This window comes from Hordeum vulgare, chromosome 2H, assembly GCF_904849725.1.
Source record: "Hordeum vulgare subsp. vulgare chromosome 2H, MorexV3_pseudomolecules_assembly, whole genome shotgun sequence".
In the NCBI taxonomy this organism is placed as follows: Eukaryota; Viridiplantae; Streptophyta; class Magnoliopsida; order Poales; family Poaceae; genus Hordeum; species Hordeum vulgare.
Window position 1 is genome coordinate 552,372,817 of NC_058519.1, and position 72,089 is coordinate 552,444,905.

At 44.2% G+C, this 72,089-nt stretch overlaps 1 protein-coding gene and 1 pseudogene across 3 annotated transcripts; both read right to left on the reverse strand.

Annotated features, from left to right (window-relative positions):
• Positions 1-858: 858 nt before the first annotated feature.
• On the reverse strand, positions 859-2,417 carry LOC123428629 (annotated as a pseudogene).
• Positions 2,418-3,339: 922 nt separating this feature from the next.
• LOC123427195 (DNA mismatch repair protein MSH1, mitochondrial) lies at positions 3,340-29,586 on the reverse strand. 3 transcript variants are annotated; one of them, XM_045111179.1, is made up of 20 exons: positions 29,488-29,586; positions 28,950-29,025; positions 21,039-21,158; positions 19,997-20,044; positions 19,290-19,354; positions 18,478-18,563; positions 15,545-15,709; positions 14,344-14,453; positions 14,061-14,166; positions 13,894-13,969; positions 13,144-13,202; positions 12,212-12,279; positions 11,276-11,449; positions 10,948-11,154; positions 10,401-10,657; positions 9,689-9,832; positions 9,129-9,180; positions 5,144-5,443; positions 3,884-4,591; positions 3,340-3,802 (listed from the first exon to the last, which is right to left on the reverse strand). In XM_045111179.1, exons 1-20 carry the CDS (start codon positions 29,580-29,582, stop codon positions 3,575-3,577), a joined length of 3,144 nt encoding a protein of 1,047 aa, XP_044967114.1. In that variant the 5' UTR covers positions 29,583-29,586; the 3' UTR covers positions 3,340-3,574. The 3 variants fall into 3 exon arrangements, with proteins under 3 accessions (XP_044967114.1, XP_044967115.1, XP_044967116.1); XM_045111180.1 differs by having other exon boundaries at positions 10,948-11,085; positions 29,488-29,583; XM_045111181.1 differs by lacking the exons at positions 21,039-21,158; positions 28,950-29,025; positions 29,488-29,586 and having other exon boundaries at positions 19,306-19,354; positions 19,997-20,026.
• Between the last annotated feature and the right edge of the window lie 42,503 nt (positions 29,587-72,089).

Consider the following 72,089-nt stretch of genomic DNA (forward strand, 5'->3'; position numbering starts at 1 on the left):
CTTTGTAAGTTTTGATCATATTTCTCCATTTGTAAATGGTGTTTCGGCTGGTTCTAATGAAATTGTCATAACATGGCTTTGGTCTCTTTATTTATCTGCTGGTATTCAGGAGGGAGCGTTGCCAGCTGACCAGCTCCATATTTTGCAGTATGCAATGATGTTAAATCAGCAGAGCTTTGTTTGGCATATAGGTCTGAGACATCTCACTCACTGGTTGTGCATATCCATCCCAGTTTATGTATCTATAAACAAATTATTCCTTCTTCCTTAACTCTAATTATGGAATCGGTGAAGTTAGTTATGCAAAAGTCCATTATGTATGCTGGTTCACCATGATTTTGTTCTCAACTAGCCGAATCTAGATATACCTGCCTTTCTGCTACTGTAGTTGGCTATGAGATTACCACAATTACTTTTACCATCTCCCCGATTAGTTACAGCAATAGGATTGTCTTCCATTCACCGAGGATTCTAAGCCAGTTGATCCTACCAATTAGCCAGCTATGCCAGTACCTTTTTTTTTTTGCCACTGCGCTCTTTCTTTCTTAATAAGGTTGGGAATTATTTGTGCATGTTGGCGTTCAGTATCTTGTTGGTTTGATACAAACTGGTATGTTCTTAGGATTTACTGGGAAATCTGGCAGAACTGATGTTTGGAATCGATTAAAAACAGGCGTATGTTGGACTTCACTAGAGTAAATTGGTTGTAACACTGTTCCAAACGAACTGGGATTTTGTATCCCACCAGACTGAAACCGATGTTCACATTTTCTGAAATACGATCTGGTCGCGACAGTGGTCTTTGCTTATTTCAAAGCGATCTTCAAATATAATGCTCGGACTGGCTCGCTGTAGTGGCGAGGGACTGATCCTTCTATTGGAAAGACGTGGGTTCGAGTGCAGCTTCTCTCTTTTTTTGCCTTTCCCTTTTTCCATCTTTTTCCCCAGCCGTCGGAACTGTAACCATGGGGGCGCTTAGAACAGATCAAAGTAAAGCATCGTGTCCTTGGCCATGACCGGCAAGAGCAGCTTGAAGTATATCAAGGCCCACTCCCTGGTGATGTCGTGGTGAACGTAGTCCAGGAGGATCTCCTTGTGGAACATGTAGACCTGATGGTACACTGACGCGATCAGGAGAGAGGTGCTGATGCTGTTCTTCGACACCAGGAGCAGGGTTGGGATCATGTAGAATGTGGCTTTTGTCATTATCTCGGCCCGCCTCACTTTCAAGCTTTCGAGTGTCAATGGACTGCTTCTGGCTTTGCTGATGGTTGCTTCCATGGGGCTGAATGCTGTGACCTTGGCTGAGGCTCCCTCCTGTGTTTTCAGTGCATCGGACTGTATCACCCAGCAACTGTCTTTGAGGTCTACAAGCATAGGAAAGTTTCAACTGCAAGCCTCTAGCAACGAATGCTGGTAAGTGAGAAAACAAACTGATGAAACACAAATCTCATAAAACTGGCACCAGGAATACACCAGCACCTGCTGAGCAGATGATCCATTGGAGGCTCCAGTAGAAAACCAGCGAGGCAATGCGTGTGTGCCACCGAGTCAAGATGCTTACTCATATCCTAGAATCTGCTTGCATAAGGGAAGACAAATGGCACCACAAAAATGAATTATTATGAGTACAATAGGCTCATACATTAAAGAAGGCATGTAATAACAGAAGCACACACACATACATACAAATCGTACAACATGTTGAGAAATGAAATGATCACTGATCACTCAAGCAAACAAAATGCACTATTGGTATTTTGGCCTTTCATCAGTGAAATACATAGGTAACTACATAGAGCAGACTCATAAACCAGCACCTGCCAAACCTATAACACCCTATTAGCATTTTTATTCATTCATCACTAAGATACATATAACTACATACCCCGGAAAGATATCGCCCTCTCCAACGCCCAGACCGGCGAAGGTTCGTTTCGTTTTGTTCGACGCCAATATGCGTCCTTCTGTTCAATGTTTCATGTCTCTGTCTTCTCATCATATTGTAGTTTAAAGCGTGGGTTTGAAGTGCGCAGCTGAACTTCAACTTCGAACAAAGCAATGGTGAATATTCTGCTTTGCTCTGGACGAAGCCTATACATCTTTGTTGCATTTCCATGCTTCATCGGCCAGTGATTTTATAATGTGTTTGCTAATTTAAAAAATGTCCATGCATTTTAAGAAATGTCCTAAAATTTTAAAGACATAATATGATCAGCATCATTGGAGATCATAATTGTTTTTCTTTCGTCGCAACGCACGGGCCCTTTTGCTAGTATAGACGAAAGAAGAAGAAGAATAGCCAGCGAAAAGAGAAGCAACTAAGGCATCCAGGCCGTCGCGCGTACACACATGCAAGCAACCGTTCCATCCAGCGCACATGTACTGATCCATCCAGCGCACGTACACACCTCCATGCAGTCACTCCCTTTCGCGTGGTACACACTTGCATGCAGCCATAATTAACTGAAGGCATTGTATCGTTCGGCGCCTAAATCAGCTCGTATCTGAAACTGCATGGACTTGAAAACGAGCCGAGTAAACTGTGACGGAGGGAGTATTATGTTTGGCACCGTGACCAAGGCGTATAATAATAGAGGTGTTAAAACAAAATTACCCTTGATAAATTTATTGGTTAGTGGCAAGTAAATCAACGAGTCTAGAAAAGTAAGAGATGCATGTACTCAAGAGAGAGATAGTTTCCTTCTTTGATACAAAGAAAGATACAGAACATGAGGAGACGTATACTTTTCTTTTTCCTGGAGGGTTAAACAGGGAATTGCAAGGATTTAGAAGGAATGCACCTTACATTATGGAATTTTATCAAAAAACAAATACATCTTATATAAAGGAACGGAGGTAGTATATTGATGATGTCTACTTTTTCCTATACAACAGGTACATTTTTTGTATACATGAGAAATGTATTTTTTATACACGTTATCACTTTTTTCATATATGTTGTGCATTGTTTAAAATGTAGAACCAATTCTCACTTTTAAAAAGCAATCCCACATTACATAAATTGAAAAAATTATGGTAATTTTCTTAAATCTTAATATTCTCCTATCTGGGTGACTTCTGTTCAGAAAATGTAGAACTTTATTCTAATGTGAAAACATGATCCTTACAAAAATGAATTCTTAATTTGTATTTGCATCATTCTGCATTACTATATTCTACACGTAGTCTTTTCTGGGTTATATTTGGGGTATTGCTTACAACACTGGGGAGTAATAGTGCTATTTTCGCCCAAACTGGTGTTTGGAACCTGTAGCCAGAAAGGGGAATTACCGTTAGGGGCAATAGGGCCTCAAATTGCACCGTTGCACAAAGATAAGCATTTACCAGATTGAAAAAAAATATACGTTGGTAATTCCTTACACATGGTAGAAAAATTTACCCCTGCTACGAACATAGCTGGGCCATATTACCAATCAGACAAAATTGGGGCGGACATGGTATCAGTTAGCTCCTGCCTCCTAAAAGACAAAAAACAGATAAGGAAATCAAAGGTGAAGCTCCACTCCCCTTTGGCCTCTACGAGTTAAAACTGGATGTTCAGTGGGGCAGTTCAGTGCGCGGCCATGGCTTCTCCAGAGGTTACAGACATACCAAAGTTCCGATGCTTGCCATCTGCCTTGTTGGTGAGCTTAAAACCTTTCGAGGGTAGCTGATTTATGAGAAGAGTCTCCAGTTGGCACGCAACGCTCTTGCCAGGAACCATGATGTATAGTATTGTGGCATCTTGCATACCTTCCTTGGATCTATGAGCACCAAGACGGCCCACGAGATCATCCGTCTGCAGGCAGGGTGGAGTCAATATTTCATGCCCTTAGACAAAGGAACAGAAGAATACATGAATGCTTGATTGAGCAAATACCTGTCCAACATAGAGCTTGTTGTCCCGTCTGATAATGATATAGATGCTGGACCTGCCAACGGTTGAAGGTGGCGGTTGCTCCCTAGCACCTACAGTTACACAGACCACCTCAACCTGCTCTGAGATGCTTCTCTTGTTGTACAGGTCCAACAGCTTGTCCTCGCATATCGCGGTAACAATGCTCTCGACATCCTTTCGCAGCAGTCCAAAAGAACCTGTTGGAGGTTCCAACCCATTTCCCAGACCATCAGGCCTATCAACCAAGCCGCCATTTACACTAGAGTTGGCAACCAAAGGCCGGTGGAGTGTCAATGATGTATGTTTGTTGTTTCTGCTCATATTCAGATATAGCTCCTCTGCCCTTTTAATTATCAAGTCAGGCATACCTTCCTTCCTGGCTGTTTGAAAAGCAAGGCTTTCTCTACAGATACCATCCATAAGTCTCCATGTTGGTTGAATGTACCCATTGACCACTTCTGTTCCCATTGCTTTGAAATCAGTATTGTTGAGTGATAGTGGCAGGTCAAAAATGCCATGCAAATGGGTCGATACAATGCCTAGGCAGCCAGCATCATCCAGTCTTTCAATGATGCTACCAGCTATGCAAGTTCCTTTTGCAGTTTCTGTGCCCCTACATATTTCATCAATGAGAACAAGACTTCTACCAGTAGCTCGACTAACTAAAGATCGTATCTCTGACATTTCAATCTGAAAAGAACATATTATCAGAACAAAGTACTTTCCATGGATGTTAGAAAGATTTTTCTATGTATAAATATTGCCACAGGAAAATAGAATTAATAAATAAAAACAGTATCACATGCACAGTGAACCAAAAACAAATCGTGCTGGGACACTAATACAACTAAATTAAACCAACTTCAGCATAACAGATGTAACATGAACTTATAAGTATCAAAACTAAGTTAAACCAACTTAGCGAACTGTGGTACACCAACTTGATGGGTATTTGACCGCCCAGACAATTTATCATTACACGTGATTTGAACATGGAGCACAGTTTGTTTTGTTCTTCAAAATATTGTACATTCATACATAGAGTTTCTAGCATCTCGACTTTTTCACGTGATATTGAGAAAGCTCGACGCCAAAATATCAACAAACTAACTTTTATCAGGCTCGACTCAAATGATCCAGAAAATCTGAACATTATAAGATAGTGTAGCACCTGTGTTCTTGGGAATACAGGACACAGATTTTAGAGAAGAAGAAAAATATGCAAAGCTACAAAATTGGCACCTGAAATGAACTTTTCCCATCAGCTGGACTATCATAGGCCTTCATATGCAGCATGATGGAATCGAAGTGTGGGATGACAGCTGAAGCAGCTGGCACCATCAGACCACATACTCCAAGCAATGCAGCCGCGCAGACTGATCGCAACATACTGGATTTACCTCCACCATTTGGACCAGTCAGAATAAACAAAGAGCGCATACTGACATCGTTCAGTATTGCATTCCCTTGATTAGTATTAAGCCAGTAAGGAAAGAGCCCTAATAAATCCATTTCGCTTGAGCTTTCTTCAGTACTATAATCCTGCATAAACAATCCACACTCAAGTAGTCAAGTTTCAGCATTGTAAGAATTAGTAAATACTCCCTCCGTCCCATAATATAAGACGTTATTACATCCAATATACTCATATATTGGATGTAATAACGTCTTAGAGGGAGTATGTTAGTGGTAGAGAGATTGGAACACTTGTGTTCATCAGAAAGGAACATTTCATCTGGCAGCTGTGTTGCCTGGTACAGATAACGAATATACACAAAGGATGGTCTTGGTCCAACAAAACTATTTTAAGCTATTCTTGATCAAAATTAAATCAAGATTAAGTGTATCATTGTATACCTGACATTAACAATACTACAAGACCACAGCACAAATACACATTAGGCCGCGATTGGAATGTTGGATTTCTTTTCCGACTGTAAATGTTTACACTTGTATCTTACTGGCATCTAGTAAAATCCGGTTGTATTTCTTTTCCGGATGTAAACACTGCTGTATAATCCGATGTAAACACTGTTGTAATCCGGATGTAAACACTGCTGTATAATCCGGATGCATACAGTACTTGGTGGAAGAGGGCGGCCATCAGCAGGAAGCCGAGGTGGAGGACGATGAAATGAACTGGAGCAAGATTTACGAGGGTGTCATGCGCACCAGGATCGCGAAGGAAGGCGGCAGGTCGTCGGTGCTCAACCGGGCGCCGTCCATGCCGGTCACGTCGTACACGGCCATGGGCGACGCCAACGGCCGCTGACCCACCTAAGAACTCCTCTGAGTCCGCCGCCGCCCACCGCGCTCGCATGCGGCCCTCGCCGTCGCGCACCACCGCCGCCCACCTGCGGCCCTCGCCGTCGCGCACCACCACCATACGGAGAGTTGCCCTGCTGCCGCCATCCCCAGATCGAGGCGAGCTTTCGTCGGTCGGAGCCTCTGGCAACGGCGAGACATGAGGCGAGGAGGGGGGGAAGGAGTGGCGGATCGAGCGGACGGAGGCAACGAAAACGATGGAAAATGGTCTGTATTGAATACCGGCCTAATCCGGGTGTAAACGAGAAAAACGGTGTAAAATTTACAGCCCAAAAACAACATGCCAAGTAGCAAAGCGAGGCCCATCCGTTTTTATTTTACAGGTGTATTGGGCCTCAAAACGACGAACCAAACGGGGCCTTAGCAAATCTAGCTCAAGAATATGTTTTCGCACTGAATCAACAAGACCCACGAGCTAAAGGTTTGGTTCCGATGCACTATTTGAATTTCTGGTGCATGATGCCCTGGACTACGTTATGAGAGCAGATCAGGTACTCCACATCAAATTGTTTCAAGATTTTGATGCCGGTACTGATTGGTTGACTGAAAACTGCAAATCATGCGGATGGATTATTTTATAGTACCTCAAATAACACACAGAAGGGAAACTCACCGGATATTGGACCACCTAGTGTCAGTCAGGCCTTCTAAACTCAAACTAGTGCAAATGTTTGATGCTCTCGTCATGCACACTTTTCTTATACTGAAACTGCATATTTGCTGTCAAATACTTGTTTCAAACTTTTCTTGAATGGATGTGGACTCCTATATGCAAATGTCCTGTAGATACAAGGTACATATGTCTCGCCGTCTCCCGAGCACGGCCCCTCCCACGTCGCCCCCGCGAGACGAGCTGCTGCTCGACAGTCCGGATGGAGGGAGGTAACCAGGGCAGTCGGAGCAACTGCTGCTGCCGGCTTGAGCTGCTCAGCTCCCGGTGAGAGAGGTGAGCAGGAAATGCTCAGGGTACAAGACAAAGAGGCTCTGTTACCACTTGTTAGTTGTTTCAGCCTGAGCATTGATAGTTGTGGATGACACTAGGAGAGTTGAGACAATTTTCATTGGTTTATTTCTCACACAATGCCATGCCAACCTGAGGGCTTGGGGATACATATTTATAGGCTGCTAGCCAGCCAAGCATATGCTAAGATGCTATCCTAACTGCCAGTCCTTGGTGGTCAAGGATGCTATCGTAACAGCCACAAGGACACAAGGACCATGTGCAGCAGCCCCACAAAGGACCATGTGTTGCAGCCCCACAAAGACCTTAGTACAGAGACTTATCCATCACTTGGGACAGGAATGCCAGGGTGACAGCATTGGGCGGCGGTCCCCATGTTTGGCTCTCCGACGGGCCTCATGGCGGCGGTGGTGGCTTATCCTCTTGGTCGTGTGGGCGGCGAGAGGTCTAGCAGCAGGTGGCTCAAGCACGCCATTGCCGGCGGTGCCCGGATCCGAATCTGGGAGACGAAGCTCGTCACGTATATCCTGGGTATAACCGTGTGACATGGGTGAGCTGCCGAGCGAAAGCTCCACGCTTTCGCGCCGATGACGGCGACGCCCATGGGTGCCGCTATCTTTCTAAAGACGTTATTGTGGTTCTCCTCTTTGTGTCCGTGCTCCAGGTGAAGACCCTTGTCCAATCCGGACTCGGCAGCGGCAACGCTCTGCGCCGTTCTCCCTCCCGAGCGCATTATCGTGGAGCCTAGGTGTGCTAGGGCGTGGCGTGGCGTTGTACTCTGACCTCCCCTTGTTCTTCTTCGGTCTCTGTGTAGTACAGAGATCCCATGATCTGCTTCTTAAGAGGGCTACCTCTCCACTTTGCATCGTTCCGCCGTGTACTTTGGTTGTTGCTTTATCTATAAAGTGGGGCGCGAGCCTGTTTCAAGAGATAACATCCCTGGGCTTCAATGGGGTTGTGGGCTAACATTCATCCGTTTTCCAATTTTATATGCTATATTTATGCCATATATGCTAACTAGACTACTCAGAGCCATTGTAAACTGTCTCAGGTAGCCATGACAGACCAGAGAACAACAGTGATCCACGTGCATGTCAAAAGAGTATTCCAACTGGGCTAGCATATACAGAACTGGTGGAGTGGTGGGCAGATAAAGAGGCGTGAGGTTTGCTCCCTGCGGATGCACGGTCCTCGGTGAGGTTTGCTCCCTGCGGATGCACGGTCCTCGGTGCTTTTGACCATCTGGTGTCTGTGGCAACACCTTAATGACATTGTCTTCGATGGGGCTACTTCCTCAGCATCTGTGCTCCTTGGGGATTGGAGAGGTAGCGAGTAGTCTGTATTAGGGGTGTTGTGGCCTTCGGGCGTTGTAGCAAGTAGCTGGCTCTCAACATTGTATTCTGCCTTCTTGGCTTTTTTTTTTCGAGAAAACGCAAAAGCCTTGCGTTTCTTTGCATTGAAAAGGGGGGATAGTTTACAGCCTCCGAAGAGGTGGTTACAACACGGTTACATGTAGGTCTAGTGGACATCCCAGGTTGGGGGCAAGGCTACCCTAAGCCCTTTGTCCCCAGCCCGAGCCCAGCACCTAGCCTCATCTTGTATCCTATCTAAGAGCTCGTTCAGCGACGGAGGTATGTGATCGAACACACACGCGTTCCTATGCTTCCATATCATCCAGGGGACCAGCAGCGCGACAGATCGCACCTGGACGTATCCTTGAACAACGTGCATGTGCGGAAAATGAAATATGACTACTTAGATCATAATTATTCCATGGAATGAAGAAAACGTCATGCAACACAACTAGTCCAACAAACTGAAGCAACACATGGAGGTTAATTAAATCTAAGCAGAAAAAATGGCATAGAGTCCTGATCCACCTATTTTTGTTCGAGGTCATTATCTAGACTCACAATAGAGAGGCGTGATAAAAATAAGTACCTTAGATAAGGGATATATAGCAGGAAGCACCCAGCCTCTTCTTAGACCCTCACTGCTCAAGATCCCAGAAAATGCATGGCATCAGATCAATGTGCATAGATGGATTGCAAAGACAGAAATATATGAGCATACATATGACATTACGCCTAATAAAATGGCTTTGTAAAGAGTGCAAAAGTGTGAAATATTAGGCGATTCAATTCAAATGTCTATAGTCCATATCTTTCAATAGGTTCCAGCAGATATATAAACTGCATAACACACAGAGATGCACACCTAATCTCCAAGTTTCATGTCAGTGGCATAACAAGTTAACTACGAAACTGAATTTTTCCTACTACCAGTCACAGAAGACACAATGCCAGGAATTCATGCAAAATAACTGACCCGTTTAATCATTATCTAACAGTTGTTTGTACAGACTAACCAGACCAACAGACAGAATAGCAAGAATGGATGAACTCTATCAAATACATGTTATAGGCTTATGCAAAGAGAAAATGCCCACAATAGTTCAACACTCAAATGATGCTTCTAAAAGGAAGGTCAAAAGTAATCACCTAACATGACCAAAAAGTGCTTTTGTTATGATGAGCAACATCGAGCAGAAGACAAGGATGTTGATCTTGTCCTGTAATTCGCTTGAAAGACCTCTCAAGAGCTCTAGAACTTTACCTTTTGCGTTATCACAAGCTTCATGATACCTGAGAAAAGCAATATTAGCATAGTTTCAGCAAATGTTACGGTGGCTGGAGCGCTATAATTGCCCGTTCTAGAAGGTACTAAATACGTTGAGAATCTATTTTGATGAAGGATATATTGTTTCAAATAAAATAAACATTAATGATATATTTCATAAAAAATCTAGTAATACCAATGTGGTGTTGCAAATTTTAAAATAGTTTTTGATGTGATGGTAAAACCTAAAATCTATTTGGTTAGAACAGGTTATAAAATGACCAATTTTTCAGAGAGTATTAAAACTATCTTATCTCAGAGGATGCTTCTACTATTGTTCAAATAAAGCAGTACAGTTCAATGTAACAGTAAATTAATTGACATATGCAACCTTTTCAGTATATGGTCATGTACATATTTCATTAACATATGTGACCACAGCGAGGTTTCATTTTGCAGTAATGCAGAAACTTCTGATAGTGAGCTAATTGTACAATATTTATGAAAATGGTCAAGGGGGCTGCCAGAGCACTGAAACATTTATTAAGCGGCATTACAAGGTCAGAAAGTGGCTATCATCCATTAGGTCAGTACCTGGCTAAAGCATTCTCAACTTTGGTTGTTGTAAACCATTCTTCCCCAACCCTTCTACCTTTTGAATCAATCGCAGGCTTTAGTTGTTTTATCTGTTCTTCACCAGGTGTGTTAGCCCATACATTTGGTGTGAATCGCCTCCCTTTAAACCAAACAGCTCCGTGTTCTTTTGCGTAAGAGATTTCCCCTTTAGAACTTCCATGCGAGGACATCACGGATTTTACTCTTACAATAATTGGCAGAAAATCTTCAGTGACCTGAGAAGATTGATATGCGTTTGTATAAACCAAGTCAAAGATGAGATGAAATGTTGATGACCATAGCTGATGTTTGTATAAACCTTCAGTTACCTAGATGTATCATATTGCTGATGTTTCTGTTAAATGAACTAGCTACAATATTTCCATGCAGATAATTTCAATAAATGTAGACGCCCACAATGGTACTCCATCCGATCCATATTAATACTCTTTTTGTTTTTGCATAATGCCCAATTTATATATATATATATATATACACACACACAAATGCATTGCTTGAAACATACCGCAGTTGATAATGCCTGAGCAGCCACATCAACATTGCTGAACTCTTCTTCGGCATGGACCCTTTTCACACGCCCCTTCCAAGATGACTCCATATCATTGAAGAACTCCTTGGGAATATATTCCGATGAAGATATTGCCTGGTCACTTTCACCAGCTAAAGATATCACTTCGCCTATACGTTTCGAAATAAATCTACATTCTTTAATCTGCAACAAAATAAAAGGAGATTCCAGATCGATGATAGGGAGAGGGAAATATGGATGACTAAAAATATTAATATGCATGAATATTGCAAATCTGTGGTCATGAATATCAGACAAGACTTACTAGTATATCAGCATCAACTTTCAAGCCAGTAACCACCGAAGCAGGTTCGAGCAATTTGTTCTGGATAGCTGAAAGCTCAGTGTTTCCATTCATTAACATAATCTCGTCAAGGACATTTTTTATTCTACAAAATTCGATGTGATTAACCTCTTTTGACTCAAGTAGTTTCACAAGCTGCAAAATCAAATTTGCTAGATAAATATAAGGCAAACAAATGAGCTGAAGTACAACATGATAAAGTGAAAAGCAGTCGCAAAGCAAGGCATGGATTAGAATAATGAGATAACATACAAATCGATGGACACCAACTAAGAAGATTATCAAAAGAAAAAACAAAAGGTGCAATAACAATAATGCCAATGATTCTTCAGCATAGACTGTATGTCTGTAACAGTTAGAAACACCAGGTCCAAGGCCATTTTGCAGAGCTCCTACAAATCCAGTTATCTCTTCAAGAGCCAGAGTAATCTGTTAGTAACAGTGATAAGGTGTGGATAGTTTTGTTCTAATATTCTTGAATTGTACTTTTAAGCACGGGTCTGGGATCCGACTACAAAGAATAAACGTGGAATATCTTCCATTATCTATATTGAATTTTGTTCCATTTGTCCTACAATTTGAAAATTTATGCATTCTTTATACTTCAAAGAGGCTAAAAGAATCCACTCAATTGTTCGAACTAACAGTAACAATGACGACGTAAATCATGTACTTAACACTCACATCTGGCCAATCGACTATTGTACATAAGTATCAAGTCAGATGAGAAATGAGACCAATATATTGAGAGTTATGCTGTAGTATATAACTGTTGACGTCCGATTTTATGAAATGACAAATTTACTTGTCTGGCATGAACATGCATACAAAAGAAATAACTAAGATAACAAATGGTTCAATTGTTGACATATTTACTCTAAAATGTTAAGAAGGAACCTTCGCTGATGGTATGCAGGTAAATTCTGGAATTGAACAAGTTATGCTGCACATAAGCCTGCAAGCCTCTGCAAGAGTAAGATTTACATAGTTTAGTAAAAATTCTAGCACATGTAGTAAATATCACAAATCATAAACCTTCAAGAGATATACTGGAACAAGTGGAAAATACAAAATTGCCACACACAAAAAACATGTATTGCATACTGATGTCAAACTAGAAGTGCAGCCAAAGCAAACCCTAAGTATTACAAATGCCCGGTGTACACCCGCCATCAACTATGAAATCCGGCATGTAAACCCAAAGTTTGAGAAACAGATCAATGTTCTTGCCATGGTCTGCCACATCGATACAGCCACCTAGTTTTTTTCTTGCATGGTTGAATGTTGGCCAGCAACCGCAACAAGACCACAGAGACATAGGTTTAACTATTTTCAGTTGGCTCTCATGGCTGCGCGGCAATGTGTTAGCACCGTTACCGGGGTGCAAGCCAAATGTGGACACCAGCATCCCATGTTATATCCTGAGGGCTAATTCACGGAGTTCATTAAGATTTCTTAGAAGGGGAAACATTCAGTATATGGTGATGAATCCACAAAATGTGAAAGGACGGAAGTATTCTTATAGGTTTAATGTTTCAAAGTGGCATGAATTAGTTTCATTTTACAGTACCTTTGTAATATTTTAAAGCAGCTCATCAACTCTATAGAACTCGTGATCGATCATCTTTAGTCATATCAACCTACTTATGTATAACAACTTTTGCTTCAAGATTCACCAAGTTTTCTTTAAGAGAAGTGCTGAAGCAAGCTCCATCAAATAAATATCATCTTCCACAGTGAACTCAAAGTTCAAGTTTCAACTGTAAAAAAGTGCAAGAACTGAATCCATCATGAAAGGATCATGGCTGCAACTCTGAACAGACTTTTACCTTGAATTGCAGAGGCAACATCAAAAGATGGAGGATTAAGAAGAAGATCTCTAATATACCTGCATATCATAATAATAAAAAGTCAACCTCAAGAAGTAAAGCAAACACATAAAGAATGGATTACAAAGGTCATGCCCCGAAGATGGTATCTCATACAAATGTAGTCCCATGTACTAGTACAACATAATGATAGCATAGTGATACAGTTTTCGCAATCCCTACGAAAGGTGATCATTTTCCATTTGAGTAAGTGCAGTTGCATAGTGTCTCTTATCGTACTCGATAGCTCACTGCTTTAAAACTTCACAAGCAATATTGGTGGTATGAATTAGGATTAAAAAACGAATTATTAACTCTGTTTGAAAATAGTACTCCCAGATGTAAGGTTGACTAACAATTAAACCCAACAAAGTTGTTGGTTATATGACACAAAAGTGATATTACTTGAGAGTGCTTTTACATATGAGTTATGGTATCATTCTTTTCTCACATAACTCGTATATTAGGCCAATTGTATACCACTGAAGTTTCAGAACCAATACAGGCATACAAGGTCGCAAAGGCCACAACTGTTTGCTGAGTTACCACGATGATTAGCATGGGAAGAAAAAGTTGTGTAAGTAGAATAAACTAATGATGGTCCAACAAACATACAGTACAAAATAACAAGATTGAGGCCTAAAATATATCTTTTTAGCTGGGTGCCGCAAGCATTTTTTTTACATTAATCTAACAAATAACAGCACTTACATTGATGGAAGCCCGGCACAATTTGGAGGGAGTAGCATTTTTGGTAAACTGGGGATCCCCTCAGTTGGTATCACTCCTATGTTCGCGCATGGATTTCAGAAATAAGATTCCTACACTTTAGAAAGGTCTGCAGAAAAATCAACAATGGCAAATACACTTCTGCATACCAATTTGAGTAGCAGTTCCAAGATATAAAGGTTGAGGCCTCCCTTCCAACGAGATAGTGACGTTGCGAAAACTAGTTTTCTCGTCCAGGCCATATATCTCCCTTACCTTGACAAATGAAAGCTTTTAGTTTTAACAATTACGAAACAATATCCAAACATTATTCAGAAGAATATAGAACAGCTTATGGCACAATAACTACAATTGATAACAAAATATGAACTGTGCAGACAAAAGGATATAGACCATGCTTTCAGCAATGCATATCAACAAAAGGATATAGACCTTGCATAAAAGTTCGTCGATAGGAGAACCATCAAACCAGTCAAAGGACTTTCCGTTGCACTCTCCCCACAAGAGCCCTCCCTCGCCAAACTCACCCCAACGCGATGTCCCTACACCATGAGCAAATGGCATGAAACATCTTACATGAACAGGTAGATTAGAAAACTCAACTGTGCCTCCACAAACAATGTTGTTATTAACATAGAGTTTCTTGCGTTAAAATCACATTAGAGACATCTTGGGTTGCAACATTTCTAACAAACATCAATGTTTCGATAAATGTTGAAAAGGAACAAATGCCGAGACGGTTAAGTAAGGAAGGGTCGGGCCATGACCAAGCTAATGGAGGAAGATGGAGCGGAAATGCAATTCGGCTCCCGGGAGCCAAGAAAAAAGTTCGAAATGGAAAAAAAAGACAAATTTTATTTATGTACTTAGTCACATTCAAATGCTACCTGCAAATTTTGAGGCAAAAAGGTGAAACATTTTGGCTTGTGCAAAAAAAACAAATTGAACACCAAAAGTTACCCCAAAATGTCACCCCAAATTTTATTTTTTTGCCGACGAAACACCGCTGCTCCTTATAGCACGAAAATTGTCATGCATGTTTGCAACACTAATATAATCATCTATAAAAAAATTAAGAATTTTTTGAAAACATTTAATATATTTTTTGTGTGTTACTGTTCACCCGAGAGCATATGCTCCCGGGAACCAATACACCGCTCCCGAAGATGGAGATACTATTAAACATTCTCCATATATAGTTAATTGCCAACACATTGATCAACACTGACAGTGCCAATGTATCTGAATGATAAAAATCACAAGATTTAAATGCAGCCAAGTTTAGCTCACCTTAGCCTAGTTTTTCTTTGTTTCATTTGCCTTTGTTTTGTAGGCTTGTTCAGATTTTTCGTTTTGGTTTGATAAGCTAGCTTTGCAGTTTTGTTTAGCTTTGGTTTCTTCTTTGTAAGGTTTGGTGCCTTCTCAGCATTCTTCTTCTAATACAAAATTATTCTGGTGTGTGTTCGAGAAAAAACAAGTGTTAATGTCAAAATCTTAGCTGACATATTTATAAAACAAACAGATGACAATGATAACAAGATAAGATACAACTTTCTGGTTTCCAGGTTCCTGAGAAGTCATGCCAGGATCAAACACAATAAAGTTATGAGAGAAGCAATTTATAAATACAAACCTGAAGAATTGTTCCTCAAAGAACTGTGAAGGTATAAATGATGATAACGACATATTCGCAGCTTAGTAACTACAGCTTCCTCTGTTAGGCCCTCCTCAGCTGAATAAGTTTTCATGGTCTCTAGCACAGAAATCAAGCAATAGCCTTTCGCGGAGCGTGAAATCCCTGATAAATAAGAACATCAGGATGTACAATACTTCCATACTGGAAGCCTGGAACTAGAGCAGAGTGTCTGGATATCATTAATTAATAACCGGGAAATGCAAAAGTCAAGAACACACGTAAATAAAAAAATATTGCAAGACTTGCAAAGAATTAATAGTCACATCCTCCATCTGTCCATAAATGTAAGATGTGTACCATTATGACTAATACAACAACAACAACAACAACAACAAAGCCTTTAGTCCCAAACAAGTTGGGGTAGGCTAGAGGTGAAACCCATAAGATCTCGCGACCAACTCATGGTTATGGCACATGGATAGCAAGCTTCCACGCATCCCTGTCCATGGCTAGTTCTTTGGTGATGTTCCAATCCTTTAGATCTCTCTTTACGACTCTTCCCATGTCAAGTTCGGTCTACCCCGACCTCTCTTGACACTATCAGCATGCTTTATCCGTTCGCTATGCACTGGGGCTTCTGGAGGTCTGCGTTGAATATGCCCAAACCATCTCAAACGATGTTGGACAAGCTTCTCTTCAATTGGCGCTACCCCCACTCTATCTCGTATATCATCATTCCGGATTCGGTCCTTCCTTGTGTGGTCACACATCCATCTCAACATGCACATCTCCACCACAACTAGTTGTTGCACATGTCGCCTTTTAGTCGGCCAACACTCAGCGCCATACAACATTGCGGGTCGAACCGCCGTTCTATAGAACTTGCCTTTTAGCTTTTGTGGCACCCTCTTGTCACAGAGTATGCTAGAAGCTTGGCGCCACTTCATCCATCCGGCTTTAATTCGATGGTTCGCATCTTCATCGGTATCCCCATCCTTCTGCAACATTGACCCCAAATAACAAAAGGTGTCCTTCTGAGGTACCACCTGCCCATCAAGGCTAACATCCCCCTCTTCCTCGTGCTTAGTAGTACTGAAAGCGCACCTCATGTACTTAGTCTTAGTCCTACTAAGTCTAAAACCTTTTGATTCCAAGGTTTGCCACCATAACTACAACTTCCTGTTGACCCCCGTCCGACTATCACCGACTAGCACCACATCGTCCACAAAGAGCATACACCATGGGATATCTCCTTGTATATCCCTTGTGACCTCATCCATCACCAAGGCAAAAAGATAAGGGCTCAAAGTTGACCCCTGATGCAGTCCTATCTTAATTGGGAAGTCATCAGTGTTGCCATCACTTGTCCGAACACTTGTCACAACATTGTCGCACATGTCCTTGATGAGGGTAATGTACTTTGCGGGGACTTTGTGTTCTCCAAGGCCCACCACATAACATTCCGCGGTATCTTATCATAGGCCTTCTCCAAGTCAATGAACACCATATGCAAGTCCTTCTTTTGCTCCCTATATCTCTCCATAAGTTGTCGTACCAAGAAAATGGCTTCCATGGTCGACCTCCCAGGCATGAAACAAAACTGAATTTTGGTCACGCTTCTCATTCTTCTTAAGCGGTGCTCAATGACTCTCTCCCGTAGCTTCATTGTATGGCTCATCAATTTAATTCCACCGTAATTAGTACAACTCTGAAAATCCCCCTTGTTCTTGAAGATTGGTACTAATATACTCCGTCTCCATTCTTCTGGCATCTTGTTTGCCCGAAAAATGAGGTTGAAAAGTTTGGTTAGCCATACTATTGCTATGTCCCCAAGGCCTCTCCACACCTCAATGGGGATACAATCGGGGCCCATCGCCTTGCCTCCTTTCATCCTCTTTAAAGCCTCCTTGACCTCCGACTCCTGGATTCGCCGCACAAAACGCCTGCTAGTATCATCAAAGGAGTCGTCCAGATCAATGCTAGAGCTCTCACTCTCCCCATTGAACAGCTTTTCAAAGTAATCCCGCCATCTATGCTTAATCTCCTCGTTCTTCACACGAGTTGCTCTGCTCCGTCCTTGATGCACTTGATTTCATCAACATCCCTCGTCTTCCTCTCTCGGATCTTGGCCATCTTATAGATGCCCCTTTCGCCTTCCTTCGTGTCTAATCGTTGGTAGAGGTCCTCATACGCCCGACCCCTTGCTTCACTCACATCTCGCTTTGCGGCCTTCTTTGCCATTATGACTAATAATATTATGCCTAAAATAGTAAACTGCAATTAACATGAAAAAATGCAAGATGGCACAATAATTGTCGCATACTCAATCCGTATGATTATACACAAACTAGTTGTCATAGTTTTAAAATGTTCGAGTGCATGCATAATTATGTGCCTTATATTTCTGGGCAGATGAAGGATTTGTGACAAGAGGTCCTGGATTCGACGCAGCTCTCTGCATTGCACTGTGCTGGGGTAATGCTTGCCTCGCATAATCCTTCCACGGACCCCACCTGGAGTGGGCTTCTAGCACTGGGTCTGTCCTTTATATTTCTGGGCAGATGGAGTAATAGCTCACAGCACATAGCGTCATGAATGTTGCAGGTTTCTACATCATAGCTACTACCCGGGCTCTCGTCTAACACAAACGTAAAACCTTATATACAATACAACTCGAAGAGTATCATTTCAAGATTTAAGGGTAAAAACTAAGACAATGTTCAACATTCATATCAGCTAATTTACTTGACCGTTCACCAACGGAACTCCATGCAGAACTCATTTACTATCAAACTCTCAACGTAAAGCACACCGAGCTGCACATTAAATTTTAGGAAACAAACATATCGCGAGCTGATTAGCAGTCTATTTACAGCGGAAAAGAAAAGCACAACAATATAGTTATCTACAGTTATGGAAGTATAACGTACCAACTACCGGCATTGGGTCAGGAAACTCAAGATCATGATCTACTTCAGCAAGACCAAATACATAAGGACTGCCAGGATGTGCATGGCTGTAACAAAAGGTGAAAATTAAAATAATGAACTGAAGTAATTGATAACCATCAAATGTAACATGGTAGTTCCTGCTATTAGAACCCATCCCAACCGCAGTACAATCACAAAAAGAAACATATCCAAGTAGAAACAATATTGTACAAGATGATGGGCGATACAGCAAGAAACAGACTCAAGGGGGGTACACACTACATCACTAAATTAGAAAACAACACATACATGTTCATGCAACATCAAATGTCAAAGAAGTTATGACAAACATTGTAGTTGTGATGAGCCGTGAATAAGTGTACGGAATACAATGCAAGACTTTTGAAGTTGATACGTGAATAGATGCACGGAATAATCCATCAAGCTAAAACAGCTTGCAAAATGATCTTGTATTATGGGACGGAGGGAGTAGTAAACTTCTCAAACAACGTCAATAGTTTACTATTAAATACTCCCTTTGTCCGGGTTTATTGGGCTTTCTTGTATTTAGGGTCGAATTTCGACCATAAATTTAACTAATAAAATACAGGTTATATGTCAAACAAATATGTGGGCGTCCTATTTCGAATATTAATCCAATGATATACTTTTTGTAGCATATAAATCATATTTTGTTAGTCATATAGAGGGTCAAAGTTTGACAAAAAATACGAGGGGGGCCAATATACCCGGACGGAGGACACAAGCTATAAGCAGAAGTTCTAGAATCGATTACATCATTATGCAATTACCCAGAAATAAATCGACCTTTCCGAGCACGGGCTTGAGTTGGGCCTTGAATTTCCTCAACTATGCACTGCAGGGCAAAAGTAAAAGACAACATAATGTATAACGTCACTGAAAGGTTGGTGCCAGGAAATTGAGTAGTTAAATGCATCACGCATGCCTAAAGTGATAGGTATATGAATGACGAAAATATGCAACTTATTGCTAGAGTTCACAAAGCATGGTCTGGTACTGCTCAGAAAAGAGCAAAATGTAAGTGTTACATCACACACACTTGACAAACATTATCTATCAAATTCCCATAGTAAAACAAAAGACCAAGAAAAGACATTCTCACTTGATGCAGTATCATGTGAGCAATTAATGTACAAAAAGCCTGTGTTGCTCATGTGACCAGAAATTTCAGTCCAGCCTGATGATCAGTTCAGGGATGCAAGACCAATAAAAACTAATAGCATCGTTCATCTGTTTTACGGGCATCCAACACACCATTTATGCTTGATGCCAGTGTTCGGTGAGATTCAGCCAGACCCACTACTCAATACAGCTCCCAAATGTCACTCCCTGTGGTTCATTGAACTTGTGGCTTATCAAATATGTTTAACATTAGTTTTAGCCCTCAGAGTTACATGCATATTCCTATATAACAACATACAACTTGTTTCTATGAATACAACGTACCAAGCAAATAAGTAATGAGTTGAAACCATACCACGGAATAACCACACCGAGTCAAATCATCCAATGTTTGCCGCAAATTCTGCAAAGGAAATTGCTCATGCCATACTATTTGCAAGAAAACATTAACATCTGAATTAAATAAGAACTATACTCGCAAATTCTGCAAAGCTACTTGCTCATGTGACATGCGTACTCAAGAAAACATTAACTTATGAATTGAATATTAACCACATCAAGTTCAAATTCCTTCATATCTCTTGGCATGAGGAGTAAATATAGATACAGCATGTTTGCTTAGACCCTGTTTCTTTAAAAAAGTATAGGACTTTTTTTAGTCCCAACTAAAAAGTCCCTAGTCCCTATCCCTTTCTTTCCAGGGACTAAACAGGGACTAGAGGTCATTAAATGACATGCAAAAAGACCATGTTACCCCTAGTAATGTACTAGAAGTAATTAAATGACATGTTAAAAGTAGGGGCACTGTTGGAAAAGGTGTCAAAAAAGTCCAAAAAGTCCCTCCCATAAGGACTTCTTCCTTTAGTCCCAAATACCCCCTTTTAGTCCCTAAAAGTCCCTCCTGTTTCTTTCACATGGGACTAAAAGGGACTTTTTTAGTCCCTAGAGCAAAAAGTCCCTGTAAAGAAACGCCCCCTTAGATGAGATATGAGCCATATTGAGGAGCATGCAAAATTTGAGATAGATGAGATACCATACCGGTGAAGGATTTAGAAAATAAGTTGTCTATGTTCATTCTATTTAGCTGGGAAAAAAGGGGGAAATAAGATATCTTATGGGATGCTGATTATTAGGCTAAAATTTAAATCATGCACGCATAAGTAGCACCAGTAAATGTCAAATAGATTAATACCTATGTGATGTCTCTTCATAAATCTAAATAAAATGTAACATCTGCTCACTACAGAAATACAATGTTTCATATTCTCCAATTCCTTCATGATACTTTGTTTACATACTGATGCAAGAACTTGATGATTCTCTAAGCAGCTCAGTAGTGATGGTCATCTACGCAGATACTAAGTATATAACATAAACAATTTTATGCAACAGCATACCATGATTGGACATCCAGCTTTTGGAATACTGTCAGAACGCAAGCCTCCAAAAGGATTTAAGCCCGCATGCTCTACAAGAATGCAGGCATCAAACCCAATGGCTTCGTAAAAATCTCCTACCTGAACAAATAAAGCATCAAATTCCATAAACAGGGAGCAAGCTGAGGTGAGTATCCAACTTGGTCTGGGGAGGAGAATCATAATATAATAGAGAAAATACAAAATATATGAGCATTATTTTTCATAACATGGTGAAAGTGAATCCAGTTGGGTAAGTGGGAATCTAGATAGGGGCATTTAAGGAAACCTGCATAGTCTTAAACCAGGCCAGTGATCGACCCAGTGACTCAGTGGTTTTCACACCCAAAGCGCCAGTTTAAAGACACCACTAATGGTTCAGCAAAATATGATGGAACTGTTGTGCTTGTGGTAAGATAAGTCTAGGTTATGTAGGCATATTTTCCCTCCAAAGGGAGGAAGACCACACATTTGCAGTGGTCAGCGTGCTAATTGAAGAAATTTTAAGCTCAGAATCCAATAGCATGTGAAACATTTTCGCGGGCAAGAGTCTGTTCGTCCAACTAGCACGCAATTTCGTGTGAAACAAGAATTAGACCATGTTGTGGGCGGTTAAGATTGGTACACGTGTGTGACAGTTCTTGAACAAAACCAGGCCGGCACTGGCACCAATTCCGTGTATTCCTGATTGAATTAGTGTCCAATGTGGATTATGGAACTAGAGAAACAACTAGGACCTTTATCTTTTATGCATCACTCCTTACAAACTAAGCATCCATTACAGGCATGTGACATCAAAGATTTGTAAGAAATCACGACATCACATGTAAATGTCATAGAGATATCAGATATAAGGATGTAAAAAAGGAGATCTCAAGATATAAGGATGTACAAAAAGAGAGATCTCAAGATATAAGCATAGGGTTTTGATAACTTTTAGCATTGTTTTTACTTCCTGAGAAATTACAAGGATTGCCGCTCCTCCTCAGGCCCTGCGCGATGGGCGCCTCCGCCGCCGCTGACCCTGTCGACCGCCGAGCGACCCCGTCCGGCGAGCGCGTCTCCTACAGGGAACGCTGGAGCAGCTCAGAGGGTGAGTCCTCGACAAGGTCTTATAGCGACGTCGCGCGCGCGTCGTCGCCCCCCGCAGGCTCGCCGGCTGTCGCCGTCCCCAGGCGCGCCGCCACCGCCTCCGAGCGCGCTGCGCCTGCCTCCCGTCCTGCTGTCAAACACCGCCTCGGCCCCCACTCGGAGGTGCACCGCGCGTCGGGAGGCCTCGTGCTCGACGCTGACGGCTTCCAGCAGCCCCGCCGCAGGCATCACCACCGCCGTCCGCGCCATGACGCCCCGCCCAGCCCGGCATCTTCGCCGCATCATCGCAGTCCGTCCCCGGAGGAGGTCGCCGGCCTCTGCTTCCGCTGCCTCGACCACCGGCACCACGTGTGCGACTGCCCCAACGACGTCCGGTGCCGCCGCTGCCTCGTCTTCGGCCACGCCTCCCGCGCCTGCGGAGGCCGTCGCGTTGCCGATGCGACTCGGCAGCCCCTGCGCACGGATGCGACCGTGCAGCCTCGCGTTGCGGATGCCCCCAGGCAGCCCCCGCGCGCGACTGCGGCCGTGCAGCCCCTCCCCTCTCGCGGAATCGTCGCCAGGGTCCCTCCCCCCGCCGCGCACCCCCGCATCGCCCCTTCGGCGCCCACTCCCCTTCCGGCTCCGGCCGCCTCGTCGCCCGGTGATGGCCCCGCGCGGGTAATCATGGCGCAGACGGTGGAGATGGACGACGCCGAGCTAGTCCTTGCCCGCGCAATGGTGGCCACCATCACGGGCAATCGGCCGCGTGTCTCCTCGGCCGAGGTGGTCGAGCTGCTCCTGAGCTCGCTGGACCTCGCCGAGGGCGACTTCACCGTGCACGCGCATCATCTGGAGGACTTCCTCATCATCTTCTCCTCCTTGGCCACCATGCGCCGGCTCAACGGCGAGCACATCCTCTGCTCACCCCGTTTTGCCCTCTCTCTGCGGCCATGGTGCAAGCTGGCACATGCCAACGCCAACGACCTTGGGTATCGCGTGGAGCTGGAACTCCGCGGCATCCCCGCCCACACGTGGCATCTCTCCACGGCCGAGCACGTGCTGGGATCGAGTTGCTGGATTGAACGGTTGCACCCCCGCACGCGTTCGCACGACGACCTCGCCGTCTTCCGCCTCTCCGGCCGCGCACACGATCCCACTGACATCCGGCGCGCTGTGGTGTTGGCTATCGTCGAGCAGCTCCCTGCTCGCGTGCCCTCGGAAGCTCCCGCCATCAGGACTCTGTCCTACCCCATCACGATCGAGCTCACCATGGCGGAGCGGATCAGGTCCGCGCCAGACGATCCTCAGGCGGCCGGAGGACCTAACGGGGACGACGCAGGCGAGGGCAGGAGGCGCGGCCAGGGCCATGGCCAAGGCCCAGCCCCAGGACGCGCGCGCCGACGCGGCCGCAAGCACAGGCGTGCCGACGAGGCTCCGGCCGGCCGCGCGGATGGCACGGCCATCTACGCGCCGGCCTGGCGTGTGCGCCGCCCCGGCCGCGCTGATGGTACGGCCACGGCGGCATCCTGGCCTGGCGCGGCGGCGCCGCCGAAAGGCTCTCGTCCTGCCAGGCTGGGCATGCTGGCCTGGCCCAGGCCGCAGGGGCCCGCAGGCATCCGTCAGCGCGTCAACAAAGGCACGAGGGACCGCGTCATCAGCCTGCAAAAGGGAGCTTCATCGGGGGCCCACGTGCACCTACCTGCGCAACCCTCGGACAGCGTCAGGGTGGCTCCTGCTTCGGCGACAGCTGGCGACCCGCGGTTGGCTGGCGACGCCCAAATTCCCCCTGCCGTTTCAAATCCGTGCGCCCCCACCACGACCGAGGCGGATGTGCTCGGGACCGCACGCCCCCACGTCCCCCTCGTGTCGGAAGTGGGTGCGATCAGGGCCACCTCTGCGTCGGCTGAGCTCGCGCTCACCAACCAAGTCCCTGATTCGCAGCCAGACGTCCCCACCACGCCAGTCACGCCTGCCGCTTGGTCGGGCCAAAGCTGCGCCACGATCACCCCTGCGGCGCGGGACCCGCCTGACGTCTCGGATCAGACGTCGCGGACCAGCGCGGGCACCGCTTTGGCACACGCGGGAAACCAGGAAACCGCTGCCGCCACGCCGGACTTGGCTCTTGGGCCCATGCCCACCTGTCAACCCGCTATAGGGACGCCCCCTGTCGAGCAGGCCTCCCCCAAGCCAGCCTCACCTGGGCCCCCACCATTGGGCTCCCTCCAGCAGCGAATGGCGAGGACACTTGCCGCCCCGGCCCATCACCGATCACCATTCTGCAGCGGCCCGCACGTAGCGATCCTGATGGCGCACCTGATGCCGCGCCGCGCGTGTCTGCATCGAACAGATTTGCCTCGCCCCCGATCACCTTGCGACGGCCGCGCAGCCGGCCAGCCACAGGCCCCTCCTCCTGGACGCTGGGACAGTTCCTGTCTGCAGCCACGAAGCAGCTTAATGCCACCCTGCCATCCCCTGGGAAGATTTCGCGGCCCCCTCTGAACTTCAGTCCCCGGCGGGGACGATCCGCTGCCACACACACGGCTGCTGCAACACCGCCAAGGGTCAAGAGGCGAGCCCAAGTGCAGATTCTACGCACCCTCGGCATCGTCGGCATCAACCAGCCCATCTCCGCCGCCGAGATGAAGACCTACGACGACCTGTTCGCCACGCCGCTCCAACTGTCGGTCCTGCAGGCTATTGCGTCCCTTGTCGACATGGAGATCCCGGCATGCCTGACTGCTGTGCCCAACGATGTTGTCGCCTGCGCGAGTTAGCGGCGCCGCTCGTCACCCGTCGAGCCCTTGCTCATGGATCACGGCTTGCAAATTCTTGTGTGGAATGTTAGAGGCCTTAACTCGCGCGCTAGGCGCTGCGCTATTCGATCGCTTCTCTGTACCACCCGCGCGTCCATTGTATGTCTCCAAGAAACTAAGATGGCTATGATCTTGTCGTCTGTTGTGCTGGAAACGCTGGGGTCCGAATTTGATGGGTCCACATACCTCCCGGCCGATGGCACGCGTGGTGGCATCCTCCTCGCCTGGAAAACCAGGGCTGTCACGCTTTCTGACCTCTTGTTCACGCAGCACGCGGTGACTGCGAAGGTGCGCGCGCCCAATGGCAACCCCTGGTGGCTCACCACAGTCTACGGACCCCAAAGTGACCAGGACAAGCTGTTGTTCCTGCAGGAGTTGCGCGACATTCACGCCACCAGCCCAGGCCCGTGGATGTTGTGCGGGGACTTCAACTTGATATGTCATGCCTCGGACAAAAGCTCGGGCAATGTGAACCATCGCATGATGGGTAGGTTCCGCCGCGTCATCAACGACCTAGCTCTGAAGGAGGTTTATCTCAATGGGCGTCGCTTCACGTGATCCAATGAGCAATCCCCTCCTACGCTCGTGCGCCTTGACCGGGTGCTCTGCACCGCAGGCTGGGAGGACAACCATGGCGAGTGCCACCTCCGCTGCCTAGCATCCGTCGTATCTGATCACTGTCCTCTGCTTCTGGACTGCTCGCCCATGCCCTCGGCTCACAAACGCTTCCACTTCGAGGAGTTCTGGATGCGTCTCGACGACTTCCACGACACGATAGCCGCGGCCTGGAGCTCGGTGTCTGACCCAAACCCTTTCAGGCGGCTGGTCAGGCGCCTGCAGGCCACGGGCCGCGCTCTCACGAGCTGGAGCGCCAAGTCCACGGGCAACATCAGGGACAAGCTCGCCATCTCCCGCGAGTTAATCCTGCGCTTTGACCAGGCGATGGAGATTCGCATGCTCACCCCCCCCCCCCCGGAAGACTGGCTGCGCTAGCAGATCAAGATGTCCTATCTTGGTTGGGCCTTGCTTGAGCGCACGATCGCCCGAGAGCGTGCTCGCCTATCTTCCCTCTCGGACGGCGATGCGAACACGAGCTTCTTCCACAGGCAATGCACATATTGTCGGCAAAAGAACAGAGTGTACAGCCTGCTTGTCGATGGGCAGATGCTCAGCGAGCATGAGGAGATGGCCCAGGCGGCCTTTGCTCACTTTGACGGGCTGCTAGGCACAGCGCCCGACCGCACCCACACATTGGACCTCGAGCACCTCATTACGCCCGCTGACCTGACGAGCCTCGAGGCGCCGTTCAGCCCTGAGGAGATTTGGGAGGCTGTGAGGCGCATGCCCGCGCACAAGGCGCCGGGGCCGGACGGCTTCACCGCGGAGTTCTTGCGCGCATGCTGGAGCACCATTAAGCAGGACGTACTTGAGGTCTTTGAGCTGCTCCATGCGCTGAGGGGGTGCGGATTCCACAAGCTCAACCAAGCGCTGCTTACCTTACTGCCAAAGCGCGCCGATGCCCACAGGCTTAGCGACTATCGACCGATCTGCCTAATACATATTGTGGCTAAGCTCTTCACGAAGGTCCTCTCCTTGCGCTTGGCCCTGATGCTCGACGGCCTGGTGAGCCGCTACCAGAAAGCATTCATCGCCGGACGCACTCTCCACGACAACTTCATCCTAGTCTGGCAATCCCTCAAGCTACTACACCAGCTGGGTGCACCGAGGATCATGCTCAAGCTCGACCTCACCCGGGCCTTCGACTCCATATCCTGGCCCTTCCTCTTCGAGATCTTGCGCCAATATGGGTTCGGAGTGAGGTTCCGGGAGTGGTTGGCCATCCTCCTCTCATCGGCCAGCACCCGAGTCCTGCTCAATGGAGTGCCTGGACCCCCGATCTGGCACCGCCGTGGGTTGCGCCAAGGCGACTCGACATCTCCGCAGCTATTCGTCCTGGCCGTTGACACGCTCAGCCACCTCATGCAACGGGCGCTCCAGACCGGCATTCTCCAGAGCCTCCACCCTCGACGCGATATCCCGGCTATCTCGCTATACGTCGATGATGTGATGTTGTTCTGTCACGCCTCGACCGACGAGGTCCTTGCTGTGAAGGGCATCTTAGGGGTCTTCGGTTCCGCCTCTGGCCTGCACGTGAACTACGGCAAGAGCTCTGCTACGGCATTGCATGGAGATGAGTCGACTGCCGACTCGCTGGAGATTCTTGGCTGCCATACGGCGGACCTGCCCATCACATACCTGGGCGTCCCCCTCTCCACGCGCCGCCCCTCCGCGGCCCAGATGCAACCACTAGTTGACAAGGTGGCCGGCCACCTCCCATCCTGGAAGGCGTGGCTCATGAACAAGGTCAGGCGGCTGGCGCTCGTCAAGTCTGTGCTCAGCGCCATCCCCATCCACCAAATGCTCGCCCACGCACCTCCGAAGAAAACCCTGAAGCAGCTCGAGAAGATTCAGCGCGGGTTCCTCTGGGCTGGGCGCAAGGCCGCCCACGGAGGGCATTGTCACGTGAACTAGCGCCGGGTATGCCGGCCGATTGAGTACGGCGGCCTGGGAGTCCGCGACCTCGAGCGCACGGGGCTCGCTCTTAGGCTCAGATGGTTATGGCTATCGCGGACGGACACTAGCCATGCCTGGCATGGTCTGGACCTGCAGTTCACCCCTGAGGAGCACGGCCTTTTCCACGCCTCTACCACCATGCAGCTCGGGGACGGAACGACGGCACTTTTCTGGGAGGACCGTTGGCTCCTCGGCCTATCCATCCGTGAGCACGCGCCCTCGCTGTACATGTGCATCCCCAAAAATCGCAGGCAATCTTGGACGGTGGCGGAGGGCATTGACGGCAATGCTTGGGCGCGGGATATCCACGGCACCCTTGGCCTACAGGAGATTGGGCAGTACCTCCAAATATGGCTGCTGGTGTCCCGCACCACCCTCTCCTCAGAGCCGGACAAGCTCTCCTGGAAGTGGACAGCCAGCGGCAACTACACAGCCAGGTCTTGTTACCAAGCCACCTTCCACGGATCCATCACTTGTCGTTCGTGGAAGCTGATCTGGAAGGGTTGGGCCCCGTCGAAGGTCAAGTTCTTCCATTGGCTCGCCAATCAGGACCGCTGCTGGACTGCTGAGTGCCTTGCCCGCCATGGCCTCACACACCACCCTCGGTGCCTCCTTTGCGACCAAGAACCGGAGACGATACAGCACCTGCTACTCACTTGCCCATTCGCGAAGCAGACCTGGCACGGGATCATGTCCTGGCTGCGCCTCCCGACTCCGGTGCCTGACCAGGACGCCACGCTCCAGGACTGGTGGCTGCGGGCTCGCGATGCCACGCCACCCCCGCTCCGCGAAGCGCTGGCCTCGGTAGCACTCCTTGTGCCTTGGATGATCTAGAAGCATAGGAATGCGTGTGTTTTTGACCATGTAACCCCATCGTAGTTGAGCTCGTTGATGCGATCAAGGATGAGTCCAGGAGTTGGACTAAGGCAGGGGCCAAAGGTCTTAGGGTCACCCTGCCATCCTCCTGGGACGTTCATTGATCCATTTGTAACACCGTTGTACTAGCCTCTTAGGAGGATGTTTTCCCCCTCTTTTCAATGCAATGAAACGCAGAGGCTTTTGCGTTTTCTCAAAAAAAAAAAAACAAGGATTAGAGGTATTGAGTTTCATACACCAAACAGACAACCAAATCTTATAAGCTATTGAAAGATGGTACTCAATATACTTCAACATCTTCCGACACATCTAGGGACCAGGAGTCCAGGACCAGGACTAAGACAGGGACTCGTGATGGTTGCAATTATTTTTCTTAATACAGCATCAGCCACGTATACAGCACAGGACCTTTCAACCATGATATCATATTGATTTCATACACAAACCAATTCACCCAAAAACTAGCCGATGAGGAAAGGTGACCCAAACAACATAGTTCCGTATTTCTCCCAACAGATGATCGAGCATACGGATTTATTAGGATAGAGTAGTAGCATACTCTGCAAAGTAGGATCTCGCGAGGAAACTTCGATTTGAATTGTAACATCTCCATGTTCAGGGTTCCATCCTTTAAGCTGCAGAGGATCATGGCAACTTATCAGCATAACAAAGCAAATACCATGAAGATGAATCTTTTTTTTTTGCGGGAAACCATGAAGATGAATCTGATTTCACCAAAAAAAAAATTGATATAAGCAAGACTGCAAGTGAGCTATCCCTGCAAGAAAGGTACTAACTACATATGATACAAAACCACAGCAAACTTCTCGGGGCTGGCTAGATAGGTTTGTCTTTTTGAGACAGAAATTCTACCATGATTTCTGTTAAATGTCTACGATAACAAGGCAAGGATAAAAGATGCAAACTGTAATGCAAATGAGAGAACCAAAAGGACAGAGCAATCCACGCAGGAGTTGGGAGGCAGTATAAATATCATGTTAACCACTTAAAACAAGGTGTATTTAAAAAAATGTTTGACCATATGAGATATGACCATTGCATAATTATGTTAAGGATGTGTCAAGCATCTGCTTCACCTTCCATTCCTTAAAGTTGAATCCAACCCTAATATGTTTGAATACACGAGTCTCTGAGTCAATTGCACAGATGATTGTTTCCTGCAGCTCTCCATTCTCTGGAAACAAAAAATAGTAAAACAAGAAAAACACAACAGAAGCATCAGCGTCAAAACATGGAAGTGAAAAACACCTCAGAACCAGAGAAACCAAATGTTTGCAAGCACCTCTTTCCACCACATAATATGAGATAGCATGCCTTCATTGCAGAGATCCCCCTGTTTGTTCGCCTTACTAGACACCATCGAAATGCTTCGTGAAACCTTCGTTGGTTTGGACCAAGACCTGTTGAATAGCCTGGAGTAGAGACACTAATCAAGATTAAGAAAGCAATCTAAAACTATAAATACGCCAGATTATTATCAACTTTGATCAAAAAGCACATCAAAGCATTTCAATCTTCAGTGAAAAATAAGTCCATGTACATAAGGTAATAATTTATATGCAACAAAGTTTTTGATCATTCCATTCCGTGTATCCATCAAGGTTTGCTCAGCTGCAACTGAGGCGGCTCATATCGATGACATTACTTGTATAGCTGAGTCATATCACAGAATTGTTTTATCTTGCCATGACTGGATTTTCCAGGACATGTATGTTCAAGATTACATCGCCCACCAACGCTCGGTGCTCACTGGTGTCATCCCCAATAACTAAGCATGCGGTGCAGTGCAGCACACACTGCCAGTTGCATATCTGTGTTCATTTAGTGAAAAATCACGGCAGCATCCTCTGCCAATGAACCTTCTGTTGGCTATTAAAATTTCATCATTTGAACTTGAGTTCTGAATACGAATAGGCAACCTATATATAAGAACTTAAGAATTGAACTTATAATCAACTCATGTATGACCAATTTTTAAGTCAATTTTTAAATGCAAGTTTTAAGCCAATGGTCCTAACCTGGACACGGGTACTCTTTTTCGCATTATCTAGTTATCTAACATTCTAACCTGGAGTAGTAAATGATACTAGTATATGGTAGAAACAGAGATGAAGTTTGTTTTGATGGATTTCAAATAGGCTTATCAAGACACATGATGCGTTTAAAATACCCGCGGAGTTTAAAGAAAATCATAAAACCTATTCCCCCCGCAGGTGCCGGCAGGCCGCACTCTAAAATCCACACCAATGCCGGTGCCCCACGCTCCGCCAATATCCATACCGACGGAAATAATCAATAGAACCCCACACGCCACAAAATATTCGCGGCAAGGAGCGAGGAAGCTCACAGGATGGGGAGCGGGGAGCGGCGCGGGCGGCGGCGCCGGAGGATTGAGTCGGCGAGGGGGAGCCACCGCGGCGTGGCGGCCACGATGGAGCTCGCCAGCAGCCGCTGCATCTCGACGGCGAGGCGCCGGTGCGGAGCTAGGGTTTTGCGGCCTCTCCGGCCCGCGACTCGGGGACACAGAGGCCGAGAGGCAGGGGAGGAAGTGTGGGGTTTTGGGAAATGTCGGGGCGCGCGAGCAGCAGCCAGGAGTAATGGTTGGGGAGGGTTTTCAGGTCGCGCGCTTCCCTATGCGGGGCGCACCCTTCCCGTTGGGGCTGACTGCTGGGGCCGGGGGATCACGGGCTCGCATAAAAGCATCCTAGTATTACCTTGAATCCTTAAAAATAACTGTTTTTTTACCGTTTGTGGAAAAAAAATAAACTAAAACCTTTTAATCTCAAAACCTTAAAAAAAAAAGATCCGACCTTCAAACCCTCCGCCAACCCTTACAAGTGAGGATTGGGGAGCAAAACCTATCCGAACCCTCACTTGCGAGTCATCCGAGCGCAGGAGGGAAATTTCCCGTCTCCAACTCCCGTCAGCGCCCACCCGAGCCGCCGCCGCCGTCGTCCCGCCCCCCGGCCGCCTCCCCTCCACCTCCCCAGCCGCCGCCGCCGTCCCCCCCCCGGCCGCCTCTCCTCCCGTCCGAGCCCGCCCCGCCCCGTCCCCCGGCCGCCGCCCACAGCAGGTCGACTATCGCGCCCGCCCCATGCCTCCCCTTGACCTCCACGGTCGTTGCCCGCCCTCCGCCCGCAGCAGGCCGGCCTCCTCTCCACCACCTCCTCCCGCCCGTGCCCCGCCCCCCGGCCATCGCCCGCCCCCTCCACCTCCTCCCGCCCACGGCCCGCCCCCTGGTCGCCCTCCGCCTCCCGCAGCAAGAGACCGGCCCGCCCTCGCGCCCTCATGAGCGCCGCCAAGGCCCATGATCTACCTTTGTTTACTTTTCTATGTCCTATTTGGTTCGAACAATTATTGTAATTTGCTTGAAAACATCGTTGTAATAACTTGAATGATTATTATGTGCTTGAAAGTACTATTCGATGGTGTAATAATAACTAGAATGATTATTGTTTTCTTCAAATCGTTATTGAGATGATGAAAATTGTGATATGTCAAATGACAGTTTTAAGGGTTGGGGTTGCGGTAAATACTAGACCCTCAAACTCAACCCTTATAACGGAATATTCCGTTATAAGGGTTGGGTTTGAGGGTTCTAGTCTTTGCCCCTCTTTTTCAACCCTTAAAACTGCCCAAAAAATACCAATTTTCAACCCTTAAACTCGTTTGAGGATTTGAAGACACTACTAGTGATGATCTAACCCAGCAGTCACTGTATGCCATGGCAGCATGGCAGGCTAAGCATCTCCGCGTACAAAAGCATTCGCCCGCTAAAATAGTTATGAGAACAATCTTTATATAACGCTATTTTAAATGTTGATTCCTTATTTAACACTTAAAAAATCCTTATCTTACGCCAAGTGTAAATATTTTGTCTTGTCTAATATTTATGTCCATTCTGTTAGCCCACGTCGTTAAAATGAACATTCACTGACGAAACTACCCTATCCATAAGGAAAAATAAAAGGAGAGAAACCCCCCCCCTCCCCGACTGAGTCGCCCCTGACCTAGTCGCCTCTCTCCCCCGACAAAACCTAACCCATCCCTTTCTCTCGTTCACCCAAACCCTAGCAACGGCGGCTCGAGCTCCTGGTGTAGCGGCGGGGTTAGCGATGAGGATGGACCGTGGCGGTGTTGCAGATGGAGATGGCGCAGCGGAGGACTGCTTTGGCGCGGCTCTGGATAGGCCAGGCGTCGGCGCAGCCACGACGGATGACGAGGACCGAGCGACAGATGGGTCCGGTCAGGGCGCGATGGAGTTTGCATCAGCAACAACTTCAGGCGAGGGTGCGGCTGAGTTGGCCCCGGCTACATGGGCATGTCGAGAGGGGTAAGATTCCTTCGAGATTTCAATGCAATTTTAGTAGCAATACAGTCCATGTAGTAGCAATTATCATGCAAACTTCTCTTGAATTCACAGGATGGATCTAGATTAAACTTATTTGCTCAAAATTAAATTGTTTGGCAGGGGCGCACGAGCAGCACCCAGGAGTAATGGTTGGGGAGGGTTTTCAGGTCGCGCGCTTCCCTATGCGGTGCGCACCCTTCCCGTTGGGGCTCACTGTTGGGGCCGGGGGATCACGGGCTCGCATAAGAGCATCCTAGTACTACCCTTGAATCCTTAAAAATAACTGTTATTTTACAGTTTGCAAAAAAAAAGTAGACTAAAACCTTTTAATCTCAAAACCCTAACAAAATTAAAGATCCGACCTTCAAACCCTCCGCCAACCCTTACAAGTGAGGATTGGGGAGCAAAACCTACCCGAACCCTCACTTGCGAGCCATCCGAGCGCGGGAGGGAAATTTCTCGTCTCCAACTCCCGCCAGCGCCCCCCCCCCCCCGAGCCGCCGTCCCGCCCCCCGGCTGCCTCCCCTCCACCTCCCCAGCCGCCGCCGCCGTCCCGCCCCCCGGCCGCCTCTCCTCCCGTCCGAGTCCGCCCCGCCCCGTCCCCCGGCCGCCACCCGCAGCAGGTCGGCTGTCGCGCCTGCCCCATGCCTCCCCTTAACCTCCCCGGGCGTCGCCCGCCCTCCGCCCGCAGCAGGCCGACCTCCTCTCCTCCACCTTCTCCCGTCCGCGCCCGCCCTGCCCCGCCCCCCGGCCACCGCCCGCCCCCTCCACCTCCTCCCACCCACGGCCCGCCCCCTGGTCGCCCTCCGCCTCCCGTAGCAAGAGGCCGGCCCACCCGCGCGCCCTCATGAGCGGCGCCAATGCCCATGATCTACCTTTGTTTACTTTTCTATGTCCTATTTGGTTCAAACAATTATTGTAATTTGCTTGAAAACATCGTTGTAATAACTTGAATGATTATTATGTGCTTGAAAGTACTATTCAATGTTGTAATAATAACTAGAATGATTATTGTTTTCTTCAAACCGTTATTAAGATGATGAAAATTGTGATATGTCAAATGACAGTTTTAAGGGTTGAGTTTGAGGGTCTAGTCTTTAGGTAAAGACTAGACCCTCAAACTCAACCCTTATAACGGAATATTCCGTTATAAGGGTTGGGTTTGAGGATCCTTATCTTGCATCGAGTGTAAATATGTTGTCTTGTCTAATATTTATGTCTATTCTGTTAGCCCACGTCGTTAAAATGAACATTCACTGACGAAACTACCCTGTCCATAAGGAAAAATAAAAGGAGAGAAACCCCCCTCCCCGACCGAGTCGCCCCTGACCTAGTCGCCTCTCTCCCCCGACAAAACCTACCCCATCCCCTTTCTCTCGTTCACCCAAACCCTAGCAACGGCGGCTCGAGCTCCTGGTGTAGCGACGGGGTTGGCGATGAGGATGGACCGCGGCGGTGTCGCAGATGGAGATGGCGCAGCGGAGGACTGCTTTGGCGCGGCTCTGGATAGGCCAGGCGTTGGCGCAGCCACGACGGATGACGAGGACCGAGCGACAGATGGGCCCGGCTAGGGCGCGATGGAGTTTGCCTCGGCAACAGCTTCAGGCCAGGGCGCGGCTGAATTGGCCCCGACTACATGGGCATGTCGAGAGGGGTAAGATTCCTTCGAGATTTCAATGCAATTTTAGTAGCAATACAGTCCATGTAGTAGCAATTATCATGCAAACTTCTCTTGAATTCACAAGATGGATCTAGATTAAAGTTATTTGCTCAAAATTAAATTGTTTGGCAATCGAAAAAAGCTCGAAAGGACATAAGATGTTTTTGTTTTAAGAAGGTCATCGATTGTGACTTGACAAATTATAAGGATTTGGTTGAATCAATTGTAGAGCAGTATCTGCCGGGTTATTTGGAAGATGCACGTGTGCAATATTATGATGATGTTCTTAAACCAGTTCAGAAGTAAAATCTGACCAAGATTTGATGCTTATGTTTGAAAAACACGAGACAAAGGTGTTGCACATCATCATTGCATATCATGATCCCTCTGAAGCATATGAGCCTATCATTGAGTGGCAAAGTCATGTGCATAGCAAACCTACCAACACTATAGAACATGATGATGATACTTGGATGTTGGACCCATATATGTGAACGTGGATATGTTGTACATGATATATATGTATTTGGATGTGAGCGTGGATGTCTGTGTGCAAATCTGAATACTATTTGTTGAAATATATGTATATGTGAATTGCGTATCTTGATATGCATCAAATTATAGGGGAGGTTCTTTCCCATTTTTAAACTAATTTGTACGTGAAGAATTTTTATCACAACTTCATGAGGGATAAAATCGTCTCCTCACGTATCATCTCACACCGTTAGTGATTAAAATGGATGGAAGTGTTAGGAAGGGAACAAATGTTAGTGTTGGTGATACATAAGCAAGAAAACTTTTGCAGTGTTAGATAAGGCAAAAAAATAAGCTAGTGTTAAATATTCACTCGATAGTTTTAGCGTGTAACCGTAGCACTTTTAGCGTGTGAGCGCTAACATTGATTTTTCACAAGCAAAAAACGCACGCCCAAAAGATAGGGTGGAAATTATGAAGCGTGTGAGATCCGACGTCCCAAATTTACAGCGTGTGATAGCATTTTTTAACGCGGGCCCAAAACTATTTTACGCGTGCACTATTTTGCGGAGTTTCTAAGCACGTGTTGGAGATGTTCTTAGGGCGTGTTTGGTAGGCGTTTCTAGTGAGACTTACCCGTGAAGTTTGGTTCAACAAGGCCTAACTAAGGTAAAACACGCATAAAATAACATACGCATCTAGTTTGGTTGCGTGCATACACTTAGGTTGCATGGGTGTGGTTGCCCGTTTGTGTACGCGCAAACCCAAGGCGTGTTGTTTGGTTGCATGCAACGCCTTTTGTCTGATAACCTCTTCGGCACGGTGGTGAGGTTACCAGCACACATCAACGTCGGGAAGAACATATACAACAGAGGATAGTAGTAAGGAGTTGTAAATATTGTGTCACAGTTAAACAAATGAGTTCAAACGCAAAAACAGTTGGATATTAAACTATAGCAGCTAGAGCATACGAGGGGTTGTCTTAGGGGTTCACGATGAAGGCGTCGTCGTGCCTACCACACCTCGTCACCACTTTAATGTCGTCATCATTGAAGATGATCATATTCAACATGTCGGAAGTCATCAACTTGAAGGTCACCGTGAAGCCAATATTGATCTGATGGACGATGGTGAAAGTGGCCCAATCCTTATTGAGGGTGACCATGTTGTTCAGTAGCCGGACAGTGACCCTCCATGCGCAATCGGTGTTCATCTTGAGCTTGAACTCCTGCGACATGGACAGGAAGTGCTTCGTCAAGTCCAGCAACATAGGTACGGCCTCGAGCTGGGAGGTCATGAAGGTACTCCAACAACAACTCGAACCCCCAACCCCAACCCCAATCCACCCCCACCCCTTCCCTTGGGGCATTGGATGGAGGGATTTCTTCCTAGGATACTGATACGTCTCCGTCGTATCTATAATTTTTTATTGTTCCATGCCAATATTATACAACTTTAACATATTTTTTACAAAATTTTATATGATTTATTGGACTAACATATTGATCCAGTGCCAAGTGCCAGTTCCCGTTTGTTACATGTTTTTTGTTTCACAAAATATCCATATCAAACGAAGTCCAAATATGATAAAAAAAATTATGGAGAATTATTTTGGAATTTATGTGATTTTTGGGAGGTGGAATCAATGCAAACGGAGGCCCATGGCCTCCACTAGACACTAGGGCGCGCCTGGGCCCCCTGGCGCGGGGTGGTGTCTAGTGGACACCCCTTAATTCAGTTGGTTCTCTTCTTCGAGAGCAAGAAAGATAATTTATGGATAAAATTCCCCTCAAAATTTCAGCCCGATCGGAGTTACAGATCTCTAGAAATTTCAGAAACGGTGAAGGGCCACAAAAAGGAACGTGAAACAGAAGAGAACACAAAGGGAGATCCAATCTCGGAGGGGCTCCTGCCCCTGCGCCCCCATGGAGGCCATGAACTAGAGGAGGGACTCTCCTCCAATCTAGGGTCAAGGAAGAAGAAGAAGAAGAAGGGTGGCTCACCCCCTCTCTCCCGGTGGTGCCAGAATGCCGCCGGGGCAAGGAGCATGACAGCGATCTACATCAACAATATTCCCGTCGTCAACGCCAACTCTCTCCCCCTATATGCAGCGGTGTAAACCTATTTTCCCGCTCTAACTCTCTACTTAAACATGGTGCTCAACACTACGTACTATTTCCCAATGATATGTGCCTATCCTATGATGTTTGACTAGATCCGTTTTGTCCTACGGGTTAATTTTGATATGATGTTATTGATATGAGTTGTGTGTTGATATGGTGTTGTCATAAGGTGCCTTTCGGGATGCGCACACGTGAAGGATACAAGCTGGAGGTTTTGCAATATGTTCATGTTCGCTTATAGTGGGTGGCGAGAGTGATAGAAACTTACACCCAAGTAGGGGAGTTGTGCGCATATGGGAGTAAATAGAACTTGATGTTTAATGTTATGGTTGGGTTTACCTTAATGATTTCTAGTAGTTGTGGATGCTTGCTAGAGGTCCAATCATAAGTGCATATGATCCAAGTATGAAAAGTGTGTTAGTGTATGCCTCTCCCTCAATGAACATCATAAGTATCTATCATGTTATATTCAATTGCCTATGGACAATCTTTTTCTTGTGTTACACAAAAAGCTTTCTACTCAACAACCCCTAAATTTTATTTACTTGCTCTTTATTTTCCCGCAAAATAGTTTCATACTTGTTCTAGGTAAAGTGGTCTTTTGCGCGCGTAGAGTTGTATCGATGGTCGATAGAACTTGAGAGAATATTAAATCTATCTTTAGCTCCCCGTTGGGTTTGACACTCTTACTTATGAAAAAGGCTACAAACGATCACCTACACTTGTGGGTTATCAAGACCTTTTTCTGGCGTCGTTGTAGGGAAGCAATAGCGTGGGGTGAATATTCTCGTGTGTGCTTGTTTGCTTTATCACTGGGTAGTTTTTATTTTGTTCTTGTTTTCTATCTTTAGTTACGGGTAGGAAACGCAAAATACCAAAAAAATAGTTGTACCTACCGAACCAATGGTTGAAGAACCACCCAAAATCTATCATATTGCTGAAGCTTTTTACTTGGATCATCTTTGATCCCTATGTGCTCGTGGTGAAACCCCAACTAGTTTAGTTGAGGCAAAATCATTAGATGAGCATGCTTATTACGTGCGGCACCGCTTATCTCAAAAAGGGAAACTCTTGTGGCATCATATTAATACTTTGTGTTGCTCTGCTTTGAATTTATGCGAAATATATGATTTTACTTGTTGTCCTCAAGAAACTAAAAAACACCTTCCTTATCAATGTGTGTTTAATGATAATGAAATATTATCTTCTTATGTCAAGGAGACCTATTGTTATTATGATGTTGAACAAATTGAAGAATTTGTTGATTTTAAGGTGCTTATGAAATTGCTTCGTTGATTGAAAAGTATGATGCTACTCTTTACAAATCTGAAATTTTTGCTATACTTAAATATTGCTATGAGAATTATGAACACAGTTACAATATTGATGCATTTCTTGAGAAAGTCTCCACTGTCCAAGAAGAGACTGATATTTTGCACGAGCCTATGAAAGAAGAAATTGATGAAACTGTGAGCTCATTGGATGAAAAAGATGATGATGTGAGTGAAGAACAAAAGGAGGAAGAGTGGATTGGCTACTCGTGTCCATCTTCTAATGAGAGTAACTCTTCAAGTCATGCATTGTTTAATTTTCCTTCACACATACCGAAGGATGAATGCTATGATAACTACTATGATCTCGTTGATTCTTTTGAAATATCCCTTTTTATGAACTTGATACTTGCTATGCTTGTGGCCATGATGCCAATATGGATTATGCTTATGGAGATGAACTTGATATAGTTACTTACGCTAAGCATGAAATTGTTGCTATTGCACCCACACATGATAGTCCTATTATATTTCTGAATTCTCCCAACTACACCTTATTGGAGAAGTTTGCACTTATTAAGGATTATATTGACGGGTTGTGTTTACCACTACACATGATGATCTTGATGAATATAATATGCATGTGCTTGCTTCTCCTACTTGCAATTATTATGAGAGAGGAACTACATCTCCACCTCTTTATGTTTCCAACACGATAAAGTTGCAAAAAACTACTTATGCTATGTATTGGCCTTTACTTGATGTGCATGAATTTTCTTTTATGACATGCTGATGCACAGGAATAGAGTTAGAATTTATCATTGCATGATATATGCTGTTTTTTGCTCACTACTAAATTACAAATCATTATTAATAAAAATTGGCTTTGATATACATTGGGATTCACGTGGATCCATTACTTGAGCACTTTATGCCTAGCTTAATGACTTCAAAGAAAGCGCTGTCAGGGAGACAACCTGGAAGTTTTAGTGAGTAATTTATTTCTGTTGTGTGATTTTAAAATATTGAAAAAAAAGTGGGGAACTTAAAACTTTTTCAAAAAGAAAAAAGTGAAAGTGAGAAGGACGAGTACCGTTGAAGTGGGGGCTAGCGTTGAACTTTGTTCACACCCATGGAGACATTGTGAATCTTCATTACAGAAACTTTTCAAAAAAATCCCCTTGTATATATACCATTGTATTATAAAAATAATGTGCCAAGATTTGCCTTTAGGATGATTAGATTGCTTGTTGGTATGTGCGGTGCAAAAATGAGAACTTTGGTTGTAGTGCGCGAATTTACATATTTTACTGTAACATCGAAAGTTTATGAAATTTTTACATAGTAATGATATTAAAACTTTTTATTTTTTCCTAATTTTGCAGGATTTTTAAAGTTACAAAACTATGGTCAATGTTCATATCACTACACATTGTCCTGTTTTTGACAGATTCTGTTTTTGATGCATTGTTTTTCTCGTTTTGATGAAACTATCGATTGTATCGGTGGTATAAGCCATGGAGAATTTATATTACAGTAGATATAATGCAAAAACAAAATATGAATGGGTTTGCAACAATATTGAAGGTAGTAATTTGCATTATTATACTAACAGATCTCACGAGTTTTCTGTTAAGTTTTGTGTGGATGAATTGTTCGAAGTTTGAGGAGGTCTCGATATGAGGAGATGGAGGAGAGGCAAGAGTTAAATCTTGGGGATGACCAAGGCACCCCAAGTAAATATCCAAGGATACTCAAGCGTCGAAGCTTGGGATTCCCCGGAAGGCATCCCATCTTTCTTCAACAAGTATCGATATGTTTTCATCTTCGTTTCGTTCACGCGATATGCGTAAATCTTGGAGCGTCTTTTGTGTTTAGTTTTCACTTTTATTTTATGCACCATGCTGGTATGATATAGTCCATGGTTGATTTATAGAATGCTCATTGCACTTCACTTATATCTTTTGGGTATGGCTTTATAGAATACTTCATGTGCTTCACTTATATCATTTGAAGTTTGGATTGCATGTTTCTCTACATATAGAAAACCATTATTTGTAGAATGCTCTTTTGCCTCACTTATATTTATTAGAGGGTGGTATTTTGTAGAAAGAATTAAACTCTCATGCTTCACTTCTATATATTTAGAGAGTCAAAAGGAATTGATCATTTTCATGGTTAGTCATAAAATCCTACATAAAACTTGTAGATCACTGAGTATGATATGTTCAATTCCTTGCAATACTTTTGCAACATTAAGATAGTAATATGCGGGTGCAATAGTTGATGATTGTGGATTAGTAAGAATATTTATGTTAAGGTTTTTGATTCCCGAAGCATGCACGTATAGTCTCTGGTTATGCGATGAAGTTGGAGCATGATTTATCCTTAATTGAAATCCTTTGTGTTGTTATAATCGGAGTCGTGTGATGGATAATGCTACCTCCTCAGCTTGCGTTGGTTTTTCCCTTGAAGAGGAAAGGGTGATGCGGCACAGTAGCATTAAGTATTTCCCTCAGTTTGAGAACCAAGGTATCAATCCATTAGGAGAATCAAGCCAAGTGTCCAGAGTACCTGCGCAAACACAAACGAGCTTGCACCCAACGCTATAAAGGGGTTGTCAATCCCTTCAAGATTGATTGCAAAGTGAGATCTGAAGGCGGAAAGTGCAACAAAGTAAAAGTGAAAGGATGAAAATATGATGTGAAGTAGACCCGGGGGCCATAGTGTTCACTAGAGGCTTCTCTCAAGATAGCAAATATTACGGTGGGTGAACGAATTACTGTCGAGCAATTGATAGAACCGCGCAAAGTCATGACTATATCTAAGGCAATGATCATACATATAGGCATCACATCCGAGACAATAGATCGATACTTTCTGCATCTACTACTATTACTCCACACATCGACCGCTATCCAGCATGCATCTAGTGTATTGAGTTCATGACGAATAGAGTAACGCCTTAAGCAAGATGACATGATGTAGAGGGATAAATTCATGCAATAGATATCAACCCCATCTTGTTACCCTTGATGGAAACAACACGATGCGTGCCTCGCTACCCCTTCTGTCACTGGGTGAGGTTACCGCACGGTATGAACCCAAAACCAAGCACTTCTCCCATTGCAAGAATCATAGATCAAGTTGGTCAAACAAAACCCACAACTCGAAGAGAATTACAAGGATATGAAATCATGCATATAAGATATCAGAAGAAACTCAAATAATATTCATAGATAATCTGATCATAAATCGACAATTCATCGGATCTCGACAAACACACCGCAAAAGAAGATTACATCGGATAGATCTCCATGAAGATCATGGAGAACTTTGTATTGAAGATCCAAGAGAGAGAAGAAGCCATCTAGCTACTAGCTATGGACTCAAAGGTCTATGGTGAACTACTCACGCATCATCGGAGAGGCAATGGTGTTGATGAAGAAGCCCTCCGTATCCGAATCCCCCCTCTGGCAGGGCACTAGAACGTGCCCCAGATGGGATCTTGCGGAGACAGAAGCTTGCGGCGGCGTAAAAGTGTTTTCATGGATCTCTCCCGTGGTTTTGGATTTTTTGGGGATTTATAGGCAGAAGAAGTAGGGCAGACGAGCCACACGGGTCCCACAAGCCTGCTAGGCGTGCCCCCTGGCCGCGCCTAGGGGGCTTGTGGCCTCCCTTGATGGCCTCTGCCTTGGTTCTCATGTCCCGTGCGTATCTTTTGTTCTGGAAAAAATCTTTTCGGAAGTTTTATTCTGTTTGGACTCTGTTTAATATTCTCCTCTGAAAAAGGGTCAAAACACGGAAAAAACAGGAACTGGCACTTGGCACTGAGTTAATAAGTTAGTCCCAAAAAAGATATAAAAGGCATACAAAACATCCAAAGTTTGACAAGATAATAGCATGGAACCATCAAAAATTATAGATACGTTGGAGACGTATCAAGCATCCCCAAGCTTAACTCCTGCTCGTCCTCGAGTAGGGAGGTCATAAAGACTGAATTTTTGATGTGGAATGCTACCTAGCATATTTGTCCTTTGTAACTTCTTTCATGTGACATGAATGTTTAGATCCGTAAGATTCAAAACAATAGTTTGCTATTGACATGAAAACAATAATACTTCAAGCAAACTAGCAAGGTAATCATGAAGTTTCGAAATAACAAGGCCAAAGAAAGTTATCCCCACAAAATCATATAGTCTGGCTATGCTCCATCATCCCCACACAACTAATTTAAATCATGCACAACCCCAGTATTGGCCAAGTAATTGTTTTCGCACTCTTATTTTCTCAAACCTTTTTCAACTCTCACGCAATACATGAGCGTGAGCCATGGATATAGCACTATGGGTGGAATAGAGTGTGGTGGAAGTTGTGAGACAAAAAGGAGGAGATGGTAACATTGACTCGGCGTATCAAAGGGTTATGGAGATGCCCATTAATAGATATCAATGTGAATGAGTAGGGATTGACATACAACGGATGCACTAGAGCTATAAGTATGTGAAAGCTCAAAAGGAGAACTAGTGGGTGTGCATCCAACTTGCTTGCTCACGAAGACCTAGGGCAATTTTGAGGAAGCCCATCATTGGAATATACAAGCCAAGTCATATAATGAAGATTCCCACTAGCATATGGTGGTGACAAAACGAGAGACTCTCAATCATGAAGAACATGGTGCTATTATGAAGCACAAGTGTGGAAAAGATAGTAGCATTGGCCCTTCACTCTTTTTCTCTTTTTTTCTTTTTGTTTGGGCCCTTTGGCCTCTTTCCATATCTTCTTTTTTTTGTGGGCAACTTTGGCATTTTTTTTATTTCCTCACATGGGACAATGCTTTAATAATGATGATCATCACACTTTTATTTACTCACAACTCAAAGCTTAGTACAATGATGACTCTATAGGAAATGCCTCCGGTAGTGTACCGAGATGTGCAACGATCTAGCTTGGCATATGACGTTGAAACATCTCGCTAGCTATCTTACGATCATGCAATGGAAATATGAGAGTGACGACACAAGTCATGAGACGGAACGGTGGGAGTTGCATGGCAATATATCTCGGAATGGCTATGAAAATGCCATAGTAGGTAGGTATGGTGGCTGTTTTGAGGAAGACATATGGTGGTTTTGTGTACCGGCGAGAATTGCGCGGCACTAGAGAGGCTAGCAATGGTGGAAGGTGAAAGTGTATCAGTACCATGGACTCACATTAGTCATGAAGAACTCACATACTTATTGCAAAAGTTTTCATTAGTAATCAAAACAAAGTGCTAAACGCATACTCCTAGGGGAAGGGTTGGTAGGTGTTAACCATCGCGCGATCCCGACCGCAACACAAAGGATGACAATCAATAGATCAATTATGCTCCGACTTCCTGACATAGCGGTTCACCATACGAGCATGTTACGGGAATCACTAACTTCAACACAAGTATTTCTAGATTCACAAAACCCTACTAACATAACTCTTAATATTACCAAATCCACGTCTCAAAACTAATTGTGAGGAATCAAACTTCTCTTTCTAATCAATGCACATGAAGATAGAAGTTTTATTGTATCCTATTTGGGTGCCTATTACCTTTGGGACTACTTTCATAGCACAAGACAACTACCAAGTCACTCACCGCTGTGCTATAAAAGATCTAAGTGATGCACATAGAGCAGAGTTATCTAGATCAAAAGATATAAGTGAATCACATGTGAGCTGAATTCCCTAACTCAAAAGATATAAGCGAAGCTCAAAGAGTATTCTAGCAAATTCACGATGAGTGCATGTCTCTCTCAAAAGGTGTGCAGCAAGTATGATTGTGACACAACAAAAAGAAAAAACTCCTATGATACAAGACGCTCCAAGCAAAACATATAACATGTGGTGAATAAAAATATAGCTCCAAGTAATGTTACCGATGGATTGAAGGCGAAAGAGGGGATGCCTCAAAAATATAGCTCCAAGTAATGTTACCGATAGATTGAAGGCGAAAGAGGGGATGCCTTCCTGAGGCATCCCCAAGCTTAGGCTTTTTGGTGTCCTTGAATTTGGCTTGGGATGCCTTGGGCATCCCCAAGATTGAGCTCTTTCCACTCTTTATCCCTTTGTCCATGAGAACATCACCCAAAACTTGAAAACTTCACAACACAAAACTTCAACAGAAACTCGTGATATCATTAGCACAAGAAAACAAACTACCACCTCTTTAGGTACTGTAGCAAACTTGATTTCTATTTATATTGGTGTTAGATTACTGTATTCTCACTTTTCCATGGCTAGTACCCCCCCCCCAATACTATCCATAGTTTCATGAAAACAAGCAACCAACACAACAAAAACAGAATCTATCAAAAACAGACCAGTCTGTAGCAATCTGTATACTTCGTATACTTCTAGTATCTCAAAAATTCTGAAAAATTACGACAGATTGGAAAAATGGCATATCGACCAGTAGCAAAAAGAATAAACTCAAAAGCTCTTTCTGGATAAAAATGAAAAATAATTTCGTGAGCGAAAAGTTTCTGTCTTTTTCCAGCAGGATGAAACAACCATCACCAAACTAGTCATAAAGGTTTTACTTGGCTCAAACACAAAAAGAAACACACAAGACACAATCATAACAGAACTATGATGGTGTGGACGCAACAAAACAGAAGGCAAAAAGCAAAGATAAATTCATTGGGTTGCCTCCGAACAAGCGCTATTGTTTAACGCCCTTAGCTAGGCATAAGGTGATAGAATCACGTATCGTCGTCTTTGGTACTCAAACCATAAGCATCCCTCATCATGGACTCATAAGGCAATCTTATTTTCTTTCTAGGAAAATGTTCCATGCCCTTCTTTAAAGGAAATTGAAATCTAATATTCCCTTCCTTCATATCGATGACGGCACCAATAGTCCTTAGGAAAGGTCTACCAAGAATGATAGGACATGTAGGATTGCAATCAATATCAAGCAAAATGAAATCCACGGGTACATAGTTCCTATTTGCAATAATAAGAACACCATTGATCCTTCCCATGGGTTTCTTAACAGTAGAATCCGCAAGATGCAAATTAAGAGAGCACTCATCAATCTCATTAAAGCCTAGAACATCACATAAAGACTTTGGAATCGCGGAGACACTAGCACCCAAAATCACACAAAGCATTGCATTCATAGTTTTTGATCTTGATTTTGATGGTAGGTTCCCACTCATCATGATGCTTTCTAGGAATAGAAACTTCCAATTCAAGTTTCTCTTCAAGAGATTTTATCATAGCATCGACGATATGATCGGTAAAGGCCTTGTTTTGGCTATAAGCGTGTGGAGAGTTTAGCATGGATCGCATCAAGGAAATACATTCAATCAAAGAATCATAACTGAATTCCTTGAAATCCAAAGTAGTAGTTTCATTACTAGTCAAAGTTTTGATATCCTCTACTCCACTTTCAATGCTTTTAGCATCAAGATAGATGGACTCCGAATCATTGGGGCATTTTTCAACCAAAGTGGATTCACATCCATCCCCATCATCATTAGGTTTGACACTAGAAAACAAGGATTCAATGGGAGTCACACCAAGCACTTTAAGATCTTCGTGATTCTCATCACGAGAACACGCCTTTTTAAGCCATTCATGTCTAGCACGAATTTGGGCGGTTCTTTCTCTACTCTCATTCATGGAAACATGCATAGCTTTCAAAGTTTCATCCATGTTGATTTTGGGAGGAGCACATCTAACTTTCAAAGCATCAATATCAATAGACATTCTATCAACGCTCCTGGCCAAATCATCAATTTTGAGTAGTTTTTCCTCTATGGACGCATTGAAAATCTTTTGCGAGTTGATAAACTCTTTGATATTACTCTCTAGATCAGAGGGTAATTTATTGTAATTTCGATGAGCATTGTTGTAGGAGTTGCCAAAGTTATTAGAGGGATTACTAGGAAAAGGCTTAGGAACATAGTTTCTCTAAAAGCATTGTTGTTGCCAAAATTATTCCTACCAACAAAATTAACGTCCAAGCTCTCATTGCTACTCTCAATCAAGGAAGACAAGGGCATATCATTTGGATCTAAAGGAGCACCTTTACTAGCAAACAATTTCATTAACTCATCCATCTTAGCACTCAACGAGTTAATTTCTTATATAGCGTGTACCTTTTTACTAGTAGGTGACCTTTCAGTGTGCCACTGAGAATAGTTTGTCATGATATTGTCTAGGAGTTTTGTGGCTTCTCTTAATGTGATTTCCATGAACGTTCCACCGGAGGCGGAGTCCAAGATATTTCTAGAAGCGAAATTCAAATCAGCGTAGAAGATTTGTATAATCATCCAAAGACTCAAGCCATGAGCGGGACAATTTCTAATCATCAATTTTATTCTCTCCCAAGATTGTGCAACATGTTCATGATCAAGTTGCTTAAAATTCATGATATCATTATGGAGAGAGATAATCTTAGCCGGCGGGAAATACTTGGATATATAAGCATCTTTGCACTTGTTCCAAGGATCAATACTATTTTTGGGCAAAGATGAAAACCAAGTTTTTGCTCGATCTCGCAACGAGAAAGGAAATAGCTTCAATTTAATCACATCATTATCCACATCTTTCTTCTTTTGCATATCGCAAAGCTCAATGAAGGTATTAAGATGGGATGCGGCATCTTCACTAGGAAGGCCGGAGAATTGCTCTTTCATAACAAGATTCAGCAAAGCAGCATTGATTTCGTATGATTCCGCACTAGTGGCGGGAGCAATCGGAGTACTAATAAAATCATTATTATTAGTATTCGAGAAGTCACAAAGTTTGGTGTTTTCAGTCATGGTGACTCCACCAAGCTGACAACCACACAAGCGAACAGAAAGCAAGCGAAAGAAAAGGGCGAACGAAAAGGGCAATTTTTTTGTAAAATTTTGTTTTTCATAAGTGGGGGAGAGGAAAACGAGAGGCAAAAAAAGTAAATGCAAGAGATGAGTTTGCGACACTTACTTGGATAAGCTTCGCTTAGAATAATCCCCGGTGCCAGAAATTGACACGTTGACGTGAGACTATTCTTGACTTGATCCTCCCCGGCAACGGCGCCAAGAATCCTTCTTGCCGCCTCTTGAGCTTGCGTTGGTTTTTCCCATGAAGAGTAAAGGGTGATGCAGCACAGTAGCAGTAAGTGTTTCCCTCAGTTTGAGAACCAAGGTATCAATCCAGTAGGATAATCAAGCTAAGTGTCTAGAGTACATGCGCAAACACAAACGAGCTGGCACCCAACGCTATAAAGGGGTTGTCAATCCCTTCAAGATTTATTGCAAAGTGAGATCTGAAGGCGGAAAGTGCAACAAAGTAAAAGTGTAAGTCTGAAAACATGATGTGAAGTAGACCCGGGGGCCATAGTGTTCACTAGAGGCTTCTCTCAAGATAGCAAATATTACGGTGGGTGAACGAATTACTGTCGAGCAATTGATAGAACCGCGCAAAGTCATGACGATATCTAAGGCAATGATCATACATATAGGCATCACGTCCGAGACAAGTAGACCGATACTTTCTGCATATACTACTATTACTCCACACATCAACCGCTATCCAGCATGCATCTAGTGTATTGAGTTCATGACGAACAGAGTAACGCCTTAAGCAAGATGACATGATGTAGAGGGATAAATTCATGCAATAGATATCAACCCCATCTTTTTACCCTTGATGGCAACAACATGATGCGTGCCTCGCTACCCCTTCTGTCACTGGGTGAGGTCACCGCACGGTATGAACCCAAAACCAAGCACTTCTCCCATTGCAAGAATCATAGATCAAGTTGGCCAAACAAAACCCACAACTCGAAGAGAATTACAAGGATATGAAATCATGCATATAAGAGATCAGAAGAAACTCAAATAAGATTCATAGATAATCTGATCATAAATCCACAATTCATTGGATCTCGACAAACACACCGCAAAAGAAGATTACATTGGATAGATCTCCATGAAGATCATGGAGAACTTTGTATTGAAGATCCAAAAGAGAGAAGAAGCCATCTAGCTACTAGCTATGGACCCGAAGGTCTATGGTGAACTACTCACGCATCATCGGAGAGGCAATGGTGTTGATGAAGAAGCCCTCCGTATCCGAATCCCCCCTCCGGCAGGGCACCAGAACGTGCCCCAGATGGGATCTTGCGGAGACAAAATCTTGCGGCTGCGGAAAAGTGTTTTCGTGGATCTCTCCCGTGGTTTTGGATTTTTCGGGGATTTATAGGCGGAAGAAGTAGGGCAGACGAGCCACAGGGGGGCCACAAGCCTGCTAGGTGCGGCCCCTTGGCCGCGCCTAGGGGGCTTGTGGCCTCCCCTGGTGGCCCCTGCCTTGGTTCTCACGTCCCCTGCGTATCTTCTGTTCCGGAAAAAATCTTTTCGGAAGTTTTATTCTGTTTGGACTGCGTTTAATGTTCTCCTCTGAAAAGGGTCAAAAACACGGAAAAACAGGAACTGACACTTGGCACTGAGTTAATAAGTTAGTCCCCAAAAAGATATAAAAGGCATACAAAACATCCAAAGTTTGACAAGATAATAGCATGGAACCATACAAAATTATAGATACGTTGGAGACGTATTAGTTAACTCCTCCCAACCCTCTCCCTCGGGGCATGTGAGTAGTGCTTTACTTCGAGAGAGCTAATAAAATCTTGCAATAAGTATGTGAGTTGTTTGTGACTAATGTGAATCCATGGATATACGCACTCTTACCTTTCCGCAATTTGCTAGCCTCTACGGTAATGTGCATTGTCCTTTCTCACCTCGAGAGACGGTGCAAACTTCGCAAGTGCATCCAAACCTTGTGATATGATACGCTCTATCACACATAAGCCTTATTATATCTTTCTCAAAACATCCACCATACCTACCTATTATGACATTTCCATAGCCCATTTGAGATATATTGCCATGCAACTTCCATCGCTTTCGTTTTGATGACTTGAGCATTCATTGTCATAATGCTTTGCATGATCGTAAGATAGCTAGCATGATATTTCCATGGCTTATCCATTTTTTATGTCCGTGCTATGCTAGATCATTGCACATCCTCGTACACTACCAGTGGCAGTTATATAGATTCATACTTTGTTTTAGGTGTCGAGTTGTAATATTGAGTTGTAAGTAAATATAAGTATGATGATCATCATTATTCATTATTAGAGCATTGTCCCAATGAGGAAAGGATGATGGAGACTATGATTCCCCCACAAGTCGGGATGAGACTCTGGACGAAAATAAGAAAGAAAAAAGAGAAAGAAAGAAAAGAGAAAGAAAAAAAAATTAAAAAACAAACAAAGAAAAAAATGAGAGAAAAGAGAGAAGGGGCATGCTAATTCCACACTTTTGCTTCAAAGTAGCACCATGTTTTTCACATGGAGAGTCTCCTATGTTGTCACTTTCATATACTTGTGGGAATTTTTCATTATAGAGTTTGATGCACACCCACATAGTTTTCATATTGAGCTTTCATACACTTAAAACTCTTAGTGCATTCGTTGCATGGCAATCCCTACTCCTCGCATTGATATATGTTGATGGGCATCTCCATAGCCCGTTGATACGCCGAGTTGATGAGAGACTTTCTTCTTCACTTTTACCCCTTTGAAACCTACCACCATATTCTATTATGCCTTTATGTTATATCCATGGTTCACGCTCATGTATCGAGTGAGTAATAAAAACTTGAAGCGCATTAAAAAGTACGATCCAATTGCTTGATTTGACACCGGGGTGCTGATACGTCTCCGTCGTATCTACTTTTTCGAACTCTTTTGCCCTTGTTTTGGACTATAATTTGCATGATTTGAATGGAACTAACCCGAACTAACGCTGTTTTCAGCAGAATTGCCATGGTGTTGTTTTTGTGCAGAAATAAAAGTTCTCGGAATGTCCTGAAAATTTACGGTGATTTTTTCTGGAATAAAAGAAAAATATCTGCGCAAAGATCCACCGGAGGAGGTGTGCCAGTGGGCCACAAGCCCCTGGGCCGCGACCACCCCCCTAGGCCGCGTCGTGAGGGCTTGTGGGGACCACGTGGCACCACCGCCCCAAACTCAGCTCTATTTATTCCGTCTCGCCCGGAAAAAAATCAGGGAGAAGGATTCATCGCGTTTTACGATACGGAGGCGCCGCCACCTCCTGTTCTTCATCTGGAGGACATATTTGGAGTCCGTTCGGGGCTCCGAAGAGGGGAAATCGTCGCCATCGTCATCATCAACCTTCCTCCATCGACAATTCCATGATGCTCTTCACTGTTCGTGAGTAATCTCATCGTAGGCTTGCTGGACGGTGATGAGTTGGATGAGATCTATCATGTAATCGAGTTAGTTTTGACGGGGATTGATCCCTAGTATCCACTATGTTCTGAGATTGATGTTGCTACTACTTGGCTATGCTTAATGCTTGTCACTAGGGCCCGAGTGCCATGATTTCAGATCTGAACCTATTATGTTGTCGCCAATATATGTGTGTTTTAGATCCTATCTTGCAAGTTGTAGTCACCTACTATGTGTTATGACCCGGCAACCCCGGAGTGACAATAGCCGGAACCACTCCCGGAGATGACCATAGTATGAGGAGTTCATGTATTCACCAAGTGTTAATGCGTTGGTCTGGTTCTTTATTAAAAGGAGAACCTTAATATCCCGTAGTTTCCATTAGGACCCCACTGCCATGGGAGGGATGGACAATAGATGTCACGCAAGTTCTTCTCCCTAAGCACGTATGACTACATACGAAATACATGCCTACATTAGATCGACGAACAGGAGCTAGTTACTTATCTCTCCGTGTTATAGCTGTTACATGATGAATCACATCTGGCATACTCATCCATCACCGATCCACTGCCTACGAGTCTTTTACTACTGGTCCTTGCTACGTTACTTTGCTACTACTGCTGTCACTGCTGTTACTGTTGCTCTGTTGCTACTGTTGTTACTTTGATGCTGCTGCTGTCGCTACTGTTGTTACTCTGTTGCTACTGCTGTTACTTGCTACTGCTGTCACTACTGCTGTTACTTGCTACTTTGTTGTTACTTGCTGCAACACTTTATTGGCGCCATTGATACAACAATTAGGAATAGTCTGCCGTCTACAGATCTGTTTCTGGTACCGTTGCTATCATATCTCTTTGCTACTGATACTTTGCTTGCAGACACTAATCTTTCAGGTGTGGTTGAAATTGACAAACTCAACTGCTAATACTTGAGAATATTCTTTCGCTTCCCCTGAGACGAACCAATAAATTTGGGTTGAATACTCTACCCTCGAAAACTGTTGCGATCCCCTACACTTGTGGGTTATCAAGACCTTTTTCTGGCGCCGTTGTCGGGGAGGCACAACTATATTCTCTGAGTCACTTGGGATTGACGTTTGTTGGTCACTATGAGGAATCCGAAAGATCCAATAACTGAAATCTTGCCTTCCACTACGAGGAGAGGTAAGGAACTGCCATCTAGCTCTGCACTTGATTCACCTTCAGTTATGAGTAAGTTTGCGACTTCGCCTCCTACTAGAAATCCTGATGTGTCGCCTGTGCTTGATGATGCTACTTCTGCTGCCCATGATGCTTATGATGATGCTATGCTTGATACTATGCCTGATGATGCTATGCTTGATACTATGCCTGATGATGCTATGCCTGATACTGCTTTGCCTTATGATACTATGCATGATACTGCTTTGCCGCTAGGTGCATCCCTTGATGCACAAATTGCTAGAGTTGCTGCTAGACGTGATGATACTTCTGAAACTGCTGATACTATTGAAGTAGAACCTGCTACTATGCCTGAATTGCCTGTTATGCCTGAACGCTATGTTATGGAGGGAGAGATAGCTGGGGATTTTCTTGCGTGTAAGGATAGCTATGATGTTGAGAAACTACTGCGCAAGTGGAAAGAAAAATCTCTGAACGCTAGGATGAAATACGACCCGAAGTTTGCTACTTCGCCTATCTTTGTGACCGATAAGGATTATGAATTCTCTGTCGACCCTGAGTTAATCACTTTGGTTGAATCTGATCCTTTTCACGGTTATGAGTGTGAAACGGTTGTAGCCCATCTTACCAAACTGCACGATATAGCCACCCTATTCACTAGTGAGGAAAAGATCCGCCACTGCTATATCCTCAAGCTGTTTCCTTTCTCGCTAAAGGATGATGCTAAGACCTGGTTCACTTCTCTTGCTCCTCGTTGTGTGCGTAGCCCCCAGGATATGGTCTACTACTTCTCTGAAAAATATTTCCCTGCCCATAAGAAGCAAGCTGCCTTGCAGGAAATATACAACTTTGCTCAAGCTGAGGAAGAGAGTATCCCACAAGCTTGGGGGAGGCTCATCCAGCTACTGAATGCTTTGCCTGATCACCCTCTTGAGAAGAATGAAATACTTGATATCTTCTATAATGTACTTACCGATGCTTCCAAAGACCACCTAGATAGTTGTGCTGGTTGTGTTTTTAGGGAACAAACTGTAGAACAAGCTCAGATTCTGCTGAATAACATCTTGTGCAATGAGAATGCTTGGACTATTCCCGAACCACCTCCTAAGCCAACTCCGAAGAAAATAGGTATTCTATTCCTCAGTCCTGAAGATATGCAAGAAGCTAAGAAATCTATGCGAGAGAAAGGCATTAAAAGTGAAGATGTCAAAAATCTACCACCTATCGAAGAGATCCATGGTCTTGATAACCCGATAGAGGTAGTAGAAGTAAATTCTCTGCGCAGGTTTGATGAGAGTGATATTCCTTTTGATAAACCTGGTAGCTTATGCATGGATGAATTTGATAACTTCGTTGCCAAACAACAGAGTTTCAATGATTATGTTAGCAGACAATTGGAACAGAATGCTCGTATGCTTAGTCATTTAAGTGCTTATGTGGACAGAAATGTCAATGATCTTAAGCTTCTGAGTAAACATGCCTCTATGGTTACTACTCAGGTAGAACAAGTACTTAAAGCTCAAAATGACTTGCTCAATGAGTTGAATGACAATTCTGTCAGAGTCATCACTAGAGGCGGTAGAATGACCCAGGAACCTTTGTACCCTGAGGGTCATCCGAAGAGAATTGAACAAGATTCTCAAGAAGTTAGCACTGATGCACCTAGTCATCCTAGAAATAAGAAGAAAGATGATAGGGATGTGCACGCTAGCAACCATGTTGCTGCTACACCTGAGAGTCCAAATGATGCCTCTGTCTCTAATACTGAAACACAATCTGGTGATTGCTACTGTGTCAACACACCTTCCCTCGCAACGGCGCCAGGAATCCTTCTGCTACGGGCTACACCTATAGGGACTTCCTTGGCAAATATGCAAAGGATTTCCCCGCAGCCTTGGCGCCTTGCGTTGGTGTTCCCTTGAAGAGGAAAGGGTGATGTAGCACACCAGTGGTAAGTATTTCCCCCAGTTTGAGAACCAAGGTATCGATCCAGTGGGAGGATCGCGTCAAGTCACAAGTACCTGCACAAACACAAAGAGCTTGCACCCAACGCTATGAAGGGGTTATCAATCCCTTATAGATTGTTTGCAAAGTGAGAACTGAAAGCAAAGAGTAAACATAGCAAAGTAGAAGTGAAAGTGGAGATGATAATTGTGAATAGACCCGGGGGCCGTAGTGTTCACTAGTGGCTTCTCTCATGAAAGAAAGTAGACGGTGGGTGAACGAATTACTGTCGAGCAATTGATAGAACCGCGCAAAGTCGTGACATTATCTAAGGCAATGATTATATCTATAGACGTCATGTCCAAAACAAGTAGACCGATACTTTCTGCATCTACTACTATTACTCCACACGTCGACCGCTATCCAGCATGCATCTAGTGTATTAAGTTCAAAAGAACAGACTAACGCCTTAAGCAAGATGACATGATGTAGATGGACAATCTCAAACCTATGATGAAAGCCCATCTTGTTACCCTTGATGGCAACAACATGATGCGTGCCTTGATGCCCCTTCTGTCACTAGGAAAGGTCACCACACGGTATGAACCCAAAACCAAGCACTTCTGCCATTGCAAGAATCATAGATCTAGTTTGCCAAACAAAACCCAAGACTCGGAGAGACTTACAAGGATACCAAATCATGCATATAATAAGTCACCAAAGACTCAAATATAATTCATAGATAATGTGATCACAAATCCACAATTCATTGGATCTCGACAAACACACCGCCAAAGAGGATTACATCGGATAGATCTCCGTGAAGATCATGGAGAACTTTATATTGAAGATGCAAGAGAGAGAAGAAGCCATCTAGGTACTAACTACGGACCCGTAGGTCTGAAGTGGACTACTCACGAGTCATTGGAGAGGCGATGATGTTGATGTAGAAGCCCTCCAACACCAAAGTCCCCTCCGGCAGGGCACCGGGAAGGGTCTCCAGATGAGATCTTGCGGAAACGGAAGCTTGCGACGGCGGAAAAGTGTTTTCGTGGATGCCCTGATTTTTTCTGGTATTTTAGGGAATTTATAGGCCAAAGAGTTAGGGCAGGGTGTTGGGAAACGTAGCATAAATTCAAAATTTTCCTACGCATATTCAGATCTTCCTATGGAGAGACCAGCAACGAGAGAGGGGTAAGAGCATCTTCATACCTTTGAAGATCGCTAAGCGGAAGCGTTGCTAGAACGCGGTTGATGGAGTCGTACTCGCAGCGATTCCGATCTAGTGCCGAACTACGGCACCTCCGCGTTCAACACATGTGCAGCCCGGTGACGTCTCCCGCACCTTGATCCAGCAAGGAGGAGGGAGAGGTTGGGGAAGAACTCCAGCTATACGACGGCATGGTGTCGATGGAGAGACGAGGTCTCCCGGCAAGGCTTCGCCAAGCGCCGGCAGAGAGGAGGAGGAAGAGGAGCACGGCTGCGCCGAGAGAGAGGGAAAAACCGTGTGTCTCAATGGCCAAAAGTGCCCGATATATATAGGGGGAGGGGAGAGGGGGTGCCACCCCTAGGGTTCCCACCCTAGGGGGTGCGGCAGCCCCCCCAGATGGGAGGTGCGGCGGCCAGAGGGGGGAGGAGGGGGTGGCGCACCATCTGGTGGGCCTTAGGCCCACCTGGCTTAGGGTTTGCCCCCCTTTTCTCTCCCTTGCGCAATGGGCTGAGTGGGGAGGCGCACCAGCCCACCTAGGGGCTGGTTCCCACCCCCACTTGGCCCACCTTACCTCCCGGGGTCGTTGCCCCCCTTCGGTGGTCCTCCGGGGCCACCTCCGGTGGTCCCGGTGGTCCCGGTACATTACCGGTGACGCCCGAAACACTTCTGGTGTCCAAAACCATCCGTCCTATATATCAATCTTTACCTCCGGACCATTCCGGAGCTCCTCATGACGTCCGGGATCTCATCCGGGACTCCAAACAACTTTCGGTAACCTCGTACAATAATTCCCTATAACCCTAGCATCATCGAACCTTAAGTGTGTAGACCCTACGGGTTCGGGAGACAGGCAGACATGACCGAGACACCTCTCTGGCCAATAACCATCAGCGGGGTCTGGATACCCATGGTGGCTCCCACTAGCTCCACGATGATCTCATCGGATGAACCACGATGTCAAGGATTCAATCAATCCCGTATACGATTCCCTTTGTCTGTCGGTATAGAACTTGCCCGAGATTCGATCGTCGGTATACCTATACCTTGTTCAATCTCGTTACCGGTAAGTCTCTTTACTCGTTCCATAGCACGTCATCGTGTGACTAACTCCTTAATCACATTGAGCTCATGATGATGTTCTACCGAGTGGGCCTAGAGATACCTCTCCGTCACACGGAGTGACAAATCCCGATCTTGATTCGTACCAACCCAACAGACACTTTCGCAGGTACCCGTAGTGCACCTTTATAGTCACCCAGTTACGTTGTGACGTTTGATACACCCAAAGCACTCCTACGGTATCCGGGAGTAGCACAATCTCACGGTCGAAGGAAAAGATACTTGACATTAGAAAAGCTTTAGCATACGAACAATACGATCTAGTGCTAGGCTTAGGATTGGGTCTTGTCCATCACATCATTCTCCCAATGATGTGATCCCGTTATCAATGACATCCAATGTCCATGATCAGGAAACCATGATCATCTATTGACTAACGAGCTAGCCAACTAGAGGCTTGCTAGGGACACATTGTGATCTATTTATTCACACATGTATTACTGTTTCCTGTTAACACAATTATAGCATGAACAATAGACGATTATCATGAACAAGGAAATATGATAATAACCATTTTATTATTGCCTCTAGGGCATACTTCCAACACAGGGGAGCGCCAGGGAGGCCACAAGCCTGGTAGCCACAGGCTCCCCCCTGGTGGAGGCTACAGGGCTTGTGGGCCCCCCTGTGGCTCTCTTGCCTTGGCCCTCAAGTCCCCCGATCTTCTTCTGTTCTGGAAAAATTTATTTCGGGGATTTATTCCGTTTGGACTCCGTTCCAAAATCAGATATGAAAAGAGTCAAAAACACAGAAAAAACAGGAACTGGCACTTGGGACTGAATTAATAAGTTAGTCCCAAAAAAGATATAAAAGGTACATAAAACATCCAAAGTTGACAAGATAACATCGTGAAACCATCAATAATTACAGATACGTTTGAGACGTATCAAGCATCCCCAAGCTTAACTCGTGCTCGTCCTCGAGTAGGGAAGTGATAAAGAATGAATTTTTGATGCTTTCATGCTACCTAGCATAGATGTCCTTTGTAACTCCTCTTATGTGATGTGAATGTTCAGATCCATTAGATTCAAAACAATAGTTTGCTATTGATGTGGAGACAATAATACTTCAAGCAAACTAGCAAGGTAATCATGAACTTTCAAAATAACAAGGCCAAAAGAAAGTTATCCCTACAAAATCATATAGTCTGGCTATGCTCTATCATCCTTGCACAACGAATTTAAATCATGCACAACCTCGGTATTGGCCAAGTAATTGTTTTCACACCTTTAATTTCTCAAACTTTTTCAACTCTCACGCAATACATGAGCGTGAGCCCTGGTTTTAGCACTATAAGTGGAATGGAGTGTGGTGGAGGTTGCAAGATAAACAAGGAGAAGATGGTCACATTAACTAGGCATATCAATGAGCTATGGAGATGCTCATCAATAGATATCAATGTGAATGAGTAGGGATTGCCATACAAATGATGCACTAGAGCTAAGAGTATGTGAAAGCTCTTAAATAAAACTAGTGGGTGTGCATCCAACTTACTTGCTCACGAAGACCTAAGGCAATTTTGAGGAAGCCTATCATTGGAATATACAAGCCAAGTTATATAATGAAAATTTCCCACTAGTTATATAGTGGTGACAAAAAGAGAGACTCTCAATCATGAAGATCATGGTGCTTAATAAGCACAAGTGTGGAAAGGTAGTAGCATTGTCCCTTCTCTCTTTTTCTCTCATTTTTTTGGTGGGATCTATGGCCTTTTTTTTGTGGGCATCTTTGGCCTCTTTTTGTAAATGGGCTTCGCTGGACTCTTTTATTTCCTCACATGGGACAATGCTCCATCAATGATGATCATCACACTTACAACTCAAAACTTAGAGCAATGATGACTCTATATGGAATGCCTTCGGTAGTGTACCGTGACAATGATCTAGCATGGCATAGACATCAATGGAAACATCATGCTAGCTATCTTATGATCATGCAATGGAAATGTAGAAGTGGTGGCACATGTTATGGTGGTAGTTGCATGGCAATATATCTCGGAATGGCTTTGAAAAAGCCATAGTAGGTAGGTATGGTGGCTGTTTTGAGGGAGGCTAATGGTGGGTTTTGTGCACCGGCGAAAGTTGCACGACACTAAAGAAGATAGTGATGGTGGAAGGTGAAAGTGCATCTAAACCATGGACTCAATATTAGTCATGAAGAACTCATATACTTGTTGCAAAAGTTTTAGTAGTAATCGAAACAAAGCATTCAACGCATACTCCTAGGGGAAGGGTTGGTAGGTATAAACCATCGCGCGATCCCGACCGCGACACAAAGGATGACAATCAATAGACTAATCATGCTCAGACTTCATCACATAGCGGTTCACCATATGTGCATGCTACGGGAATCACTAACTTCAACACAAGTACTTCTAGATCCACAACACCTTACTAGTATAACTTCAATATTACCACAACCACAACTCAAAACTAATTGAGATGAATCAAACTTCTCTAACTATTCAATGCACATGAAGGTGGAAGTTTTCATATCCCTTTGGATAACTACGCTTTTTGAGACTACTTTCTTAGCATAGATCAACTACCATGCCACGCACTGCTGTGCTCTAAAAGATATAAGTGAAGCACATAGAGCAAAATCAACTAGCTCAAAAGATATAAGTGAAGCACATGTGAGCTGAATTGTCTAACCAAAGGATATAAGTGAAGCTCGACAAAATCACAGTGAGTGCATGTCTCTATCTCTAGGTGTGCAACAAGCAAGATTGTGACACAAAAAAAATATAAGACTCTTACGATACAAGACGCTCCAAGCAAAACACATAACATGTGGTGAATAAAAATATAGCCCCAAGTAACGTTACCGATGGATTGAAGACGAAAGAGGGGATGCCTTCCCGGGGCATCCCCAAGGTTAGGCTTTTACGACATCCTTGAATCAACTTGGGGTGCCTTGGGCATCCCCAAGCTTGAGCTCTTTCCACTCTTTATCTTTTTGTTCATAAGAACTTTACCCAAAACTTGAAAACTTCACAACACGAAACTTAAACAAAAACTCGTGATAACATTAGTATAAGAAAGCAAACCACCACTTCCTTAGGTACTGTAGCAAACTTAAATTCTACTTATGCTTATGTTGGGTTACTGTATTTTCAATCTTCCATGGCTAATACCCCCGATACTATCCATAGTTTCATCAAAATAAGCAACCAACTCAACAAAAACAGAATCTGTTAACAGCAGACCAGTCTGTAGCAATCTGTATACTTCGTATACTTTTGGTACTTCAAAATTTCTGAAAAATTACGACAGTCTGAAGAATTTGCGTAGCAATCAGGAGCAAAAAGAATCAACTCAAAATCTTTTACGCAAAAAATGAAAATTCTTTTCGTGAGCAGAAAGTTTCTGTCTTTTCCAACATGAACAAACGATCATCCCCAAGACTAATCATAACGGTTTTACTTGGCACAAATGCAAAAGAAACACAAAAAACACAATCATAATAGAATTGTGAAAGTGTGGAAAGCACAGAACAGAAAGAAAAAGGATAGATTCGTTGGGTTGCCTCCCAACAAGCGCTATTGTTTAACACCCTTAGCTAGGCAATGATAATTCAATGATGCTCACACAAAAGACAAGAATTGAAGCACAACGAGAGCATCATGAAGCATGTGAAAATCACATCTAAGTCTAACATACTTCCTATGCATAGGCATTTTATAGGAAAACAGATTGTCAAGACAACCAATAGTTGCCATATGCAAGGAAGAAGAAAGAGAAAATAGCAATCTCCACACAACGAGAGGTAATTTGGTAACATGAAAGTTTCTACCACAATAGTTTCCTCTCTCATAGCAATTACATGTGGGATCATAATCAAATTCAACAAAATAGCTATCACAAAGGATATTCTTTTCATGATCCACATTCATGCAAAGTTGACGTTCTTCAAAAATAGTGGGATTATCATCAACTAAAGTCATGACTTCTCCAATCCCACTTTCAATATTATTGCAAATATCATTGCAACAAGTAGTGGACATAGCAAAACTAGCATCCCCAAGCATAGGGTTTTGCATATTTTTAGCATGATTGTCACTAATAGAATTTATAGTGAAACCATTGAAATCATGTTTTTCATCCAAGGAGGCCTCGTGAATCATTTCATAAATTTCTTCATCACGATTTTCAGATTCACGCATCTCAAGCAAAACTCCATAGAGAAAGTCAAGTGCACTCAACTTACTAGCAATTGGATCAACATAATTGGATCTCTTAAAGAGATTAGCAAGTGGATGTGGATCCATATCACTAGATTTTCAGCAAGCGAAGATGCAAGCATATTGAAGGCACATAGCACACAAGCAAACGGAAAAGGCAAACCAAAAAGGCAGACGAAAAAGGCAAAAGAAAAAGGCAAATGTGAAGTTGGGGAGAGGAAAATGAGAGGCAACTCGCAAAAAAGGTAAACGCAAGAGATGAGTTTGTGACACCTACTTGGATAGATCTTGACTTCGTCTCTCCTCCCCGGCAATGGCGCTAGAAATCAGCGTGTTGACTGGAGATTATTCTTGTCTTGATACTCCTCGGCAAGCGATCCTCCTCCCCGGCAACGGCGCCAAAAATTCTTCTGCTACTGCGTCAACAGACCTTCCCTGGCAACGGCGCCAGGAATCCTTCTGCTACGGGCTACGCCTATAGGGACTTCCTTGGCAAATATGCAAAGGATTTCCCTGCGGCCTTGGAGCCTTGCGTTGGTGTTCCCTTGACGAGGAAAGGGTGATGTAGCACATCAACGGTAAGTATTTCCCTCAGTTTGAGAACCAAGGTGTCGATCCAGTGGGAGGATCGCGTCAAGTCACAAGTACCTGCACAAACACAAAGAGCTTGCACCCAACGCTGTGAAGGGGTTGTCAATCCCTTGTATATTGTTTGCAAAGTGAGAACTGAAAGCAAAGAGTAAATAAAGCAAAATAAAAGTGAAAGTGGAGACGATAGTTGTGAATAGACCCGGGGGCCGTAGTGTTCACTAGTGGCTTCTCTCATGAAAGCAAGTAGACGGTGGGTGAACGAATTACTATCGAGCAATTGCTAGAACCGCACAAAGTCATGACGTTATCTAAGGCAATGATTATATCTATGGGCATCACGTCCAAAACAAGTAGACTGATACTTTCTGCATCTACTACTATTACTCCACACGTCGACCGCTATCCAGCATGCATCTAGTGTATTAAGTTCAAAAGAACAGAGTAACGCCTTAAGCAAGATGACATGATGTAGATGGACAATCTCAAATCTATGATGAAAGCCCATCTTGTTACCCTTGATGGCAACAACACTATGTGTGCCTTGCTGCCCCTTTTGTCACTGGGAAAGGTCACCACACGGTATGAACCCAAAACCAAGCACCTCTCCCATTGCAAGAATCATAGATCTAGTTGGCCAAACAAAACCCAAGACTCGGAGAGATTTACAAGGATATGAAATCATGCATATAAGAAATCAGCAAAGACTCAAATATAATTCATAGATAATCTGATCACAAATCCACAATTCATCGGATCTCGACAAACACACCGCCAAAGAGGATTACATCGGATAGATCTCCATGAAGATCATGGAGAACTTTGTATTGAAGATCCAAGAGAGAGAAAAAGCCATCTAGCTACTAACTACGAACCCGTAGGTCCAAAGTGGACTACTCACGAGTCATTGGAGAGGCGATGATGTTGATGTAGAAGCCCTCCAACTCCAAAGTCCCCTCCGGCAGGGCACCAGGAAGGGTCTCCAGATGAGATCCTGCGGAAACGGAAGCTTGCGGCGGTGGAAAAGTGTTTTCGTGGATGCCCTGATTTTTTCTGGGATTTTAGGGAATTTATAGGCCAAAGAGCTAGGGCAGGGGAGCGCCAGGGAGGCCACAAGCCTGGTAGCTGATACGTCTCCAACGTATCTATAATTTTTTATGGTTCCATGCTATTATCTTGTCAACTTTGGATGTTTTATATGCATGAATATGCTATTTTATATCTTTTTTGGGACTAACCTATTAACTCAGTGCCAAGTGCCAGTTTTTGTTTTTTCCGTGTTTTTGGCCCATTTTCAGACGGAGTCCAAATGGAATGAAACTTTACGATGATTTTTTTGGACCAAAAGAGACCCCCGAAGCTTTGGGAGAAGGCCAGATGGGCCACGAGGGAGTCACAAGCCCTCACGCCGCCACCCCCCGGTGGTGGCGCGTAGGCTTGTGACCTCCTCGTGGGCCCAACCGACGCAGCTCCACTGCCATGAATTCCTATAAATTCAGAAACCCCCAAAAAGAAACCTAGATCGGGAGTTCCGCCGCCGCAAGCCTCTATAGCCACCAAAAACCAATCTGGAGCCCGTTCCGGCACCCTGTCGGAGGGGGAATCCATCTCCGGTGGCCATCTTCATCATCCCGGCGATCTCCATGACGAGGAGGGAGTAGTCTCCCTCGGGGCTGAGGGTATGTACCAGTAGCTATGTGTTTGATCTCTCTCTCTCATGTTCTTGAGATGTCTTGATCTCAATGTACCATGTGCTTTGCTACTATAGTTGGATCTTATGATGTTCTTCCCCCTCTCCCTCTTGTAATGGATTGAGTTTCGCCTTTGGAGTTATCTTATTGGATTGAGTCTTTGAGAACACTTGATGTATGTCTTACATGTGTCTATCTGTTGTGATCAACTTGCGGGTTTGTGATAATTGGGAACCTATGCATATGGGTTGCCACACGTGGATTCATGTGAGTACTTGATTTATGTTTTGGTGATCAACTTGCGGGTTCGTGACATTGGGAACCTATGCACAGGGGTTGGCACACGTTTTGACTCTCTGATAGAAACTTTGGGGCACTCTTTGAAGTTCTATGTGTTGGTTGAATAGATGATTCTGAGATTGTGTGATGCATATCGTATAATCATGCCCACGGATACTTGAGGTGACAATGGAGTATCTAGGTGACATTAGGGTCTTGGTTGATATGTATCTTAAGGTGTTATTCTAGTATGAACTCTATGATGGATCGAACGGAAAGAATAGCTTCATGTTATTTTACTACGGACTCTTGAATAGATCGATTAGAAAGAATAACTTTGTGGTGGTTTCGTACCCGACAATAATCTCTTCGTTTGTTCTCCACTATTAATGACTTTGGAGTGACTCTTTGTTGCATGTTGAGGGCTAGTTATATGATCCAATTATGTTATCATTGTTGAGAGAACTTCACTAGTGAAAGTATGAACCCTAGGCCTTGTTTCCACGCATTGCAATACCGTTCGTGCTCACTTTTGTTACTTGTCACCTTGCTGTTTTTGTAATTTAAGATTACAAAAACCTATATCTACCATCCATATTGCACTTGTATCACCATCTCTTCGCCGAACTATTGCACATATACAACTTACCATTGTATTGGGTGTGTTGGGGACACAAGAGACTCTTTGTTATTTGGTTGCAGGGTTGCTTGAGAGAGACCATCTTCATCCTATGCCTCCCACAGATTGATAAACCTTAAGTCACCCACTTGAGGTAAAATTGCTACTGTCCTACAAACCTCTGCACTTGGAGGCCCAACAACGGCTACAAGGAGAAGGTTGCGTAGTAGACATCAAGCTCTTTTCTGGCGCCGTTGCCGGGGAGGTTAGCGCTTGAAGGTATATCTTTAGATCTTGCAATCAAATCTTTTTTGTTTCTTGTTCTTTCGCTAGAAAACTACAAAAAAATTGGAATTGAGGATGCCTCATATGCTCCATCTTTTCAATGTCTTTCGTGAGCATGATGGGAAGGAAAATTGTGCTCAAGTGCTGAAAGAAGAATTACATAGAATGCTTGGCATAGAATATGTGAATGATGAGCATGATTGCAATATCCTTAGCATGAATTCTTTGAATACCCATGATGCTAATGATATGCAAAGCCACAAGCTTGGGGATGCTATATTTGATAAAGATGATCTTTTTAGTTCTTCCACTTTGAATGATCAAAATTATTTTGATGAAAGCATGCCCCCTATCTATGATGATTATTGTGAGGATACTTATGCTTTAAAGAAGAGGGATGATAAAACCTGTCATACTCTCGAGAACTCTTTTGCTAAACCTTGCTTTTTCATTGTGGACACAATTTGTAGTGCTCAAGTCTTTTACGATACTCCCACTACTATTCTTGAGAATAGATTTCCTTATGTGGAGAGTAGTAAAATTTCTATGCTTGTAGATCATGAAAAGAAAGCCTTAGGTGCTGGTTATATTGTTGAATTCATTCATGATGCTACTGAAAATTACTATGAGAGAGGATCATATGCTTCTACTTATTGCAATAGTATCAAGCTTCCTCTCCATATGTTGAATTTTTTGAAGCTATGCTTGTTTTTCCTTCCTATGCTAGTTGATTCTTGCTCCAATAAATTGTTTGATCACAAAATACCTATGCATAGGAAGTGGGTTAGACTTAAATGTGCTAGCCATTTTCTCCATGATGCTCTCGTTGTGTTTCAATCCTTACCTTTTATGTGAGCATCATTGAAATCAATGCCTAGCTAAGGGCGTTAAACGATGGCGCTTGTTGGAGGCAACCCAATGAATAAATTTTTCTTTGCTTTTTTGCTTCATGTTTTGTTTTCTCCACACCATCATAATTCTGTTATGATTGTGTGTTTTGTGTTTCTTTTTGTGTTTGTGCCAAGCAAAACCGTTATGATTAGTCTTGGTTATGATTGTTTGATCATGCTGGAAAAAGATAGAAACTTTCTGCTCACGAAAATAATTTTCATTTTTATTATGTAAGAGCTTTTGAGTTGATTATTTTTTCTGCTGATTTATATGCAATTTCTTCATACTTTCGTAATTTGTCAGAATTTTTGAAGTACGAGAGGTATACAAAATATACATATTGCTACAGACTGGTCTGCTGTTAACAGATTCTGTTTTTGCTGTGTTGGTTGCTTATTTTGATGAAACTATGGATAGTATCGGGGGGTATTAGCCATGGAAGATTGAAAGTACAGTAACCCAACATCAGCATAAGTAGAATTTAAGTTTGCTACAGTACCTAAGGAAGTGGTGGTTTGCTTTCTCATACTAATGTTATCACGAGTTTCTGTTTAAGTTCCGTATTGTGAAGTTTTCATGTTTTGGGTGAAGTTCTTATGGACAAAGAGATAAAGAGTGGCAAGAGCACAAGCTTGGGGACTCCCAAGGGATCCCAAGAGATTCAAGGATGCCGTAAAAGCCTAAGCTTGGGGATGCCCCGGGAAGGCATCCCCTCTTTCGTCTTCAATCCATCGGTAACGTTACTTGGGGCTATATTTTTATTCACCACATGTTATGTGTTTTTGCTTGGAGCGTCTAGTATCGTAGGAGTCTTTTATTTATTTTTTGTCACAATCATCCTTGCTGCACACCTAGAGAGAGAGACATGCACTCACCGTGATTTTTTCGAGCTTCACTTCTATCCTTTGGTAGACAATTCAACTCACATGTGCTTCACTTATATCTTTTGAGCTAGATACTTTTGCTCTATGTGCTTCACTTATATCTTTTAGAGCACAGCGGTGCATGGCTTGGTAGTTTATCTATGCTTTGAAAGTAGTCTCAAAAGGGGTAGTTATCCAAAGGGATACGAAAACTTCCACCTTCATGTGCATTGAATAGTGAGAGAAGTTTGATTTCTCTCAATTAGTTTTCAGATATGGTTGTGGTAATATTGAAGTTATGCTAGTAAGGTGTTGTGGATCTAGAAATACTCATGTTGAAGTTAGTGATTCCCGTAGCATGCACGTATGGTGAACCGCTATGTGATGAAATCTGAGCATGATTAGTCTATTGATTGTCATCCTTTGCGTGGCGGTTGGGATCACGCGATGGTTTGTACCTACCAACCCTTCCCCTAGGAGTATGCGTTGAATGCTTTGTTTTGATTACTAATAAAACTTTTGCAACAAGTATATGAGTTCTTCATGACTAATGTTGAGTCCATGGTTTAGATGCACTTTCACCTTCCACCATCACTATCTTCTTAGTGTCATGCAACTTTCGCCGGTGCACAAAACCCACCATTAGCCTCCCTCAAAACAGCCACGATACCTACCTATTATGGCCTTTTCAAAGTCATTCCGAGATATATTGCCATGCAACTACCACCATGACATGTACCACCACGTCTACATTGCCATTGCATGATCGTAAGGTAGCTAGCATGATGTTTCCATTAATGTCTATGCCATGCTAGATCATTGTCACGGTACACTACCGAATGCATTCCATATAGAGTCATCGTTGCTCTAAGTTTTGAGTTGAAAGTGTGATGATCATCATTGATGGAGCATTGTCCCATGTGAGGAAATAAAAGAGGCCAAAGATGCCCACCAAAATAAAAATAGAATAAAAAAAGAGGCCAAAGAGCCCACCCAAAAAAATGAGAGAAAAAGAGAGAAGGGACAATGTACCACCTTTCCACACTTGTGCATATTAAGCACCATGATCTTCATGATTGAGAGTCTCTCGTTTTGTCACCACCATATAGCTAGTGGGAAATTTTCATTATATAACTTGGCTTGTATATTCCAATGATAGGCTTCCTCAAAATTGCCTTAGGTCTTTGTGAGCAAGCAAGTTGGATGCACACCCACTAGTTTTCTTTAAGAGCTTTCACATACTCTTAGCTCTAGTGCATCATTTGTATGGCAATCCCTACTCATTCACATTGATATATATTGATGAGCATCTCCACGGCTCATTGATATGCATAGTTAATGTGATCATCTTCTCCTTATTTTGTCTTGCAACCTCCACCACACTCTACACCACTTATATTGCTAAAACCATGGCTCAAGCTCATGTATTGCGTGAGAGTTGAAAAGGTTTGAGAAAGTAAAGGTGTGAAACAATTACTTGGCCAATACCGGGGTTGTGCATGATTTAAATTCGTTGTGCAATGATGATAGAGCATAGCCAGACTATATGCTGTTGTAGGGATAACTTTCTTTTGGCCTTGTTATTTTGAAAGTTCATGATTACCTTGCTAGTTTGCTTGAATTATTATTGTTTCCACGTTAATAGCAAACTATTGTTTTGAATCTAACGGATCTGAACATTCAAGTCACATGAGAGAAGTTACAAAGGACAACTATGCTAGGTAGCATGCAACATCAAAAATTCATTCTTTATCACTTCCCTACTCGAGGACGAGCAGGACTTAAGCTCGGGGATGCTTGATACGTCTCCAACGTATCTATAATTTTTTATGGTTCCATGCTATTATCTTGTCAACTTTGGATGTTCTACATGCATGAATATGCTATTTTATATCTTTTTTGGGACTAACCTATTAACTCAGTGCCAAGTGCTAGTTTCTGTTTTTTCCGTGTTTTTGGCTCATTTTCAGATGGAGTCCAAATGGAATGAAACTTTACGATGATTTTTTTGGACCAAAAGAGACCCCCGAAGCTTTGGGAGAAGGCGAGATGGGCCACGAGGGAGTCACAAGCCCTCACGCCGCCACCCCCCCTGGTGGTGGCGCGCAGGCTTGTGACCTCCTTGTGGGCCCAACTGACGCAATTCCACCGCCATAAATTCCTATAAATTCATAAACCCCCAAAAAGAAACCTAGATCAGGAGTTCCGCCGTCGCAAGCCTCTGTAGCCACCGAAAACCAATCTGGAGCCCGTTCCGGCACCCTGCCGGAGGGGGAATCCATCTCCGGTGGCCATCTTCATCATCCTGACGATCTCCATGACGAGGAGGGAGTAGTCTCCCTCGGGGCTGAGGGTATGTACCAGTAGCTATGTGTTTCATCTCTCTCTCTCTCGTGTTCTTGAGATGTCTTGATCTCGATGTACCATGGGCTTTGCTACTATAGTTGGATCTTATGATGTTCTTCCCCCTCTCCCTCTTGTAATGGATTGAGTTCCCCCTTTGGAGTTACCTTATTGGATTGAGTCTTTGAGAACACTTGATGTATGTCTTGCACGTGTCTATCTGCTGTGATCAACTTGCGGGTTTGTGACAATTGGGAACCTATGCATATGGGTTGGCACACGTGGATTCATGTGAGTACTTGATGTATGTTTTGGTGATCAACTTGCGGGTTCGTGACATTGGGAACCTATGCACAGGGGTTGGCACACGTTTTGACTCTCTGATAGAAACTTTGGGGCACTCTTTGAAGTTCTATGTGTTGGTTGAATAGATGATTCTGAGATTGTGTGATGCATATCGTATAATCATGCCCACGGATACTTGAGGTGACAATGGAGTATCTAGGTGACATTAGGGTCTTGGTTGATATGTATCTTAGGGTGTTATTCTAGTACGAACTCTATGATGGATCGAACGGAAAAAATAGATTCATGTTATTTTACTACGGACTCTTGAATAGATCGGTCAGAAAGAATAACTTTGTGGTGGTTTCGTACCCGACAATAATCTCTTCGTTTGTTCTCCGCTATTAGTGACCTTGGAGTGACTCTTTGTTGCATGTTGAGGGCTAGTTATATGATCCAATTATGTTATCATTGTTGAGAGAACTTCACTAGTGAAAGTATGAACCCTAGGCCTTGTTACCACGCATTGCAATACCGTTCGTGCTCACTTTTGTTACTTGTCACCTTGCTGTTTTTGTAATTTCAGATTACAAAAACCTATATCTACCATCCATATTGCACTTGTATCACCATCTCTTCGTCGAACTAGTGCACCTATACAACTTACCATTGTATTGGGTGTGTTGGGGACACAAGAGACTCTGTTATTTGGTTGCAGGGTTGCTTGAGAGAGACCATCTTCATCCTATGCCTCCCATGGATTGATAAACCTTAGGTCATCCACTTGAGGGAAAATTGCTACTGTCCTACAAACCTCTGCACTTGGAGGCCCAACAACGTCTACAAGGAGAAGGTTGCGTAGTAGACATCAGTAGCCGCGGGCTCCCCCTGGTAGCGGCTACATGGCTTGTGGGCCCCCTGTGGCTCTCCTGCCTTGGCCCTCAAGTCCCCCGATCTTCTTCTGTTCTGGAAAAATTTATTTCGGGGATTTTATTCCGTTTGGACTCCATTCCAAAACCAGAACTGAAAAGAGTCAAAAAAACAGAAAAAACAGGAACTGGCACTTGGCACTGAATTAATAAGTTAGTCCCAAAAAAGATATAAAAGGTGAAAAGACCTCGATGTCGCCTAGAGGGGGGGTGAATAGGCTATTTAAAAACTTCTTCAGATATGGCTTGACCCTAATGCGGAAATAAACTAAGAGGGTATTTGTCAAGCACAAATCCTAAATGCACAAGGCACTGGAACGTGTATCAACAACACGATCTACCAAGATGGGCACAATGCAGTTACTAACAAGCACAAGTAAGTTACACAAGCTTACTTGAGCTATATCACACGACAAGTAGGTAAATAACACAAGATACTAGATCACACTATATCACACGATATATCAAGGGTTGCAAGTATGTACGGGTGGATATAGAGAGTATGCTTGAATGATTAATCTTGTACAAGAAATGGCCAACACAATATAATGAGCACAAGCAATACGCAATGTATGTATGCTGAAATAACACAAGTAAACCACAAGTAAGGAGTTAGGGTTAAGGATAACCAAGGTCACTGAGACGAAGATGTATCCCGATGTTCACTTCCTTGGAGGGAAGCTAGTCACTGTTAGAGAGGTGGATGTTACCACGAAGGCACACCAACGCCACGAAGGCTCACCCTATTCTCCCTTTGAGATAAAACCACGAAGGCGTTTCTCAACCACTAGTGGTAAGCCTTTGAGGTGGCTTCCAAACCCTCACAAACTTTTCCGGGGGAAATCACACGGATTGATTCCTCTCCGAAGAACTCCTACCGCCTAGGAGTCTCCAACCTCCAAGAGTAACAAGATCACGGGGAATGCTCAAAACTTGCTCAAATCACAAATAGCTTGGGTTGAGAGAAGGAGAGGGAGAAGATCTATCTTTTGATTGGAACAACTCTCAAAGGGGCTCACAAATGCTCTTGGAATCTAAGATTTGGAGTGAGCAAATGTGTGTGAGGTGGAAATGTGTTCTTATGAGGATAAGGCTGTGTTGGGCAACCCACTCACAAAGTGGGAGGGGGGTATTTATAGTGTGGAGAGAAAAAGAGCCGTTGGGGACACTTTTAAGTCACACAGGGTCCGGACGTCCGACAGTTGTCGGAAGTCCGGGCGTCTGTGAGGGGCCGGACGTCCGACAGGGGTCGGACGTCCGAGACGTGTAGGCATGTCGTGAGATCTTCTGAATTCATCAGCGTCCGGACGTCCGACAGGGGTCGGTCGTCCGAGGCCTGTAGATGTGCCTGAACATATTTGAATTCATCAACATACGGACGTCCGGAGAGGCCCGGAAGTCCGTGATATACAACGCAATTTCCACTAGTGGTGGCTTCCGAATTTCCGACTGGTGTCGGACATCCGGCGCTCGGACGTCCGGCGGGAGCCGGATTTCCGAGATATAGAACTCAACTTCTACTGGTGGTAGGTTCTGGATTTCCGACGAGTGTCGGACGTCCGGCGCTCGGACGTCCGGAGGGAGCCGGATTTCTGAGATATAGAGCTAAACATCTACTGGAGCAAGCATCCGTATTTCCGGGATTTGGCCGGACATCCGGGCCTCGGACGTCCGGAGGGAGCCGGAAGTCCGAGTTATATGGCTCTGATTTCTCTGGTATAGGATTCCGGATTTCCGAACTAGTCGGTCGTACGGTCCTCGGACGTCCGGAGGAGGCCGGATATCCGAGGCACTGGTTCTATTTTCAGGTAACAGTAGAGCAGTGGAGATGTGGTCTGAACAGAAAGTGAAGTTGTAGTTTGAGCAAGTTCATCGCAAAACCTGTGATCCCCTCTTAATAGTGCGTGATCCCTAAGGACTCAAGAATCATAAAAGAGTACTGATGATCCATACTTGAGTGTATACTTTTATTCGCTAATCATTACTCCGCACAACTAACGTCAAAGGAACTGATACCTTTGAGTTAGCCCTTTCACCTGAGCTTGATGTTGTTGTTCCTTCTTGGCTCAAGTTGAAAGCAAGACATGATGAAGTCTTCAAGTAGCTTTCCCATACACAATGCGGAAAGCCTAGCTTATGTATTCATCTTCATTTGTCCACCTTGTGAACATCCACAAGAATCAAGCATGAAGTTCTCACGAATGTTTATCTTGATCTTGTCCTGTCCACCATGTGTACATCCACAAGAATCAAGCATGTAGTGCTCAGGAATGCTTAGCTTGATCTTGTCCTTGTTAGCACATGAGGTTGTCCTTGTCAGCACATGATCATTGGCAATAGTTTCAATGATATATTCGTGCTGATCCACTTGAACTTGCACACCACAATCTTGATGACGATCACCACTTGACGTCATCCTTCATGGGTTGTATGAGATCTTCCTTTTGACGCAAGCCCAATGGAAACACACCTAACCCCCACATAGGAGTCTCACAAAGACCATGGGTTAGTACACAAACACGTAATGGACAATGCTTACCATACCATGGGATCACTTGATCCCTCTTGGTACATCTTGTACGCTTTGTGTGTTGATCATCTTGATTTACTCTTTGTCTGAGATCTTGATCAACCTATTGTTTCTATGACCATTCATCGGATAATAACTTGAATAACATCTTGGTCAACATATAAACTCCTTGAACCCAACATATGGACTTCAAGAAGTGCCTATGGATAAATCCTATAAATATAACTTAAGGCAACCATTAGTCCATAGGGATTGTCATCAATTACCAAAACCACATATGGAGATATATTATGCTCTATCAATCTCCCCCATTTTGGTAATTGAAGACAACCACTTCAAGAGAGTTTATATAAGGAAATAAGCAGTACACAAAGCGCACACATACAAGGTAATAGTGCATGTCAGCAAGATGTAAATGCTTATGCAATAAAAGCTAAACCCTCTAAACATATCCAAAGTAAACTCTCTAAACTTCTCCCCCATTGGCATCGATTGCCAAAATGGACCAAAATGGATGAAAAGTTTAGAAAGCAAATATAGTAGGTGGTCCTCCAAAACGTGTGTACTTCTCAGCAAATGAGTGCAGAAAAAAAA

Coding starts and splice junctions, on each gene's coding strand:
- LOC123427195 (XM_045111179.1), bottom strand. CDS start 29,582: ATGGAGAGCTGCAGGAAACAATCATCTGTGCAATTGACTCAGAGACTC. Junction 14,167..14,343: donor TCGACGAACTTTTATGCAAG/GTCTATATCCTT, acceptor TCATTTGTCAAG/GTAAGGGAGATATATGGCCT. Junction 13,970..14,060: donor TGGAACTGCTACTCAAATTG/GTATGCAGAAGT, acceptor GCGCGAACATAG/GAGTGATACCAACTGAGGGG.